This window comes from Ceratotherium simum, chromosome 26 (assembly GCF_057802395.1).
Source record: "Ceratotherium simum simum isolate JZ-2026a chromosome 26, ASM5780239v1, whole genome shotgun sequence".
In the NCBI taxonomy this organism is placed as follows: Eukaryota; Metazoa; Chordata; class Mammalia; order Perissodactyla; family Rhinocerotidae; genus Ceratotherium; species Ceratotherium simum.
In genome coordinates, this window is record NC_141925.1 from 31790057 (window position 1) to 31859691 (window position 69635).

The window sequence follows — 69635 nt, forward strand, 5'->3', positions numbered from 1 at the left end:
TATGGTGGGGAAACTGAGGCCCAGAAAGTGAAAGGGACGTTTCCACAGTCACACAGCCCGCCAGGGGCCCAGGAAGGCCTAGAATGCCCGCCAGCCTCCTTTTCGTCCCTTATCCTCGGCAGTAAAGTGAGATGGGGCCATGTGGCCGTGGGATTTGGTGGGTGGGTTCATCTGCTGGGGCCGTCATAACAAAACACCACAGGCGGGGTGGCTTACACAAGACATTTATTTCTCACGTTTCTGGAGGCTGGAGTCCCAGATCCAGGTGCCGGCAGGCTGGTTTCTGGGGAGGGCTCTCTCTGTCTTGTGGACTCTGCCTTCTGCTCAAAGGACGGCCTTTCCTCTGTGCACGCAGGGAGAGGGAGCTCCGATGTCTCTTCTTCTTCTTACAGGGACACCTATAGTCCTATTGGGTCAGGGCCCACCCAATGACCGCATTTAACCTCAATTACCCCTAAAGGCCCCATCTCCACATACAGTCACGTTGGGGGTTAGGGCTCCAACCTATAAATTGGGGGACACAATTCAGTCCACAGCAGAGAGTCGGATGCTGGGACTGAACTAGTCCATGACAGAGCCCCAGAGCGTCCGGTCGTGGTTCATAACAAAGGCGGGAAAGCAAGAGCAGAAAGCCTGGCTCGCCCTTGGGAGCCACCGGTCTATGCAGACGGTTCATAAACGTGTGGGCGCCCAAGAACCAGGAAGCTGCCTGCATTTGCTGCAGGCCCATCACTAGGAGGCGGCCGGTTATGTCCTCATCCACGAGGACCCCGCACACGTTGCCGCGGGAGGGGGAGGAGGAGGAGGGATGTTCACCCCCTGAGCCCTGTGTGCTTGCTCCACAACCTCACAGCACCCTCACAACGAGCCGCAGTGAGGCCTCATCGGCCGGTTTCTCACGTGGGCACCAGGCAAAGACAAGGCCACTGGTTTGCCCCAAGTTCACTGACTTGCCCGGGGTGGAGGTGTCTGACTTTCTGACTCCAGGTCCAGTGCTCTTTCAACACAGCCTCACCGCCCCACCCCAGCTGCCAGCCCCAAGGGGCAGGGAGGGGCTCCCCGGACCCAGCGCCACGTTGGCTGTTGCTGGGCTGATACATGAGTCCTGGACTCGGCTGTTTTTATGCACTAAGTAATCCTAGCAGAGGCTGGAAAGAAGCCGAGACTCACCTCGGGCCAAGGCCAGGAGTCCGTGAGATAAGAGGTCACTCTAGCGTGGCTGCCCTGCCTCCTGTCATCCCTAGCCAGCTTCTGAATGACATCGGACTTGGAGTGGCCCTCAGGTGTCCCTGCTGGGCCCTCGGCCACCACCTAGCCCTGAGGGAAACACATGCAGGGAGAAAGACCACCTGGGTTCAAACCCACAGCCACACGATTCCCCACCCTCCAGCTTCTGTTCTGTCTACACAGTGGAATCACCCTTTCGCAGCTTAGATGAGGTCATTGCTATCTGAGAAGCACACAGCAGGTGCTCAATAAATGCAGCTCCCAGCCTGGTGCCTGCCTAAGGCTCGCAGGACTCTTGATTAGCTCTGTGGAATACTGCCTGCTGTTCAGGAACTCCTGTCAGTGCCTCTGAGACCCACATGGTGGAGGACCCTCCCCAGCCCCCAGCCCCCAGCCCCCAGCCCCAAGCTGGACAGAACCCCAAAGCTGAGGCATGTGGATGTGGGGGCCCTTTACTTCCCTTGTGCCCCTGAAAACCCTAATGAGCACAACACCAAGAAGGGGAACCAGAGACAGCTGTTGGTCTATCCCCACACTCCCTGGGGGCACCCTCCTGTGGGAATCCCCACAGCCACTCAGCCATGCCCCAGAGGGGACCCCGGGGACAAAAGGCTGCAGAGCTTCTGATGTTTCTGCCCTCTATTCTCCCCATGTTTTAAAGCACTGGAATGTCAGCTCCATGAGGGTAGGGCTGTGTCTTGTGCTTCATACCCTCACCTAGGGCCATGCCTGACACTGAGAAGGTAATGATAGCTATTGGATGCATGGGTGGATAGATGGATGATGGATGGATGAATGGATGGTGGGTGGATGGGTAGATGGATGAATGGAAGGATGGTGGATGGAAGGATGGATGGATGGATGGAGGATAGACGGATGGGTGGATGGATGGATGGTGGGTGGATGAATGGATGGGAAGGTGGATGGATGGATGGTGGCTGGATGGGTAGATGGATGGGTGGAAGGATGGTGGATGGAAGGATGGATGGATGGTGGGTGGGTGAGTAGATGGATGGATGGAAGGATGGATGGATGGAAAGACAAATGGACAGTGAATGGATGGATGGATGGATTGTGGGTAGATGGGTGGATGGATGGGTGGGGGGTGGGTGGAGGGATGGATGGTAGGTGGATGGGGGGATGGGAGGGTGAATGGATAGATGGACGGATGGTGAGTGGATAGATGAACAGGTGGATGGATGGTTGGTGGATGAATGGATGGTGGATGGGAGGGTGGAGAGAAGGATGGTAGGTGGACAGATGGATGGATGGACGGTTGGACGGATGGGAGGGTGGATGGATGGATGGTGGATGGATGGATGGTGAATGGTCAGGAAAGTCAATTCCCCAAGACATTCTCCTTCCAGTATCTAATTTGAGCCAATTCTCTCCTTGAGGGAAAAAGGTCCAGATAGTCTAGACATCTCCCAGCTCCATGCACTCTCTCAATGGCTCTACCCACTCTCTTCTCCCCTCAGGCGCAGAACAGAACTCCATGACCACTCCCTGGGCACCTGCTGGGTGCTGGCTGCACCACAGGTGTCAGTGCTCTGCACCCCTCAGCCGCTCTGCTGGTGAGTATTGTCCCAATTTACGGGCTGGAGGCTGAGGTCCCACATCACCCCCTCAAGGCCTGAACACAGCCAAGCAGGAGCAAGTCCTCCACTGCCCCCAACCGGCAGCCTCCCACCTCCTTGGCCACTAGGTTAGGGGCTGGGGCGACCAAGAGGCAGCCCCTAGACCCCCTCGACTTTGAAACAAAGTCTTTGGTCCCACACATGAGCCCCAAGAGGCACATCTCCCTGCTTCCCTCACCCACCTGTCCCGCCAGGAGGCTGCACCTGCCAGAGCCCTGTGACTATACAGACAGTCAGTGCTTCTTTTCATGAGAGAATGGGAGAGAGAGAGAGAATCCCATGAGGACTGTGCTGTCAGCCAAGGAGCAAGGTCCAGGCTGGAGCGTGAGCCCAGGGTCAGCTCAAAGCTTCCCGTGGAGCCTGGGTCCCAGACCTCCACCAGGTCCCCTGAGTCCCCAGCCCTGTACTCACAGGGCCAAAGCCAGCACCAGGCAGCCCTGTCCCCACGTGCTGACCCAGGAGGGCCCCCACTGGGCTCCATGGCCTCAGCCCCCGTTCTACAGAGCCGCAGTGCAGAGCCACGGTGCAGAGCCTCAGGGCAATGCCATGGTGCAGAGCCACGGTGCAGCCAGTGTGAGCCACAGGCGGGGAGTTGTGTTTTCAGCCTCTCTGCCAACTTTCAAGAAACATGCCTACGGATTAAGAAGACGCTGAGGGCTTTCCAAGTTCCTACGTTTTCTTTTTTCAAAACACAGTCCCCTGGTTTCCACATCAAGCAGCCTTCTCTGAATTACAGGGTCTTTTCCCCCAGCGAGCTCAGACTGTGTGTCTTGGCCCCCAGAAATGGGGCATCTCAGTGCCTCTTCCCGAGGCCCCCCTGGAATCCAAGGGGTGTGGCCCTGGCCAGAGTCCCCAGGGTCCTGGCACCGCTCCACCCGGGGCAGCAGCCACTTGTCCAGGGAGAGCAGAGGAGGGTGGGGTGGCCTCCCCTCTCCAGCTGGCCTGGAATCCCAGGAGCAAGGAAGCTGGAACCAGAGCAGCTTCAAAGGGAAGCAGTGACATTCGCTTTCCGCCCGCCCAACCACATGTGCAGGACAGTGGCAGGGATGAGTGCCTACTGCAGGCACAACTGTGTCATGAGAGAGAGCAAGGCCACCGTGAGCTGGCACCTGGAGTCACCCAGGTCCCCTAACAAATGCCCCTCATGGTCCCCATATGATCATCTCCCCACTCCACACAGGTGAGCTCTCAAATCCACAAATGCCTCCCTTTGTACTTAGAGTAAGACCCACACCCCTCCTGATGTTGGCCTGAAGCTGATCCGGAAGTCACCACCCTCCCCTCTCCTGCTCCCCGCTCTGCTGCATACCCTGCCCTGGCGCCCGATGCTCATCATCCCCAGGTCTCAGCTCAGATGCCCCCCGGGAAGGCCCCCGAACGCCCCTGTCTAGAGATCCCCCAGCCATCACTCTCCAGCCCACCAGCCTGCTCATCTCCTTCCTGACACACCCACTCCATTCACGTGCTTCTTGTTGCATGTCCACCTCAGTCGCAGTCACTGCCGCAGCCCAGTGCCCAACAGGCCAGCCCGGCAGGAGTGCAGCCTGCCTGTGGACGCAGAATCTCCCCTGGCCCGTTTGGCCTGATGGTTTATGAGGTTTTGGGAGAGACCGAGAAACCATCAAACTGGTGCTGTCTGGTTTGGCAGCCACTAGCCACATGCAGCTAATGAGCATGTGAGATGTGGCTAGAGCACATGAGGAACCGAATTTTTAATTTTATTTCATCTTAGTTAATTTTAAATCTAAATATAAAACTTAAGCAGCCACGAACACTCATGAACCAGCCTTGTATGGACATATAAAGACCTGTACACAATGTCCACCAAAGCTTCATCTCTAGGAGCTGGAAGCTGGAACCAACACAAATGCCCATGAGCAAGTGGGCAGATGAACAAGCCATGTACATCCATTCCACAAGTCCACAGAATCCATCCAATCCACGAATCCACAGAATCCATCCATCCCACAAATCCATCCATTCCATGAATCCACAGAATCCATCCTTTCCATGAATCCATCCATTCCACAGAATACTACACAGCAATAAAAAGGGATGACTTGCTGGTGTGCTTAGCTAAAGAAGCCAGACAAAAGCTTACATATTACATGACTTTATTTACACAAAACAATAAGAAATGCCAACTAATCTGAAGTGAAGTGACAGGGAGTGGAGGGGGGTGTTGGCTGTGGCCAGGGGAGGATTCTAAGGGCATGAGAAAACTTTGGGGTGATGGACATGATGATTATCTTGATTCTAGTGATGGTTTCATGGGTGTATACTTGTGTCAGAAGTGATCAAATTGCACACTCTAAATATGTGTAGTTTGTTGAATCTCAACTGTACCTCAATAAAGCTGTTTAAAACAGAAAGAAATGTGGTATTTGGATAATAGGATAGTCATACAGTGAAAGATTACCCTTTACACCAGAAGTAAACCACAAATGGATCCAAGATACAAACATAAAATAAAACAAGATAAAACCATAATGAGGGAGACCTTCATGGTGGTGGCTCAGTTCTGCATCTTGGTGGTTCCACAAAGCTGCACACAAGATAAAATGCATAGAACTACGCACATGCAAAGTTTCCTCGTTCTCACATTGTACTATTATCATACAAAATTCAACCACTGGGGAGTCTGGGTGAAGGGTACATGGGACCCCTCTGTAGCATCTCTGCCACTTCCTATGAGTCCACAATTATTTCAAAATAAAAAGCATTTGAAATAAATAAGTAAACCAACAATCAATCCATAAAGGCCTGGAAGAAAACATGGAGGGGTTTTTCTATCATTTCTACATTAAAAAAAGTTTGCTTTGCAAAAAAAAAAAATAGAAATTAAATACTATAGTAAATGACAAACTGGGAAAACATCTTCAAATTCTCTCATAGGCAAAAGGTGACGAGCCATGATACATAAATAGTTTCTACAAATAAAGAAAAAGGCAAACACTATAGAAAATGGGCTAAAGAAATGGATAGATAACAGAAAAGGAAAAGCCAACGCCCTTTAACCATTTGAAAATAAGCTCAAAAGATGGCGGGTAGAAAAAAATGTAAAACTGTAGCAGTTTTGTGAGTGGAAATGTGAACATTAAAGAAAAATGAATGTTTTGTATATTCAAATCAATTCAAGAACTGTTAAGTGTGGTTCAGGCAACGCAGCTAAGTGAATCTACTTCTCAACTGTAAACTTTATGAAATCTGAATATAGATAAAGTATTTCTGGTGAAAATGCAGTGTATAAATTGAGGTGTCCCATACACGCAAAACAGGCACAGACTTCAAAGACTTTGTGTAAAAAAGAATGGAAATAGCTCGTTAATAAGTTTTTTATTGATTACCTGTTGAAATGATAATATTTTGTTGATCCAGATCCAATCAATTGTCTATTGATCTGATCCAGATCCAATCAGCGTGCTGTTTATCCAGTCCCAATCAATCAGCTATTGATCTAGACCCAATCAGCCTGCTATTGATCCAGGCCCAATCAGCCTGAGGAGAGACTTATCTTCCAAGCCTGGGGAAAGGCCTCCTCTGTCACTCTCTTCTGCTTAATTTACATGTGGTGTCATATCACCGATTGCCGCTGCCACTGTCACGTGACCACATAGGATCAGCCTGAGAACGAGGTCCACCCCCGCTAGGTTGGCTGAGCAGGGGGATGGCCATGGGTCTTGGAAAAGGCATCGAGCTGCTGACCCCCTCGGGCAGCCCCATCTCCGATTCCTCTTCCTTAGTTACAATCTTCCTTATTTTGTGCCAGATGGGTCAAGTTTTGGGACCTGCAGCCAAAGCATCCTCTGACCCCCCCAGCGATGCTCAAACTTAGAGAGGATGCCGACGGGGATCGATGGGTGATTTAGGAGGTGCAGGGACAGGGTGGGAATAAGAAAGTCGTCCCCTTTTTAGTTCTCTCTTCACAGACCTTACTCAAGGAGAAAGCCCCCATTTGGTTTTAATTGGCCTCATAGGACTCGCTCATCTCTGGAGCAGAGTGCGCAGGCTCCGGGCCCAGAGGCCCTGCCCACAAGGGGACTCGCTGGAATTATGCCTCAGTTTAGGCGAGTGGTGCTGATTGTTTAATTGGAGTGATTGTGTTTCTTCTTAACTATTTACCTTTATAAAAAGCGAGTTGGTTTTAAACTCAGAGGGGAAAATGCAACAAAAATTTAGTCTTTAAAAAAAAGTGAGTTGATTTGAGAAGCATTGAGCCATCAGTGGTGTGGTGGTAGATGGACGAAGCAAAACCACGAGGGCGCCGGGCTGCAGTTCAGGACCCTGAGTCGGGCAAATGCCTTCTTGGTGCTACTGGGTAAACTGAGGCCCAGCATGGGGAGGCATCTCTCCCCAGGTGGCCAGCCCAGCGCTGTCTCCATCAAGCTTGCTGCCTTCCAGCCTCTCCCCTCCCTTGGGAACCTGCGGTGGTTCTCCCCAGGGCTATGCCCGTCCCATCAGACACCCGGATTCCCTCGCGTCCCTTTCCCCCAGGGTCCCTGACCCCTCTCTGCTCTCCCACCCCGTGGACACGCCCGTGTTTCTCCCACAGGGCCCACCGCAGGACCTGCAGCCCAGACCACACCAATTCTCGCTAAGTATCAACAGTTGGCTGGTGTCCTGTCCCACCCCCACTCCCAACATGCCGCCCTAATGCTGAGTGCCAGCTGCTGGCCTGGCCCCAGGCCTGCGGGCCAGCTGCATGTCAACAGGAGTTTTCTGCCTCAACCCTGAAGAGATCAAGTGGGAATTTCAAAGCCAATTGAGGAGAGAGGCCTCGTCCAGCGCCCGTCCCAGAGAAGCTGCTCCGCGTGTTTGTTGAATGAATAAAGGAATGAATGAGTGCTCTGGGCCTGGTGGGTCCTGGCTCATGAGGTAAAACCCCTTCTTGCTCGTGATGAGTCTGGGGGCCTCTCGATGCTGGAGGGGCCTGTTCAGGTGGGTCCTGAGGCCACAGGGCCCTCTCTCCAGAGGCTGCGGCCTCGTTTTCCCTGAGAGGGTCTCTGCTGCTTTTCCTCTCTTGTCTGCCTCTGTCTCTCTGTCTCTCTGTCTCTATCTCTCTGTCTCTGTCTCTCTGTGCCTATCTCCGTGTCTATCTATCTCTGTCTCCTGTCTCTCCATCTCTCTGTCTCTATCTCTCTGTCTCTCTGTCTTTCTCTCTCTCTCTCTCTTTGTCTCTGTTCCTCTCTCTCTCTACTCCCCGTCCGCTCACCCCGTCTTGGGAACAAATCTAGGGGACACTCATCTCTTCTCAGTCCCGGTTGGGGCCCCTCAAGCTGGCACTTTGTTCTGCCCTGGGGGGTGGGGAGCAGGGTCTCAGGGGCCAGGAGGCACCTTCACAGCCTCACTCAGCAGGGCCGGGCTCCTCCGAGCTTTGTCCTGGGCTAATTAAGAGCTTAGATTACTCAGGGGATGGGACCAGCTACCCGGAGCCCTCAGCCTCCTCCGTCCACCTTGGGGGGACCCCACAGGACCCCCTCCCTCCTGGGCTGCAGCAGAGGTTGGGCCTCCCTGGAAATGACAAGGGTGATTTAGTCATTTTCCTGGAACGGCACAGCCCGCTGCCCCGTCCTAAATAAATAAACACACGCTCTGCCGCGCGTTCTCGATGATCCCAGACATGAACTGCACCCATGAGGCCGTGTGTTCTCTCAGGAGGGAGCCCTGAGCCAGCCCACAGGTAACAGGCCTGGGCTCACCAGGCAGAGGTGCAGAGCGGGGACCCTGCAGGGCACTCGGGGTCACACCCTCCACCCTCACCCGCCCCCACCCACAGAGCCCTTGTAATTTGGGTGTGACATCACCCCATGTCAGCCGTGTTTGATGAAAATTCCCTGTTCACAGGAGGAGGGTGAAGTTTGTGGTGATCCCAAAATAGCCCCAAAGAGCTGCCCGCCACCCCAGGAATGCCCGGAAACCACACCCAGCCGAGTACAGAGGTCGCCCAGCTCCCAGGCCTTTGATGCTCAAGGGAACTTGAAGAAGCTTCCAGAAGAGCAGCAGGGTCACGGCTCCTCCAGGGCCTGGTCCACCGAGCCACGGGGGAAATGTCCACTCAGGGGATGAATGAATGAATGAATGAATGAAGCTAGAAGTGACAGGGAACAGATCCTCCCCTGGGACCTCTAGAGCAGCTCTGCCGACGCTGAGGTGGGACTCCAGAGTGTGAGAAGGCAGACCCGGCCATTCGTCAGGGCAGCCCCAGGACACTCGCACAGTCGTCATGATGGTGCCACTGGGTGCGTGGTGGGCGTGTGACACCCATCGCTCTGGCCCCTGCACCCCATGAGGGAAGAATGGCCCTCACCCATTTGAGAGACGGAGCCCGAATGAGAGCTCAAGGACGTGCCCAAGGTCACACCGCTGCTCCAGGGGACGGGATGGAGAATGCAAACTCGAGATCCTCGTCTCACTGCCGCCGGAGCCCCTTCAGGAGCCTGCAGGCCTCAGCCTGGCCGCAGGGCGAGAAGATCCAGTTCCATTCCCTCCCTCGTCCTGGCACAAACGTGGACAAACACCTTGCCGCGCCGGCTCTGCCCTGGGCCCGTAGGGAACATACGAAGGCAGTGAAGAGCTGACCTGGTCCCTCTGCCATCCAGGACGGAGGCACAGGCCCTGCCCAGGGTCCCCACGGAATTGGCTGGAGGGAGCAAGGACACAGGGGGGAGACCTCGGGAAATGACTGGGCAGAGGGAGGAGGGCAGGCCAGGCGATGAGGCCCACGCTCCAGCCCTCTCTCTGCTCAGCCTGACCCATGTCACTGTTCTGGAGTAAGAGGATGCTTGTCTTGCATCTCCGGCCCCAGAACTCTTGTGGGAAGGAGGCGAGGAGTGGGAGGAGGACAGCCTGCCCAGCCTTGGAGCCATCCACCTTCGGGACATTCTGGCTGCTCCCTCTGAGCCCCGTGGTAGATCTTGGGATCCATGGGCCCTTCCACGGCCTGGGGACGTGTGTGTTTCCCCAGAGCTCAGGAAGGTGAGGCAGGTGGAGGAGCCTGGCTCTGACTATCCTGCAGAACCCCGGGGCTGAATTCCTGACCACTGGACCACACGACCCCGCAATGATGCGGGAGGTATTCCAGACCCTGGCAGTCGGGCAGGGGCCCCCGCAGCTTCCTGGCACCTGAAACCACGGCCTGCCTCTCCCCACAGCTCGCAGGCGCATGGGGCCTCACGCGGGCAGAAGCTGTGCCCTGGCCTCACCCTGGAGCCGTGTTGAGGGGAACCCTGCGGCCTCGGGGTGCCCGTCAGCAGTGCCAGCCGGGGCAGCAGGGAGGAGGAGATGGGGGTCCCCTCCACCCGGGTCGCCCAGCCAGAGGGTCCATGTGTCGCAGGGAAATGAAAACTTGTAGAGATTCGGCTTTGGGTCCTCAGGGCACTAAAGTGGGAACCCAGAAATGTGGCTCCCAGAGCCACGCCCTGGCAGGCCACACGGTGTGGACGGCCCTGCCTCCAGCTCCAGGACTCGCCTCTTCCCGCCCAGAGAGAGGCCTGATCCCAATGGACGGCCGCCTGCAATCAAACCTCTCGGGTGTCAGTTTCCTACCAATAACGCAGGGTGATGTTCGTGTCAGCTCAGGGCTGCTGGCAGAAGTGCTTTCTACACGGGGAGCCCTCAGCCAACCTTCCTCACAGGAGAGCGGTGGCCCTGGGATGTGGGGACAGAGGTGACACCAGCCCCCTCTCGGAGCCGGTTTCCCATCTCTAAGTGGGGTTCACATTAGAGATGCCAAGACTCCTGGCCTTTCTGGCCCAGCCTCTCGCCCCTGGCCAGCCCGGTGGACAGATGGACAGACAGACAGGACCGGCTTCCTGGTGCAGGGGGTGCTGGAGTAGAACAGTCGACCTTCCTCGTGGCTCCCAGGAAGGGGCCCGATCTTTGGGCTTCCCGCCCCAACCCGGGGCAGCTGGCGGGACTCTGCCTGGCCGCCCGCCAGCTCCCCGGCATGCCTGTGGGTGACTCCTGGAGCCTGGCCAGATGCTGTCACACGTCCCAGGGGCCCCTTGGCATTCTTGGCTTTTGTTCCCAATGACGCGGGGTCCACTGGGAAGGGGAGCGTCATCGCGGGGAGGGGGACTCGGAGTCACTCAGAATCCTGCAGCCGGACAGCAGCCTCCCTCCCAGCTCACAGCCCAAGTTGGGGAGAGCTGACCATGGGGAGAGGAGACCGTGGTGATGCTCCACTTCCAGGACGGGGAGGCACCGGAGGTCATGTGGTTCCCCCTGAGATGCACAAGGAAGCAGGGGTGTCCGTGACACACTCAGGCTCTCGTGTGGAGCACAGACTGGGCCCAAGGACCAAAATGCAGGGAGAACAGGATGGCACCTGCCCTCGGGGACATGTAGGGGCTGGGGTATCGGGGCCGGGAGCAGTGTCCATGGGCCTGGGCCTGCTGGAGGGGCCGCAGGAAGTGCCCTCCTGCCTGAGACATGAAGGTGGGAGAGGGTGGCTGACGGACCGTGGATAGGGGTCCATCCCCACTGTAGGGTCCCCCCCGGGGCCTCCCCTGGCCACGGCCATCAGCGGGGCCCCTCGGGTTAAGGGCAGTGACAGCTGTGCCCTATTTATATCACGGGCTTCACCATCCATGGGCTGCGGCCAGAGAGCCTGTCCAGGAATTCCACCGTGATCGGTTTACATCTAAAATAAATGTTTCCTTAACTAGAATCTGATCCCCGGCTGTGAGTCTTAGGAAGCAGAGAGCACAGACTTCAAGATGGCCCCACTGCTGGGCACTCAGGGGCCGTGGCCTGGCCTGAACTGTCCCTGGGAGGCAGCGACAGGACAAACGGGAGTGGCTGCTGACCCTGCTGTGACGCTGCGGCTTCCTGTGTGTTTGCATGCCTCGGTTTCCCCACCTAGCCATGACTCCGAGGTGGTCCTGCCCTGCACGGCCCCCACACTGGCCTTGCCCCCGCTGGAGTTTGGCCTCCTCGTCCTTCAGTTGGGGTCCTCATCCACTCTGCCCACCATGCAGATTGCTCTGGAGACCCCTCAAGACAGCTACAGGGGACACGCTGGACACACCGGGCCTTGTTTCCAGGGGCACCTGGTGTAGGCCGATGGGATTAAATCTGACCTCACGAGTGGCTGCTCTTCCCAAGGACACCCTGACCACCCAGCTCTGGGGCAGGGGCTCTGAAGGGAAGGGATTCTCGGAGTTTGTTTGGGACACTGAATGCGGACCCTCATCTGTGATAGCCACGGTGGCATGCGGCTGTCCCCCTGGGACTCAGGCCTCTCCTTCCAGGGCCCAAATGTCCCCCTGGAAGGTGGATGAGCGAGAAGGGATGGGGTAGAGGCCAGGGGTAGCTGAGGTCTGCTCACAGCTGTAAGTGGCTCAGAAAAGCCACCAGAAGCCCCCACCCCCAGACCTGATTAATAAAAGCCTTCAGAGGCTCATCTGCTGCCTCTCTTGGTCAACCCCCAACACTCTTGGTGGGAAACTCTTCTTTTAAGCCAGTTGAGAGCCCCGGGCCTGAGGTCGGAGGAAGGGGTAGGGGTCCACAGCCCCTGCCTAGGGAGCCTCCAGTGCAAGGCCAGAGCAGGGGTCAAAGTGAAGAGCCAGAGCTTTGTCAGATGAGGGAGATTGTCCAGGGGTGCGGAGCACCCAAGCCTGATGACCCCAGAGGGGAGAGTCCAGCTCCAGCGTGGGAGTCAAGCCCAGGAGATGTCAGGGATGCTGGGGTCAGGTGAGGGAGATGGGGACCCCACCTGCACCCCACCCCCGGCTTCCCTCACCCCTGCCCCAGGTGACTCCACTTGCTTCCAGGGCTAAATTATATCCGACGGGCCACACCAGGCTGTGAGGATAAACCCAACTCCCCCGACCACCCGAGGGCAGCCCCCCGGCTCCCGTGGTGCCCTGAGGAGCAGCACAGCCCCTCCAGGATGGGGCTGTCCCTGCCTGGGAGATGGGGGCAAGGCCATGGGTAGGGCTGGTGGGAGGAAATGCTGGGCTGAGCATCTCTTCCTCTGCGGGGTGACTGCAGCTCTGCAGGCTGGAACGTTAATTACCTCCCCCGCCGGGCAGAGGAATCCGGGAGGGCGGGAAGGGTGGGGGGGCCACCCAGGCCTAGAATTCCACAGTCATGGGGCCTTCTCAGGGCCTCGTCTTCTTCTCTCCCAGCCCACAGCGCCTGCGAGGGGTGGGCGGTGACAGCTGGTGTTACTGACTGGCTAGGGGGTGCCAGGCTCTGTGCCAAGAGCTACTGGTCACTAGGTCCTCCCATCGCTCCAAGGGGGGTGTGCCATCACCCCCATTTGGCAGAGGAGAAAACTGAGGTTCAGGGAGCTGAAATACAGAGAGGGGAGCTTCAAACACAGGCCTGACGACTTCCTTGGGCTGATTGTTGGGTCACAGGTGCCACAAAGAGGAGGGGACATCAAAAACAGCGGCAACATCAGGTGAACACTGAGTCCACGCAGATCCCCGTGTCCCGAGAAAGGGGAACACGTGCTATGATCCCAAGGCCATCTCTCGGGCAGCTGAAGGGAAGTTTGCTGAAACCACCAGTGCTGCATTTCCAAGCCCAGCAAACACTGGGTGCCAAGCGTGTGTTCCACCGAGTGCTGCAGTGCACTGGAGCTCACAGTCTAGTGGGGGAGATAGAGGAGTGGGTGGGCAGCCCCCAGTGCAGGGCATCTGGGCTGTAAAACTTCAGGAGAGCAGGGGAGGGGTACAGCATCTGTGGGGGTGGGGGGCTTCAGGGACAGCTTGATCTAGGAGCTGCTGTCAAAACTGGGTTTTGAAGGCTGAACAGGAGTTTTCCATTGTGAGAAGCATTCCAAGTGGAAAAGATAGTGTGTGCAAAAGTGTGACATCTGCCAGAGTGTGCTGAACGCCAAGGCTGTCAAGGGCTGGAGAAGTTGGCAGTGCCAATTCTCAAGGCCCTTGTGCACCAGGAGGGGAAGCTGAGAGGGAGCCCCATGCATGTGGCAGCAGGGACAGGACCCCACTGTCCTGGTTCCAGTTCCCAGTTCCTCCACATCCTGAGGCCCCCTCCATCTATTTCCAGACTTCCCCCTGGAAACCCTCTAGCTGGGAACCGGAGGTGGCACGGGGCAGCTGGGGCAGCACTCCTCCGGCCAAGACCCTGGGCACTTCCTGACTCTGGGCCCAGATCTCCGGGGGGGCGGCACCGAGGGGGCGGCATTCCAGCTGGCATTCCAACTCCTCCTCGACAATTTGTCCATTTCCTGCCCTGGCTGCAAATTTCAACCATTTCCTTCACGGGCCACCTCCGGCCTCTGCCCGCTGCCTGGCCCTGCACTGACCCCGGCAGGGGACAGGACAGTCCTTGTCCTGCCAGCTCGAAGTTTGGAACCAGCCACACCCTCAATCAAGCATCCTGCCGAGAGGGCCCTGGATGCCAGGAGGGGCGCCGAGCCGGAGTGGTGGGGACACTGGGGTCCAACCCCCACTCTGCGTCCCCCGGCTATGTGCCTGGCCTAGGTGGCACACACCTGGGACCTACTATGTGCCAGAATAGGGCTGGAGCGGAAGACCCTCTAAGGCAGGAGGCACCAGCTGATGGTAGGACCACTAGGTGCTGAGGGTGGGCTTCTACCTGTTAACCTTGAAAGCACAGATAGTGTCTCCACTCAGGGAGGGTGGGCTTGAGGGAGAGGGTCCCAGGACATAGATGAGGAAGAAATCCCAGGACTGAGCCCAGGGTCCAGTGCTCAGATGCCCAGCCCCCCAGCAGACCAGCCTGAGCAGATCCCGGGAGAAGCTGGCAGGGGTCCTTCCAGAAACTCTCAGAATGGACAGTTGTCTCTTTGTGGGGCACCCTATGAAGTTCAGAGAATGTCCCACCTACGAGAGCAGGGTCCTCAGACGAAGCAAGGGCCTCCCAGCTTCCCTTGCAGCCACGGTGCAGCCCTGCGACCTGGCTCTGCCCACCAGGGGCCTTGTGCCAGGCTCCCCCGGGAATGCAGGTGCAGGGAGGCTGGTGGTGGCCCCGGCGTCCCCCTCCCGAGGTCTCTGGCTATGCAAGCAGCAGACTGCCGCACCAGAGGGTACTTAGTGTCTGGTCAAGCTTCATCCATAGGGTCTGGGGGCTGCCCCTCATAAGGGATCCCTAACAGACGTCTTTTTGGCATAAACTGGCTGGAGTGGAGTCGGCTGCTTATAGCTAAGAATCCAGGCTGACCTGGGAAGGAAGCTGGGCCCCTGCAGCAGAGACCCCACGGCCTGGGGCCACTGCCACTCAGTGGGTGGTGGCAGCTTCGTGTAGTGCCCACTCAGCTCGGAGACCCCTCCTGCTCAGCTCCCAGCCCCCAGCCTGGGCCTGAGCCAGGGCCTGCAGGGAAGGACCCGTCCCTGATGACCACATGCGTTGATCTCTCTTTGTCTCCAGAGGCAGGCTCCCGGCTGAGCCCTTCGGGCTTGGGGGTGGCCGACCTCTGCCTCCTATAGTCTCAGAGAGCACGACAGGCCAGGGAGCCTCCCGGGAGGCTGGGGAGGGCGGTGCCCACGGGAAACCCTGGTGGGGGCTTCTTCCCCGATGCAGACCCCAGACCTGGGCCCAAACTCCACTCTCAGTTGCAGATTCCAAAGTGAGCTCCCCCAGAAACCTGAGCTGTCAGCAAATGTCCCCCGTCCGGGGACACCACCGGTCTGGGCCGGGGTATCAGGGCCCCCAGCGTGTCCTGGGGTCAGCCTCACACTGGAGTTCGTGTGACGAGCCCAGAAGAGGCACAGCCACGTCTCTAAAAGGGGGATGCCATGGCCCTTCACGGGCGTCTGTGAGATCTGAACTCACATAGTACCAACCAGTGACCTGGTCCAGCAGTCTGACCTCGCCCCAACGGAGCGTCATCCCAACAGCGTGAGGGAGATTCGCTGGGACAACGCCCAGAGAGGGCAGGGAGGGCCCACGACCGCCCAGCGCACTGCTTTTCCAGCCACACCAGCGACCTGTGATCTGTGCAGCATGGCGGCCTCAGGAAGGGCAGAGCCCTGATGACCCGGCCCGGGCCGGCCCTGCTGCGGGGAGCCGGGAGAACAGGGTACAATGTGGGGTTGAGCCCACACGAAGGACGTATCCGTTGGGCCGCGGGGCTGGGCGCCCTCCAGCACCAGCTGTGAGCCCAGACAAGCAGATTTTCCACACTAGGGCCCCGGGTCCCAGCCAGCCTGCCATTCATAAACCCCATGAGGCCCAGCCAGGGCCTATCGGGGGCCCGGACAGCCCTCCACTGCATTCTAGCTCAGGGATTTGACAGCGGGGCCTTCATGCGATATTTATGCAATAAATCTGTCCATTTGGGGGTTTTCATATGTCGTCGGAGGCTCCTCCCCACGCCCACCCCACCCCCCAAAACAGAATCCTGAGAAAATCTGCTTTCACAGTTTCCCATCGAGCCAGGTGCAGAGCAGCCAGGGCAGCGAGCAGAGAGCCATTCCCGGGGAGCGTGTGCCGGCCGCAGCCAAGAGGGAGCGTAGAGGGGGCTCTCAGAGGCGCGGCGCCGTCAGACAGGCAGGTGGCTCTCGAGCCAGCTCCGTGGCCTCCCCGAGGCCTGGACCCCAGCTCTGGAGGAGGACATCGGCCTCCCAGGGCAGAGGCCACACCCGAACCAGAGAACGTCAGAGTCCTGCTTGCTGAGCAGTGACCACACAGGCAGAGAGATGTGGACTTCAGGGCAGATGCCTCAAGCAGACTCGAAAACCCCACTGCTGAGCTAAACATTCTAATGAGGTTCTCAGACCGAATGTCGACCCCAACGTCAGAGCAAACCACGCTAATGAGATGGACCCCCTCTGGGCCCAAACAGCCCACCATCACCCCCACCTGCCCTGGGAAATGAACCAGGGGCCTCACAGTACTTGGGCTGGGGGTGGGGGTGTGAGGAAGCATCCTCTTCCGAAACAAGCAGGAAGACTCGAGCCAAAACAAAACTCTAGCCCCACGGCGGAGCCGAGCACTGGGACCAGGGCTGCCAGCCTGTTCCCAGGTGCGGGGCCTCCGGGAGGGGTCTTGTCCCCAGCGACTGCCCAGACCCTAGCAGGTGGGGACAGGCCTGCTCCCCTCCACTTTCTGTGACCTGCAGTTGGTCTAACTCGAGGTAGGAAAGGACACAGACGCGTGTGGAATTCATACAAGGTGGCGGGTGGTCACACACGCTCCTCCAGCCCTCACACCCCACAAGAGCAGGAGGGACTATGCCCTATGACAGAGGAAGGCACGGGAGCCCGGGGCAGTCAAGGGATTTGCCAAGGCCCCCCAGCCAGGAAGGCTCAGAACCAAGCCACCCATAGCCCACACTCCCCCAGGGACCCCCTGGGCCCTGCCTGCTCTGCGTGGCTCCTGCAGAGCTGGTGCAGGTCATTGGCCCCGGGCCAGGGAGCGGGGAGGTGTTGGCAAATCCATCCTATGGCCCAGCCACACAGAGGGGACAGGCTGACATGGGCTCTGCCAGTGACCAACCAGGGCACTGCCCGCACGCGTGCATCCAGGAGGCAAGGCCCCAAGAGCCAGCTCTATCTGGAGCCCTGAGCCCACTTACCAGCCACGTCATCCCACGGACACAGTGTCCCCAGCATCACAGGCACAGTAGGATAAGCAGGCCGAGGCCGCAGACGGTCTTCGGGCGTCTGCCTCCCCAGGGCAGCCAGGGCTGTTGGTCAGTAGCAAACACACTCGCCTCTAGTTAGACAAGTCATCCGAGGCCGGGAAGCCACAGAGGAAACAGCTGTGCGCTGCTGGCTGCAAACATGTGTTTCTACGCCCGTCTCTCAGCTCGTCTGCTCCGCTCCTGCAGAATTCTGGATTATGGGCCATTTTGTGACAGCGGAATGCTCTGGGCTATCAAGAGGAGAGTCATGGAGGCCTTGGGACTACACATGCACGTGGTCACCCACACACAAAGTCAGATCGGCAGACCCCTGCTGAGTGCCTACTGTGCGCCGGAGACGTGACGGGTGCACAAAAACAAGTCACAGATCCTTGCACAGTTGTAACCCCACAAAGGCCCTCACACCCAAAGGCAACAGGCACATGCCCACAAAGACGTGTCCAAGGATACTCGTATTGGCTCTGTTTGTAATGGTCCAAAACTGGGAGAAACCCAACTGTCCATCAAGAGGGGAACAGATGAACAAGCTGGGCCACGCAACAGAGCTCCAACGACAGGGAAAAGACTGAGCTGTTGAAAGTGCAGCAACAGGGGGGCATCTCAGAAGCATCGTGGTGAGTGAAGACGTCGACCCCAAGGAGGAGACATCCAGATTTCTGAGTTTCCACAACAGGTAATGCTGATCTGTGTGATAGAGCCAGAATCGTGGTTCCTCGGGCTGGGGGTTGGCTACGGGGGGAAGGGGAAACCTCCTGGGTATTCTGAACTTTGATCTGGGAGGTGGTTACGCAGGTGGCCATGTGTGTAAGAAGTCATGGAGCTACACACATAGAGTTATGGATCTCACCATGTGTGAACTGAACCTCAGTAAAGCACTGTGAAAAGACAGGCAAATGCCTGAGGAACGTCAGCATCCTCCCACCCCCGACCCCTCCTGCAGGTGAGCTTTAAGTCTCAAAGTAGGAGGCAGAGGAAGGTCTTGGAGAGAATGAATTGTCTCTCCTGCTTATGGCAGCAGAGATAGCAGCTGTCTTTCCGGGACAAGGGAAAACGGGTGCCCACTGTGGGCCCCGGCATTAGTGTGCTGTGGTGGGTCTTAAAGATGGAGACACACCAAGCTCTGACCCCAGATCTTTCCAGCCTTGTGATCTTAGAGAAAAAACATATTAGGTCCACCAGCTAGGCAGGTTCCCCCAGGATCTCGCTGACACTGAAAAAAAAGAAAAAGAAAGTCTGGAGCATCACCGGGGACCTTATCTTATCTCCCCATGACCAGTACCTCCTCATTACCATCACCACTGCACTTCTGCTAGTACCACAGCCACTGCTGCCAACAAAATCTCCACCACCTCCTCCAACATCACCTCCATCACCACCTCTACCGCCACTCTCACCACCTCCACCACCATCACTTCCATCACCATCTCCATCACCACCTCCATTATCATCACTACCATCACCTCCCTCATCACCTCCACCATCGCCAGCACCACAATCATCACCGCCATTATCTCTGTCATCCTTGTAACTGTCATACCACCACTGCCACACCATCATCACCATTATCACTCCCTCTGAGCCTATTTCCCTTATTACTAAGATGTGGGTGAGTGTTCTAGTATCTGTGGTCCCCAGGCAAGTGGCAGACCACAACTCCAGCATGGGTCTTCAGACTCTGACTGTGGAGCCCTTGCCCTTCTGCTATCGGCCCCACAGCCCCGCCAGGCCCCAGCCAAGACCCCATCCCCAGATGCTGAGATGTGCCCACTGAAGGCCCAGCTAAAAATCCTTCTGAGACCCTGTTTTCAAAGCTCTGTGTAATCCACATGCATCTGGATGCTCCTCACTTTCCCTAATGAACCCACAGGTGTTAACTTTACGGTAATTACGTGACTCGTGCAAAGCGCCGTGGCTCCCCTCAGAGCCAGCACGCGGCATCCCCACTCCCAGAACCCCGAACTCACACTTACGTAACCCTCACTGTAAGTCTAACACGATGACTGCCCTGCCGAAGAATGACTACCACCAATAAAACTTTTATTGCCCCATCAGTCGTGTTGTAGAGTCTATATTTAAAACAATTCTGTTAATCCCTGGGAAGTGAAGGCTCAGTCGGATCTGGGGCAGCTCGCAAAGTAAAGACAGAGGTTTCAGCAGGGCCCTGGGGGGTTGTAAACTGAAGAAAGAAAAACTGGATGTCAAGAATGCCAAAGCACTTCAGCAAAGCCCCCCGAGGACTTCCTCCATTCTAGACGCCGCCTGACCCAAAAGACAGACGTGGTCAGAAGGGCTGGCTGGCGGGGAGCTCCCGTCTGGGGGAGAGGAGATGGGAGAATAGTCCCCATACCAGGTACAAGTACCACAGAACACGGGCCGACCCCACACCTGCACCCCGTGCTCCACAAGCGGACTCTGCGCACAGGCGTGCGTGCCCTCACAGGCGGGTCCCACAGAGCTGGACTCCCCTGGGCCTCGGCCGCCACGCAAAGCTGCTGTCCAGTATGGGAACACTGGTCACATGTGGCCACTTCCACTTCAGCAAATTAAAAGTAAGTGAAATTTTAGACATTCAGTCCCTCAGTCGCACAGGCCACATTTCAAGTGCCCAAGTAGACACACGTGGCCAGTGGCTGCCATATTGGAAGCAGCTCTGTCCACGTGATTGAACACATCCATCATCGGAGAAAGTTCTACTGGACAGTGCTGGTCTAGAGGTGAGAAGCTCCATCGGGGCTGCAGTAGGGTCTAGAGCTGAGGGTCCGGAAGCCGCATCGGTTTCCTGTGGCTGCCAGAGTAACGTCCCACCAGCCAGGCAGCTTACAACAGCACATATCTGCTCTCCCAGCTCTGAGGCCGGAAGTCCGGGGTCGGGTGTGGGCAGGATGGTCCCCTCTGGGTGCTCCAGGGCAGAGTCTCTTCCAGGCTTCTCCTCAGCTCCTGGTGGCTGTGGCTTTCCTTGGCTTGTAGACACACAGCCGGATCTCCACCTCTGTCTCCACATGGCTCTCCCTACATGTCTGTCCACAGTCCCTTCTTAGAAGGACACCAGCCATTGGCTTCAGGCCCACTCTCATCCAGTGTGACCTCACCTTAACTAATTACATCTGCAAAGTCCCTATTTCCAAATAAGGCCACATTCACAGGTCCTGGGTGGGGAATTTTGGGGGGACACTACTCAATCCAGCATGCCCCCCACCCCTGCCCTGCAGCTCCCTCACGCCCTTTATCACCATCTGTGCTGCTCTGTGGAGCGGTCAGTGTTGACTGTCTGTCTCCACCTCCAGATCATAACCCCTGGGTGGACTCCTGGCCTTGTCCCCACTGCCCGGCCTGAGCCTGGCCCATAATCGTGCTCAACACACGCTTGCTGAATGAATGAATGAATGAATGAATGAGTAACACAGGGACCACAGTGGGTCCGATTCCAGATCTCTAGAGGGCCCAGGTCCTGTTGTCCACCCCAGGCAGGAAAGTTCCAGATCCAGGGAGATGATGTGGGAGAGGATCAACCTGGGTCCATGGTCTGGCTCTGCTGGGTGCCTTGGCCATCTCCAACCTGAGCCCTGTCTTCTCACCTGTACCGGGCGACAGGGGGCTCACTTCTGCAGGGTGACCTGGGGGGCCAGGTAAGTTGATGGCCAGGGCCTAATGGGGGAGCCCTCAGGCTCCAAGATGTCATGGACAGGATGGGTCTCAAAGAAGAGGGGCAGAGTCTCTGGGCCCTGTCTCCACCCAGCATCCTGTGGGGCCACCATGTCGAAAGTCCTGGGGAGCCCGTTCCATGGAGCCATTTGTCTGATACGCCCAGTGCAGTGCTTAAGTCTGGGGACCTCGTGGCTCCTGCTGGCCCGCTGGAGTCAGTGGGGGCTGGGATGGGAGGGGGCAATGGAGGAGGCAGCTGGCTGCTCAAGAAGCTTCCGGAAGGTGCCACACTGGAGTGGGTGCTGGGCTTCCTCACATGGCTGGCCCAGGCCAAGGCTGTGTTCCTCTCTAGAGAAGAAGGGCCAGAGGGCCAGAGGACCAGTGCCAAGCCCCGTCCTGGCAGCTCCCCAGGAGCTCCCAGGCTCGGGTTTCTGAGGAGCGTAAAAGATGTCTTACAAATTAAGATAGCAACTCCGATGACTGAAAACATTAAAAATAGCTCTGCTTACTCAGTCCCTCCTCAGAGTTCTGTGGGAAAGAGGCCATCGACCAGAGGGCTGACCCCACGGGCCTCACGCTAACTCGGGGCTCGCACAGCTCATGGAGGAAGCGTGAGAGGAATTCCAGGCAGTGGGCATCCTACAGCTAGTGAGTGGCCACCAAGCCACCCTGCACCATCCCTCAGTGACAAGGAGGGGACTACTCAAAGGGCACCCTGCCGTGGCTTCTGCCCCATGGAGCCAGGCAGGCCTGGGGGTTGGGAACCGGTCACAGCTTCTCTGGCCCCTCATTCTGTCACCTCCTCTCCTGAAACTGCCTTTTCCCAGCCTCATCTCTGCACAAGAGGCAATTCTCTGGCCCTATTTTAATGTTAAAAAGGGAAATTTTAATACACGGGTACATGCATTCACATACACAAAGATATAAACCAGGCAGGATGCTTTTGGCTGCAAGTATGGAAAAACCAACTTGAAATGGCTTTAAAATGTATTATGTTATGTGACAGGACACTCAGTGATTATGTGACATCACAGGACTTGAAATCTCTCCTCCTCTCTGCCCTACCATCCACACTTGGCCTCAGTCCTCAGAATTGGCCCTTGTGGTTGCAAGATAACTGCCACAGCTCCAGACATCACATCCTTATCTGCCAACTTCTAAAGGCACCTTTGCCTTGTGCTTCTCTCTAAGAGCCAGGAAGATGTTGCCAAGAACCCTCAGCTGTCTACTCTAAAGACCCATTGCCAGAAGTTTGTCTATTCATCTTTATGCTAAAGTGAACATGTAGTCCTTTTAAAAGAAAAAAATTTAATTAGTTTTTCTAAAGAAACCCTCTTGTCCATAGAGCACAGGGTCTAGACTCCAAAACCATGGGCTTTGTCCTTCCAGGGCAATCCCAGGGTTTGCTGGGAAAACCTAGGACAAGGTGGGTTCTGGGGACCCAGGGCTGTGCTCACACGATGGCAGCGTTAGGGTCCTCCATGTGTCCCCCACGGCCGGCACGCCAGCACCTGAGGGTTGGGGTCAGGTAAGGTCTTTTCCACTAATTAGCTGTGTGATCTTTTTAAAAAACAAGACTCACCTGGTCAGACTTTCCCTTGGTGACGCGTCCTGCCCTCGGCCAGCTCATGGTTTCCTCTGTTAGGGTGACTGTTACGGGGTCAGCTGCTCTGACAGACCCCAAATCCTCAGCAGCTTGACATAGAAGAGTTGACTTCTGGCTCACATGAAGCCCGACGGGACGTTCCGGAGGGTGAGAGCAGCCACGTGGTCATTCAGGGACCCGGCTCTGAGTGACCACGGCTCTGCCCTCCTCGGATCCCTCAGAACTCTCCATTCAGCTGGCAGATGGGGAAGGGAGATGGAGGATCAGGATGGTGGGTGACAGCTTCAGGGACCACATCCATCTCCCTTCCCCGCTGCCTGGTGCAGAGGCCCGGCGTCCACTCTCAGGAGCTCGGGTCCTCGTGACACCCCCGTGACTCCCCTCCACCCCGTGACAAACCACCGCACAGAGGGGTTCTGTGTCCCAACAGACCCTGATGACAGGAAGCGAGAGTTTTCAGAGCTTGGGTCCCGAGGCCTCGGAAGGCAGGAGAAGCATCCGTGGTCCTCTTAGGAGAGCAGCACCAACACCGCTGTGGGTTTGCAAGAAGGAGGTTGCAGAGGTGTGTCCGTGGAACCTGCTGCTTCCTCTCCAGGAGCCAGTCTCCGTGAGGGCGTGACCCTCCCCTGCGGCCTGAGCGCTGACCCTCTGCGGATGCAGAACAAACCCTCCTCTATGGTCGAGTGCTTTGCAGGATTAGGGGGAAGTCTAAGGCATCGTTGTGATTGTTTTTATCACATTAAATCGCAAAATTAATTCAGCCGTTTCTCCCGACCTCGAAGCAAAGCAAGTGCAGAGATGAATTATTCATATCTTTGGAATCTGTTCTCCCAAATATGTGCAAAAATAAATTGGGTTTTCCTCCTAAAATGGGGCTGTTCCACCTGAGCAACTGTGAATTTGAGAAATGAGATGTTACCAGCAGATTCCACAGATTCCCCCGCAGGCTATGTGGACAGCTTGTTGTTGGTGCAGAAGACCACAGGAAATTATGCCCCTGGGTGTCTACCTGGGCAGAGAGGCGGGGCCTTGGACACAGTCCGGGAGGAGGACTGGGGACCAGGACCCCGCTGTCCACCTGCTCCGTGGCCTCATCACCCCCCACGCCCCACTTTCTCGGCTGTAAAATGAGTGTGCTGAGCCAGACGACAGGCTCCCAGGGGCTCAACAACATTCTGTGACTCTAAACCAGAACGTTCTGGTGGTTTTCCTTAAATTCATCTGGGATCAAGGTCTGGATCTCTCTCCTAAGGCCGGGCTGCGGAGTCACATGGGCCATCCCAGCCGGACATCACCAGAACCAGGGTCATCCAAGAGCTTCTATGGATGGAGGTAGGGAATTTGGTCCTGAAGCTGCGAGGGCCTCTCGTTGTGATTTTAGTTTGCGTTTCCCTGTGGCTAATGGTGTGAACATCTTTGTGCTTATTTGCACCCATCTATCTTCTCTGTGAGGCGTGAAATGGTGTGCAGACAGCTCCATGTGTCCGCACCGGCTCCGAAAACCTACCACACAGACGGGTGAGACGCCCGCCTCTCCTGAAGGAGTTACTGTTTGGCGGGCGAGGCCCACGCATGCGAGTGTGATGCTCTCTGGTAGACTGAGCAACAGCTTTGGACAAGGGCTGGGTGGATGGCCTCTTTCTTATCCACGATCGGTTCTGTCCTGGGCTTCCGCCCCGCTGCCAAGACGGTGTGAAGGTCCAGGGGTTCTCCATGCCCTGAATCCTCGTTTGTTACTGGGGATAATAGTGGCATCGCTTAGGTCACAGTACCGGGGACGTGGCCAGAGCTGGAGGATGATGAGTGGACAGTACAGCCGCGGGGCTGGGGCCCAGACAGGATGCCCAGCCTGAGCAGCCGGCACAGCGAGTCAACACCAGGCACCATTTCCAAGGCTGTCAAGTCAGCTTCGCCTTCCAGGAAGCCAGCTCAGGGGCCAGTCAGCCTCCAGCAGGAAGGGCAGGTTGTTTGGGGCCAAGACGAGTGCTGGGGTGTGTGACATGGCGGGCCTCTCACTGCCCTCCCCCTGCCTCGGCCGTCTCAGCGTGGCCTTGACATGGGTGAGCTGAGAGCTGAGTCTGGGGCCCAGCCCAGGGATGCAGTATCAGCCTCACTGGGGAGAGTCCCCTGGCCTCTGCCGCCTCTCTCCTGGGGCCTTGAACTGTGGCTCTAAGAGGAGCACTTTCAGATGCTCGGGTGACAGGGCTGCCGAGGGTCAGGGGACAGTGGGGAGGCCTGCTCACAGCTCCTGGTCAGGTGCACAGTGGGGCTGGGGTCCCAGACCCCAAGGAGCAAGCAGGGAGACCGCAGGGATGTGGGTCTCTGTGCGTCCAACACACCCCAGTCCTGGACGTGGGTGGGCGAGCTGGGCAGATAAGGCAGTCAGGGTGCCAGACGGGGAGAAAGAAACCCCCTCTCTCTAGACCTAGCACTGTCGACCAGATGATCAGAAAGAAGAGCCCGGGGGAGGCACCAGGCTGCTCGGAGGGCTGACTGAGGAGCTTTTCCAAAAGGAAGGCTTCCAGGGCAGTGTCAGGACAGGCCTGGAATGCTGGGAGCTGGGACCACCAGGAACGCAGGCCCCAGGAGTGGGGTGGGCAGCAGTGGGGCACGGGGGAGGCCAAGGGCCGGCCTTGCGGCCCTGGTGAGAGCTGACCTCAGAATTGGGGCCTGCAGGGCTCCTGACCCCCCAGGCTGTCCCTTCCTCATGCATCTGTCCATGGTGACACAGCTCCTGAGCCTCCCAGAGAAGCCCCAGACTATGAGTGGCCTGGCCCATGTGGTCCCCCCAAAGCTCTGGGCCGTCTCTCCTCGCCCAGACCAAGCCACCATCTGCCCAGACCCCCGGGCAATCCCAGCCATGCTGAGCAAGGGCTGGAGGACAGAGGACATGCTGGGCGCCAGTCCCCACCCCAGGGTCACTGTCTTCAGTTGGAAAGAGGCTGAGCAGGCCCAGCTGAAGACAAGGAGCGAGCCCAGGACGGGACCATGGGAGGGGAGGGGCAAGCTAGCTGAGGTTCTGAGGATCCTGAGAAGAAAACAGCCCCTCTCCGCAGCCCCTCTTCCTTCTGTCCTCAGGCCATGGGAGACAGCCGTGGCTTCCCACAGAAATCAACCCCAGGCCACAGTTTCCCATGAAGCCTGGTGGAATGGGCCAGGCCACCAAAGCCAGCTGGTGGCAGGTCCCTGTGAGCTGCAGAGGCTGGGCTGTGTCCCAGCCATGCCTCACACCCTGGACCAGGAGGCAGCACATGACGGAGGCCCAGCCTCCAGTGGAAGCAGGAAGGCCGAGGCGGGGCTGGCAGCACAGGCAGGAAGCCAGCACCTGATCCCACTAATTAATTGCTTGAAACGGCTTCGAGGAGCAGCCTAGGCCTGGGAGCGTCTGGCCTCCAGACAGTGGCGTCTCCTCTGAAGAACGGCTTTGTCTAAGTTTTTTTCAATGTTTGGAAACCGAAGGCTAACCTTGCCTAATCTCTCGATCTCCCCTCCTCACAGGCAGCTCATTAGCAGAGCTTGATAACAGGTGGTCTAGGGTTGGGGGTGGGGGGCAGAGGGAGGTGGGCAGCCCTCCCCTCTCCCCACCTCCCACTGCGGGTCAGTCCTGCTTCTGTTAGCGGCAGAGGCTTCCCTCAGCTGAAAGAGCGCCACCCACAGCTCATCCTTCTGCCCAGATATCCTTCCCCCTGCTTCTCCCACAGCTCCCTGCTTGTCCTGGGATCTCCGTTCACATTGGGGGTCTTCCCTGATCCCACCAGACCAGGTCAGGTACACTCAGAAGGCCCTCCCAAGCCTCAGAGAGGCAGAAGACCCCAGCAGTTAAAACCCAGTCTGGCCCAAGTTCGAATTCTGACTCCTCCACTTACAAGATCTGGGGTAAGTTCCTCACTGAACCCGCACCTCACTTTCCCCTCCTGTAAAACAGGTTGTTCGTCCCACGGGGTGGTCGTGAGAATTAAAACATAAGGCATCTAACAGAGTCAGGATCCAAGCTGCATAGTCATTGCTGCCATTTTCCTTCAAGCCTCACTTCAGTCTACAATTATGCTTCATGTACGTGGTTAATGCCTGACTTTTCCCCTTAATGGTTCACTCCGTGAAGGTAAAGATTCAGTGGTACCTAGCACAGTGACAGGGTCCTGCTAGGTGCTCAAAAATGTTTGTTGAATGGATGGATGGGTCGATGGATGGATGGGTGGATGGATGAATGAATGGGTGGATAGGTGGATGGATGGGTGGATGGTGGATGGTGGATGGATGGATGGGTGGATGCATGGGTGGATGGATGAATCAATGGAAGAGAGACTCACGGGACTCGAGGGGCAGCCCCACGCTGATGTCCAACTGAGGTTCCTGCAAGGGGCACCCAGCCCCTGCCTGATGAGAGGAACTCTCTCCCCACTGGAACTGACCATAGTTGCCCCTCACTGTGGAATTCGGGCTAGCCTGGGAGCATAGCTATGGAGCAGGGTTTCCAGCCTTGGATTCCTGAGGGCCAGAGAGCGTCCTGTGTCCCTGGGACCACCAGAGGAGCTCTTCCACTGCCCATGCCCATTTCTCAGGCGAGGAAGATGAGGCACAGACGTTACTTCGGCAGGCAGCTGGGAGAGGCAGATGCCCAGGGTGGGGAGAGGCCCTGCTGAGCCTGATAACGGATGGACAGATACAGATGGACTGCTACGGATGGACCACTGCTCAGGGCTGCTGGTGCCGCCTTGGGTCATGTTTGCCTAGGATGGAGGGGCAGGTGCTGGCTGCTCTTTAAAAGCCAGCACAGAGATCAAGGCAAGGCATCCTCCCTCACCCCCAGACTTGGGGGTCCGCCTCCTCTCCCCTCCACCTCACCCCTCCCAAGACTGCCCACAGCCCCTTCACGCTGGAGTCGCTCTTCGCTGTTTTGTGAAAAATCCATTTATTGTCTTCACTGCTTGGGAAGTTATCATCTTGAAGCTGCAGCTTCCTAAGGCGTTGCCATGGAGATGATTTTTCTGTCATAAATAAAAGTATTCTGGGGTCAGGAGATCTCAAGCATAACTAGGACAGATTTTGAGGGGAAAATGCCAGAATTTTTGAAACACGCGAGATGATGATTTGGGCTGCTTTTTTCCGGAGGGTGTTTTTCAGGCTGTTAGGAATTTGGCACAGAAGCCCAGCCCGCCTCTGAAAGTGGGTCTGTCCCTCCACTGTCCCCCCGTCAGGCTCCCTCTCCTCCCCCTGCTCAGACTGGAATCCTGGGCGACCTGGTATTGAAATCCAGGTTATGATGTCGGGTGAGTCAGGGGGACCCCAAAAGTGGGTTGGTTCCCAGGGGTCCCCAGGCCACAGAAGAGCCTATCGTAGTGCTGTGTGTCCACAGACACGTGGCTCTCCCTCTCTGGCCCTAAATTCCAGCCGGCTCACCCTAGGATGCTTGGCACATTCCTCACACCTCCCCCAAGGGGCCCAGAGTTGGCTCAGGTGTTTCCTGCCGAACTTGGAGCCGGGAAAGGGTGACTTCCGAGGTGCCCCGACCAGGTCCACCCCCCCCCCCCCCACACACACACACGCTCACTTCCCACTAGCCCCATGGAAGTTAGCTTTAGGGATTTCCTGTGTTCAGGGTCACTGCAGGTCAGCGGTTAAGGGGGTGGGGGAGGCGGGAGCTGAGCCGGGGAGGAAGGTATGCAGGGCTGAGGGGCCTCTGGACGCCACCCAGGCCGCCAGCGCCGGCCCGCAGCCAAAGGCTGTTTGCCAATCCCCCCCACAACACACACACACACCGGCGTTAGGTAAACAGTCCTCTGCTGGTGCAGGCCCCAGCGCCATCCTTTGCACAGAGGCCTGAGCAGCTCCAGGGCCCCCGCGATCCCCGAGCTGCCCCAGAGGCTCTGTCTGAGAGGGAGCAGCTCTGGGTCCCTGGGGTCTTCCCAACGTAGCTCCAATCCCAAGGAAAGGGGCTCCAGCCCCAGGTACTGACAGGCTCCAAAAAATGAAGAGGGAGGGAGGGAAAGGGAAGGGCAGTGAGAAGGAGAGGGGGAAGGAGGAAGCAGGGAGGGGGACCTGCTCTAGCAGGTGATGCCTCAGGAGTGTGGACCCTCAGCTGTGGTCCCTGTCCCCACTTCCCCATCTGGGAGGGTCCTGCTAAGGAGGCCCTTAAGATGTCCAGTGGGAGGTCCTGAAGAAAGCCCTCCTTAACCTGCAAATATTCTGCAAAACACAGCCCCTGATAATAGCCAGGACAGTCCCCTCAGGACCCGGGGCCTGAGGCCCAGAGAGGCGAGGCCTGTGCCCAGCTCCCATCCAGCCTCCCCAGACCTGCTTTCACTGGGGCTCTTTGTCTCCTGATGAATTGTGATACTTTATGTATCCAGACCCCTTGATGAGGACAAAACCAACACAGAAGGCGGACTGTGACTCACAAGGCCGCATGCAGAGCTGCTGGGACTCACACCACCACCATCGAGGTCAGCCTGGGCTGCTCCTCAGCCCCCGATGCCAAGCAGGGGCTATCCAGGTGGCAATGACTCCTCAGTGCCATGCTCACATGGCACCTCTCTTCCTTCTTCTGCAGGAGGGTCTGTCTCCAGGCACCTGTGCAGCCCACATGGCCACTTCAAGAACTGCCAGGACAGGGCAGCACTGCGGGGGGGGGGGCGCACAATGTGACAAGGGACTTTAAATGTGTGCTTCCACTTCTAGAAAGACTGTGTGCCCAGGAACTTGGCCAGACCCTGCAGGGAGCAGGGGACGACATGGTCATCAATGCTGAGTACTCAGCCATCAGATAGTCAGCCACGTGGACTCCTGGAAGCCAGCAGAAATCATGGATTTGAAGAATATTTAATAACTTGGGAAGGTGCTCTTCTCATGAGTGAGAAAAAAACATAGCTAGAAGTACAAACAATGAGAAACTAGAAAACACATTGAGGTGAATGAAAATGAAAACACACCCAAACTAATGGGGTGCAGCCAAAGCAGTCCTCAGAGGGAAACTCATAGCTGCAAATTCCTATATCATAAAAAAGGAAAGATCTCAAATCAATAACTTGAACTTGCATCTTAAGAAACTAGAACAAGAAGAGCAAACTCAACCCAAAATAAGCAGAGCAAAGAAATAATAAAGATTAGAGGGGAATAAATGAAACAGTGACTAGAAAATGATAGAAAGTATTAACAAAGCCAAAAGTTGCTTCTTTGAAAAGATCAACAAAATTGATGAACCTTTAGCTACACTGACTGAGATAAAAGAGAAAAGATTCAATCTTTAATTGCTAAGACTTTTCTAAGGTAATTACTAAGGTTACTATTAATCTTACAGAAATAAAAAGGATTATAAGGAATTACTCTCAACAACTATATGCCAAGAAATTAGATAACCTCGATGAAATGGAAAAATGCCTAGAAATGCACCAACTGCTGAAACTGACTCAAAAAAGAAATAATTCCAAGAAAAATGAAGATCTATAACAAGGGAAAAGATTGAATTCATAATCAAAAAACTTCCTACAAAGAAGAGGCCAGGACCAGATGGCTTCACTGGTGAATTCTACCAAACATTTAAAAAAAGGCTTAACACCGATGCTTCACAAACTCTTCCAAAAAATAGAAGAGGAAGGAACTCATTCTCATAGAACTGTTATTTTTATGTGTTGATACCAAAATCAAAGACATCACAAGAAAAGAAAACCACAGACCACTATCCTTCATGTACAGATGTAAAAATCTTCAACAAAATATTAGCAAACCAAATCCAGAAACACATAAAAATAATGATTATACCCCATGACCAGGTGGAATTTATCCCCGGAATGCAAGGTTGGCTCAACATACAAAAATCAATCAACATTTAATAGAATAAAGAAAAACCCATATGATCATCTCAATCACAGAAAAGGGATGTGGCAAAAATCCAACATTTTTTTTACCATTTCATGATAAAAAAAAAAAAAAACACTCAACAAACTAGAGACAGACAGACTTTGGCACCCTGATTAAGGGCATCAACTTATAACTGACAGCCAGCACCGTATTTAATGGTGAGAGATGTAAAACTCTCCCCCACAGGATCAGGAGCAAAACAACAATGTGTGCTCTCCCCACTTGTACTCAGCATTGAGCTGGAGGTTCTAGCCAGGGCGATTTAACAAGAAACAGAAATAAAACTCCTCCAGATTGAGTAGGAAAAAGTAAACACCTCCTATTTGAAGATGACGTGACCTTGTATGTAGAAAATCCTAAGGTATCCAAATGCACAAACATCCGAGCTAATAAATATGCCAACAAGGATGTGGGATACAAGATCAATGCATAAAACCAATTGTTTATTGATCAATATGCACTAGAAATGAACAATCCAAAAGTTAAATTAAGAAAACAATTCCTTTTACAATAGCGTCAAAAACAGCAAACTACTTAGGACTAAATTTAACAAAAGCATTGTAAGCCTCGTACGTTAAAAATTACAAAAAATCATTGAAAGAAACCAAAGACCTTAAATACACGGAAAGATATCCTGTGTTCACTAATTGGAAGTCACAGTATTAAGGTGGCAACCCCCCCACACTGATCTACAGATTCAACACAATTCCCATCAAAATCCCCGCTGCCTTTTCTGCAGAAAATGACAAATGGATCCTAAAATTCAAATGGAGAGACCACAGACCCAAAATAGCCAAAACCATGTTGACAAAGAAGAACAGAGTTAGAAGACTCACAGCTCCTGATTTCAAACTCACTGCAAACTACAGTGATGAAGACATGAGGTGCCCACACAGGACAGACAGATCAATGGAATGGAATTGAGGGTTCAGAAATAAACCCTCACGTCTACGGTCAACTCATTTCAACAAGGGTGTCAAGACCATTCAATAGGAGAAACATAGTCTTTCAACAAAGGGACAACTGGACATCCACATGGAAAAGAATGACAGTCGACCCCTACCTCACTCCATATACAAAAATAAAATCAAAATGGATGAAAGACCTAACTATGAGCTAAGACTATAAAACTCTTAGAAGAAAACATATCCTAAATCTTCATCTCTGCACCACCTAAAATCATCGTGTGCACAAAACCTGGGGCAACCTTGGTCTACTGTGGTCTAAGCCAGCAGCTCAGTTACCTCGTGATGAGGAAACCGAGGCCCAGAGAGGGAGAGGCCCTCCCGCTCTGATACCAGCTGCCTCAGGAGCCACCTTGCTGTGCTGTCTCAGAGACAAGAATGAATGAATGAATGAATGAATGAATGAACTTCTAGAGACCCAGCAGGCACAGCCACAGCCCCGCAGCCCTCCTGCTGTCTGGAATGTGGGGTTTGGGTCTTCCGTCTGCGGGCTCTGGAGGAAGTCTGGGTGGATGACCCGGATCCCGGTTCCAGGGAGGGGACAGTGGTGCTGGCACGGCCAGGCTGTGCGGGGGGACAGGGCTGGGGGCTCTGGGCCGGCAAAGGACAGAACATGGCCCTGGTGTCAGGCTGAGTTCGTGGGTGCCTGCAGTATTCTGCTCTGTGACTCTGTCTGACAAAGTGCAGAACCTCCCGTTCCAGGTGGCAGCCACCTCTCGGGAGCACAGGTCCTGGCAAGTCTCAGTGGCCTCTTTCTCTCCAGAAGCGCAGCTGTGGGGAAGGGCCTGGATCCTCTCCCTGGGGATGAGGAGACCTCGGGACACTGCAGGCAGGCAGGTGGCGCCGCGGCTGTGGCAGGGATGCTACCCATCTCCCCGGGGGCCTGCGGGGCTAAGCAGGGACTGGGAAGGACCTGGAATCAGCTAGAAAGGCCAGGGTCCCCAGCGCCTGCCCCAGCCAGCCCACACCCCACGGTACCCAGAGAAGGTGCCCCTTGTCCCACGGCACACACACCCCTGAGCTGCCACAGGGTGTTGCCCACTGGGCCCACACGCAGCCCAAGGGATCAGCAATGCATCTCAGGGGTGCAGCAGAAAGAGCCAGAATGAGGGACAGAGTGCGGCCTCCCTGCCAGGCCCTCGCACGGGCCCAACACTCTGCCAAGGGCACGGCCAGCCCAGAGCCTAGAAGTGGTGACGAGGGCAAGGCTGACCCGCCAGGCAAGGGCTTGGGGTCCTGCCCAAGGCCAGCCCAGCCCGGGTGTGTGTGCTCTGCTTCCTTGTCTCCCAAGGGTCAGGATGACAGGAGGGCCCAGAGTCCCCCAGGAAGCAGGGACAGGGCCTCAGGGACTGTGCTCCGTGGCCGAGGGCTGGGGCCGAGCCCCCTTGGGGAGGGCTGTAGCCCTCACTGTTCTTTCTGGCGGCAGCTTCCCCACCCAAGCCCAGAGCCTACAATGGGTCCCCCGAGGGGAGAGAAGTGTTTCTGTCTGTCTGTCCTGCACACCAGAAACACGAAGGGCCTTCTGGGCAGTGCAACGCCTGGTGGGGCCCCAACGTGGATGGGGGTGCAGAACCAGGTGCCAGCAGGGGCCACAGGGCCGCCGGATCCAGCCCAGGAGCCAGAAGGGGTTAGGGGTGCTTCACCCCCCACCCCCGTGCACCAGGCAGGGGCCTCGAGCCACGGGCACTGCAGGGACGGGTGTCTGGTGCGTGGAACGCTGCCCACGGATGGGCAGGCTGGGGCCAGACAGTGAATGTTCCACATTTTTTGGCAGCTCGAGGGCCTGGCTGGAAACAGTCTCCGTTGTATTCTGCAGAAACCCCATGCTTTGTGTCCCAGGGCCTGCAGGGCGTGGGGTGGATTCCAGCATGGGGGTGACAAGCCAGCTCCTGCACACGGCCACCACCTCAGGGGCCAGGCCAGGTCCTCGCCTCTACCCCAGGGGTGAATCCGGGGGCTTCTCCCTTGGCGCAGCCACAATGACCTGAGATTGAGGACCCCAGGGGGCCCAGGGGCTCAAGAACCCAGAAAAGACTCAGACCCCAGCCCTGCCCCCAAGTGTCCCTGGATTGTGAGGAGACAGACAGGGACCTGGGAGATACTCTTAGCTAAAGGAGGCGAGAACAGGGCAAGGTGAGCCCAGACATCCCGAGGGGAGCTCAGCCCTGCGGGGAGGGTCCGGGAGAGAAGCGTCCAGGCCCTCACTCTGGAGGCCACCAGGCCCACCCCTTCATCTGCGTCTGCACGGCTCTACTCCACGGTGAAGGCTACGCGGCACGGGGATGAAGACGGATGAGAGCAAGACAGCACACTCCGCCCTCCCGGTCAGGGAAGCCGCTCGCGTGGGCAGACAGTGGGTTTTAGTCAGACAGTCCCAGGGTCCAGCTTCAGCCCACAGCTCACGCCCCCCCTTGTCTGAGCAGCAGCTCCTCCCTGCTCCTCCTAACTGCGTTCAGCAGGCAGACCCCACAATCCTTCCGAGGGTCTGCTCTGGGCCAAGACCCTTACGTACCACAGAGAGCAGCAGTGCTGTCCAGCAAAGGGTTCTGCCAGCAGGAAGTGACCCCAGGTCACATGGCAAGGTCACCCAAGGTCATATGATGAAACACCCAAGGTCACACGGTAAGGTCGCCCAAGGTTACATGGTGAAATACCCAAGGTCATCCAAGGTCATATGGTGAGATACCCAAGGTCACACTGCCGGTGGTGCAGGGCAGGGAAGAGCCCAGTGGAGCCACATTCTCACACCCCACCCTCGGCTGCCCCCAGCCAGTGGCCTCGAAGGGTCCATAGACAGACATCTTTATAAATGGCCTTCCCCAGCCCGGGTGGGCCTGGACACTCACTGTGCTTTCCAGGCCATGGGCCCCATGGGACATGCCTGCTCATTGAGCCCCAGGCCCAGAAACGCTGGCTCCTTCACCTGGGCTGCCCCACCTGTCTGGGCCCTGAGAGTCAGCTACGACTTGCACCCCACAGAACGGACAGAGTTGGCGACGCTGGGGGTCGTGAGGCTGGCGGAAGATGCAAGAGGAGAGGCTGGGGGCGGGGGGGTGTTCCCGCCAAGCAGGGCCCAAGGCCCGTCCCAGGTTTCCAACTTCATTCTCCCAGCCAGCGAGTTACAGCGGTGCACAAGGTGGGCAGCAGGGAAGGACAGGATGACACTGTGTTTATGGCAAAGGCAGGGGCTGGAGTGGCACAGAGGTGGGTGCACAGATGACCATGGCGACAGCAGTGATGCGGAGACGGGACACATCCCAGAGCTGCGGAGGCATGGCCCTGCACCCATAGTTCCTCTGGCCACCGTCTCGGCAGCTCTCCGCCCACTGTGTCTTCCCAGCCCACCTACAGTTCCCAGGCAGGCATCCCCCGAGGGCCACCAGACAGCTTCCCGATGCCTCAGGAGGGACCTGCAGGACCTTCGTGTATTCACACCCGCACAACCAGGGCGGACACGAGACCCCTTCCGCCTGGGGACAGTTCTGAGAGAGATTTCCAAGGCCTCTCGGGGGTCCCACAGATGGAGTGGGGCATGGGGTCTCCCCATTTCACCACCTCATCCTGGGTTCCCCTTTGCCTGCCAGCCTTTCTCATGCTCCGCATTGGGGAGCCCAGGCCAAGGCACCCCCAGCACCCCACTCCATACCCTGTCTTCGAATGGTGCCCTGATTTCCCAGGGGGAACCTGTTCTACCCCATTTTCCTTCTAGGGCTGCCAGTAGAAGTCCATCCTACAACAGAAACAGGGCGAGGGACCCGAGCCCACGGACGAAGACACCTGAACCCCTCAGTGGTCGGCTGGGGCGGGTGGGCTCTCCTGGCCAACCAGAGGGAGTCCGAGCTGCCTCGTCTGGGAACGGGACCACCCTGAGCTGAGGCCAAGGGTCCCGTCAGGCTGCCGCTCACTCACCACGCAGCCATATCACAGGAAAGCCACGTGGGCCAGAGCTCGGCCACCAGGCATGGTCTGACCCCTGTTCCATCCAACTTGTTAATTTAAATAAACATTCTTCTAAAAACTTAAACTTTATATTGCTGCCAAAAATGGACTTTCGCAGCTTGGGGGCTGGCTGAATTTTTAGTACATCGCTCAGTCGACACAGACCCATCCCAGCTGCGCGGTTTGTGCCTCCGTGATGTGGGCCGCAGCCACAGGCAGGAGGGACTGGACGACGGTGACCGTGAGCTGCTCCGTGTTTTCATCACCTGTCGCCTCCCTCCCTGGAGGGCTCCGCAGGCAGCACTGAGGCTATACCGCTACCTCGCCCAGTCCTGGTGCCCAGAGTCCCGGGGGCACAGGCCTGTTTCAGAACCACCTGGTGTGCAGCTGGGGGCGGGATGGGGGTGACAGCGGCAGCCTTTCCAGGGGAGCTGCTGCCGGAGCCCCAAGTTCTCGGGAAGTGAGCACCTGAGGGGCTGTGGCCATGGACGTGGCTTGAGGGAAGAGGACACAAGGGGAGGGGTCGGGCTCAAATCCCACCTCCAGCATGAGCTGCTGCCTTGGAGGCCATGGACCACAGGAGCCTCGGTCCCCACCTGTACAGTCCCCACCTGTATGAGAGACGTGAAGAACACCCTGGCGTAACCACGGCAACAACTCCAACACCCACACAGGTCAAGCCGCGGACCCAGCCACAGAGGCTGCATGTGGCCTCCACATTGTCACCAGGACCAGGCGTCTCTGCCGCGTCCAGTGGGGAGCAACAGAGACAAGAGGAGAGCTCAGGCATCGGTCAGATGGCCTGGGAAGACCAGCCCCTCCCCGTTGGGACAGATCCCTCAGTTCTGTGACGTGGTGATGCCAACGGTGTTCTCAGGACAGGGAGTGAATGAATTAAAACTCGGCACTGAGTGCAGCCTGGCTCAAACTAAGTGTCTAGTGGACATTGGCCGTGGTGACAGGTCAGAGGTCATGACCCGGGGGCCCCTCCAAGGGACGGGGTGGGCAGGAGAGCACGTGAGGCTCCTTCCTCCTGTGACCTGGAGCAACTCGCTCTCAATTGGGGTCCGTGCGGTGGCCATTTCTGACCCCGCTCTACAGCAGGTGTTGTGGACCCAGATCCCTTGCTTATACAGGCTACAAGAGACCCCCTCCCAGCTCAGCCCCCCCACATACAAGCAGGGCAGCCCAGCTGGCTGGCCACGGCCCCAGCACTGCGGGCATCTCCCACCTGGCTCACACCTCTGCCCAGAGAGACAGGACCCCAGACACACCTGGTCGGCCCCTTCCCGGAGAACTGGGTCCCCTCGTCCTCCGCTCAGGGTCCCTCCAAGAGGGTCAAGGGCATGCCAAGGACACAGCTCCCTGCCTTTAGAATGGGAGCGACGCCCTCAGTCCCCACCCTGGAAGCATCTGAGGGACCGAGGCTGAGTATGGGAGTCAGACCTGTGACGTGCCCTTTGCGTCCATGTGGGGCTTCTCATGCCCGACCGGAAAGCAGAGCCCAGAGACGCCTCTCAGAGCTGGTCTGAGCCTGGCCCAGGCGAAAGGACAAAACCACACAGACCCCGGCCGGCCACACCAGGGACAGCCACTCTCCCAGCTAGAACCACTCACTTGACGACAGGGACACCAAGGTCTGGATATAGAACCCAGACCTCACGACTCCTGGCGGGACCACCCGGCATGAGGCACGGACAGGTGTGACCAGGTGACCGCAGGTTTCCAGCACGTGCCCAGTGGAGGGGCCGCCGCCCAGGGCCTTGCTCCTCTGCAACGTTGGGCCCAGAAACACAAAAGACGCGCTGGGGGCCACAGGGACGTGCTTCTGCACAGGAGGCAGGAGACCCCAAGATCTGAGCCGAGGTCCCAGGTCTGGCACCTCCTCTGCACCAGTCATTCCGTGATCTTCACTCCATCCTGAGCTCTGCTCCCACTTCCCATTTTGCAGATGCTACCCTGAGGCCCAGATGAGGCCCCCGCACAGTCCACAGGGCCCGCGTGAGATGTGAAGAAGGGCCAGCCCTGAGCAGACGCCAACTTCTGGGCACACTTGGGTGCAGCCCAGGGTTCCGGGGTGGGAAGGGCCCCAGGCAGAGCAGAAATGCTGGGAACACAGGGCCAACCCACAACGAAGCCCGCAGGCGCATGGGCTCAGAAAGAATCCCGAGACAGACCACAGCCTCCACTGGGCTACAGCCCCTTGTCAGTTGGGTGTGGACGCCATTCTGGGGCAGGGTGGGTGATGCTGGGTACCACTGTAGCCCTGGCTCTCACCTGGGCACCTGTGAGCACAGGCCCTCACCTGGGCAACAAGTGAACAGGCAAATGAGGAGAACGGAGGCCCAAGTTCCCACCGCCACCAACCGCCTCTAGCAAGACCACCGGGCTCCAGGACCTGCTCTCCTCGTGGCATTCTCTCCTCCCCCAGAGCACACGAGGCTTTTCTGCTCCATCGCTTTAATGGGTAGATCATTCATCAGACTGCTTCCCGCAAGGAAAGAACACCTGAGCAGTATGCTCAGCATCTTGCAGAAACATAAATACATAAATTACAGGTTTATTCATCCGATATCAGACATGTTCACGGGCACAGCACAGCATCATAGACGGGGCAGCCCCAAGACACCCAGCATAGGACCTGGGGCAGGACCTTGGTGGGCACCTTGCACGGCGCCATTGTCCATCTGCCCAGCCGGGGGGCTCCACCCTGGGGGTCAGGCAAGAACTGGGGGATGCGGACGCCCGCATTTGCCCACACGACCTTCCCACTGACCCCAGCCTCCCTTCCTCGCGCTGAAAGGTGTCAAGCTGTGGGCCGGAAACTGCGCTGTGAAGATGGGCTGCAGAAGAAATTCCTTCAAAGGTGTCGAACTGCGGGCCAGAAACTGCACTGTGAAGATGGGCTGCAGAAGAAATTCCTTCATAAAAATCTTCCATGAACACACGAACACCCAGGATGCTCGCCGTCACTTCGGAGACACCCCGCAGGCAACAAGGGGTCTTGACGGTCACTCGAGCCTCTGGCTTTGAGGATGGGGACGGCAGGCCATGGGCAACACAGGGCCACCCATGCTACTATAAATCAACTCACTTTTAAATTAAATTCGTCCTCGTCCGCTCAGCTCCGACGGGCAGGTGGCCTCCATCTCCACAAGGCCATGCACACGAATGGCTTCTTCGGCCCATTCCTGGTAGGTTCTGGAATCCCAAGGGCAGGCCGCTTCCTGCAAGTCCTCGCCGTGGGGCTGGCCCAGAAAGCCACGCTCTCCCACATATCCCCCAGGAGAGACGGGGTCTAGACTCGGTCACACAACTAGAAAAATGTGACCACAAAAACGCTTTTCATGAGTATGGGTTTTTTTTTTTCCTTTTGGTTCAAAAAAAAACATCGCAGTCTCTCCGGTATATAAAACTGGTGATATTCGATAAAAATACAAACTTCACCTTCACAAAACAACACAACACACACGCACACACGTTTCTGTGGCACACACATGAAGCGTAACACCTTACCAAAAATAAAGAATTTAGGTTCCGTTGGAGCACCGGGGGCCTCAGGGAGCAACCTCACCGGCCGCGCGGGAAAACTCCCTCCCACAGCGAGGGCCACGGGCTCCGGGGAGGCGACTCGGGGGCGGTGTTCGATGGGCTCACGCAGTTCTCTCAAACTGGCTTAAATCAAAAAGGAAAACGAAACAGGGCGAGGGAGGAACACGAGAAGCCAGAAACATGTAGGAAAGGATGCAGAGGCGGGTATATACCATGTTTATTTTAATACAGCTCATTCGTTCGCATCTCGCTCAGGAGAGACCGTCCCACTGTCCTGACCATCACAGCAGCCTGGTGTTACCGGCGTAAATGCCATCCAAGAAAGGATTAAAAAAAAAAAAAAAAAAAAAGCTAGGCAAAGAGTAAAAAGGAAAGCTTAATAATCACTTTATGGTGTAAAAAAAAAAATCCACTTAAGGCTCTCAGGAAGGTTTCTGTATAGACTTAACACTACAGCAAGGAGATGCGGTTTCTGAGACACTCCTGGCTCCTGCGTGCCGTCGGCATCCATCCGGAGTCGTCCTGAAAGTGGGCTCCGTGTCCTCGGCAAAAGCACCTGTGACCACCCTGGACCAGACAGACGTCCAGTCCGCCGAGACGCCGGCGGCTTCCATCCCGCGGGGCGCCCTCCGCTCCGGCAACCGTTGAGATATTTTGTGAGTCAGTTTGTGTGCGCGCTCTCTCTCTCTCTCTCTCTCTTTTTTTTTGGACAAGGAAGCTTCTCATTGTTCCGCAGAGTGCTACAATACTCGCTTTGATGTCACATTAAACAAACGTATACTGTCTCTTTGTTCTCCAGGGTGCGCACGGAGACAGTTTTCACGGAGGAGAACAAAGACCGCACGCTGGCAATGAGCACCGTACATAGTAGTTCAGGAATGTAACACGCCATGTACATCCGTGTCCCGGGGAAGGGCTGCTGGCTCATCCTCACCTCACATCTGCAGGGAGAGGGGAGAGGCAGAAATGAGAGGCGGGGCCTCGAGCACGCGCACCGCACGCACCACCGTGTGGACAGCAAGCGGAGCAAAACGTTTAACCCATCCAACATGCGTGCATGTACACGCCCACACACACACATAAAGTGAGACAGATCTTAGGATTTGAGGTCTTCGTGAATTTTCTCAAATCAAATACACCTCATTACCCTTTCTGTAACATCCTGCCCAGAATTAGAACCAGGCTCTTGGGATCTCAGAGCAAGCCCCATTCTCCCATTGTACAGATGGGGGAAACTGAGGCCCAGAAACATTCTTTTGCCTTTTTCCTCACCTTCCTCTTTCTTCCAGCCTAGAGCTTGATATGATTTCTGGCGCTCTGGCAGCTACCTTGGGCCATGAGGCAAATCTGAGGATGGATGCTGCCAGGCCCTCTGACCAGGCAGATCTCCACTGAGCTCTGAGCTAAGAGCAGCTCTTCCCCATCCTACGTCACCTGTCCACTGGTCATTCCAACATTCACACCCCCACACGCCAGAGCCTGAGTCCTAGCAAGGCCTGGGGGAACAGGGATGCCTGCCTCTCACTTTGGCCCACGGGTGCCAGAGCCCAGTGGTCTGTAGACTGGATGCACAGGCAGGCACAAAACTGCCCCCTGCACCACACCCCTGGGTGTGGGATAGCAAAAGCCAAGGCTGAGCCATTGTTTTGGGGCTGCTCCAGGGACCCATCCGCATGGACCTTTCCTCCCCAGAGGATACTCTTGAGTGGACCTGACCCACGGGCCTCAAAAGCTCCTGACATGGCAGCTCTCTGCACTCACATGCTGCCCAACCAGAGCTGGGCTCTCTGAATTGTGTCTCTGAGAATTCTGCTCCCAACCATTTGTTTTGGAGGCCATGGGCTCCCACAGGCCCAGAGGCCAGGACCAGGCTGTCCAGAGCCAGAGAGGCCAACACCGAGGACCGGGACGGCTTGAAACTGCCTCCTCTGTGATGACTGTGGTTGCCCAAATCCCATTCTCTTCTAGGAAGTAGTGTGTCTCTCTAAGTCTATGCTTCCTGGGCCCCCTGGGGCTGAAGGGCAGGAGTGAGCTCAAAGCAAAAGTCACTGAGTGGGGAGGCCAGCCCGGTGGCGCAAGCAGTTAAGTGTACGCACTCCGCTGCGGCAGCCTGGTGTTCGCCAGTTCAGATCCCGGGCTCGCACCGACTCACCGCTTGGCAAGCCACACTGTGGTGGCGTCCCATATAAAGTAGAGGAAGATGGGCACAGATGTTAGCCCAGGGCCAGTCTTCCTCAGCAAAAAGAGGATTGGCAGATGTTAGTTCAGGGCCGATCTTCCTCACAAAAAAAAAAAAAACTTCACTGAGTGGGATTTCTCTACAAGGGTTCTTTCGCCCTTCTCTCCACCTGACTCCTTTTCCCAGCCTGGAGTGTAGATGTGATTTCTGGAGCTTTAGCAGCCATCTCGGGACATGTGGCAACTCTGAGGATGGACACCACCAGCCCTGGATGGAAGAGGGTCCCTGATGATACCTTGAGACTGCCACACCTGCTCTGGTCTGTGGCTTTACTTAAGTCATGAATGTCTACCTCAGTTCAACCCTTGTTTCTGAGGTGTTCCTAGCAGCCCAACACAATTTCCAAACAGCAGCCAACAGCCCTTACATTTAGAAAGCATTTTCAGATGGGATCTACTCAGCCTCCAGCAACCCTGAACTGTAATCCCTGCCAGCCTCAGTTTCTTCATCTGTCCAATGGGTGGGTAACCCGCCCGAGGTGACCCCAGCTGGAAAACGGCAGAGCCACCCCTGCTGCTCAGAAAACCCAAATCACTCCGTTCCCGTGGCCTCCACCTCCCCAGTCAGCGACAGAGACCGAAGCCAGAGCAGGCGCTCCGGGGCAGACGCGAGCCGTGGGTCAGGCTTCCCGTGGGCGGGAGGGAACGGAGCAAGGAGACCACAGCCCAGCCCAACACCGAAGCCCGCAGCGCGATCAAGGCCAATCAGGGCCGCCTCTGGCCGTGGGGGTGATTCTCTGCGTGATCGGTCATCGCGCCTCCCGCCCGCGGGGCTGCAGCCCACCGCGGGCAGCGCCTACCTGGTCAGCCGCCTTAGGTGGGTTTTAACCTCTTTCTTTTCCGTTTTTTACCTGACTCCCTGCGCCTTCCTGTTAACAGAAGGGCGGGAGCGTGAACAGCCCGAGGGAGGGCCGTCGGGTGAAACCGGGCAATAAATACCTGAGCTGTTTGTCTTTCTGAAGAAACCTCGATTAGCTGGCACAGACACACTTCCTGGTCCCCTCGCGCTGGCCCGAGGCAGCGGGTCACAACGCAGCGCTGCTCGCGGGCAAAGTCTGCCCGGCGCGGGGAGGCCAAGACCCCGACCGGCAGCGTTGCACCCCACACCCACCTGCCCAGCGGGGTGGGCCGTCCTGGGCCACTTCTCACCTCCCTACCCAAGCGCCTGCCCGCTGCGGCTTGAACCTCTCTCCCACCAGACCGTGGGCGGCAGCATCCGCCCCAGCAGGTCCCCGGGCCTAGCCAGCAGGCCGCCCACCGACCTCGCCGCAGCCCCAGACCCCACTGCCCCAGAGACCCCTCCCGGCCCCGAGCCCCGCTCACCTGTCTCCTCCTCCCGGTGGCCAGGGGTCGGGCCGGCGGCAGTGCACGTGCACTCCAGGTGCTCCTCCAGCCTCACCTGCACCTCCTTTAACTTTGGCTTCTTCCTCACGTACTCCACCTTGGCCACCTGCCCGAGAAAACAGGCCCGCGTGAACCCCGCGGCCACGCCCCGCACGGTCATGGGGCCCCACCCAGGCCGCGAGCAAGGCCCGGGCAGCCTGACCTCTGACCTCTTCCCGGTGGGAAAGGCAGCGCTTGTGTCTGGTCCCATTTTAACTTATAATGAACCCAAAAGGCTCCCCGCTGCGGAAGGAGGTCTGAGGGCCGTGCCTCCAGGCGGGAGCTCCGAGGATGGGGCGGCGAGGGGAGGCATCTGCTTCCACGTTTGGGGGTCATCGGGGCGATGGGAAGTTTTCCAAAGTGAACTGATGGTTAGAGAAGAGAGAAAGCCATGGCTGAGGAACCGGGCTGCTGCAGCTGTGCGCGGCTCGTGGCATGTGACCCTGGCATCACCCTCCCTCCTGCCTGTCCTACTCAAGGCCCAAGGAGGAACACACGTGGCCCCGAGGGCCCACAGGGAGGCTGTTGGGGTCAGAACGTGGACTCCGGTCTGTTATGGACTCCAGATGAGGCCACGCTGGCCACACAAGGAATCTCTTCCCCAAAGTGGCCAGGCCAGGCCCACAGCCACCCCATAGCCTTGGTCCCAGGTGCAAGGCCTTCTTATGGCCTCCAGGCCACAGCTCTCCTTGGACCAGAGGAAGCTGGCCTTCTCAGACACGTGGGCATGGACCCCAGACCATCCCAGAAGGAGGAGCTTGGGGGACCCAGAGCTGAGCAGTGGCTCCTCTTCAGTCACGTGAAGCCACCACTGCCGGTCCACGGGCCTCACCAGCCCGAAATCTCTGGGCACAAAACCACAGTACAGTGAACCCACCCCCACACGCACTTCCCAGGGAGGAAATGGCCGGGTCCACCCCCAAAGAGGCCCAACACTGTCCAGGGAGCAGAGAAATCAAATCCCCACGGACCTCAGGTCAGGTTCCCGGGGAGCCGGCTTATTCTGTCCCAGGGACACAGCTCCACCCTCCACACACCCACATGCAAACACACACCCTATCCTGGGAACTAACTCCACACACACACACGCACATGCCTGGCATCCGTGGACACTTAACACACGACCACAGGGAGCACTGTCAGTGGCCGTATGCTGAGCTGCAGACCCACGTGCCCTCCTGCACTTCATCCGTTAATGGACGACACACTTCTCCGGTGGCCCCAATGGGCCCCTCTCCCCACACACCCGCAGCCTGTGCTGTGGTCCCTGTCGGGGAACTCGTCCCAGGCCCCATGGAGCTGGGCGCACGGCAGATGCTCCATCTGTGCCAACACTCAGGCCCGGCCCAGCCCTGTAGCCTCACCCGGGTCCTAGGTCCCGGGGACAGCCCCCAGGGATACCCACTTCACCCCCCCCGGGGGAAACTGAGGCAGAAGGGGGACAGAGCCCACCCAGGTTACACTCCGAGCACATGGAGGTGCTGGGGAAGCCTGGCTCATGGTCCAGAGCTGGGAGGGGGTGAACAAGACCCCAGGCCAAGAGCCCGAGGACAGTCGGAGGGGGAGGAAGGAGGGAGGACTGTTCTCTAAGCTCCTTTGCGGAGCAGGGGCCTGGAGTCCAGAAGCCAGAGGAACCCCAGGAAACGGGGTCAGCCCTGCACCCTGGCGTTGGGCTGCCCACCCCACGGAGCAGCCAGTCCTGAGGCTCGCCCACTCCCAGCGGTGGCTGCTCGTCCAGTCCCAGCCATGGTTGCTCGGCCACATTAATGGTTAACCCACGGTGCAAAGGGTGCCGGGCGCCCGGCGGCTGTGTGAAGAGGTACGCGGCCTGGGGTGTGAACGCAGACAGCCAGGTATGAGCTCAGAGGGGAGGGCAGAGCTGGGCCAGGTGTGGGGCCGGGCCTGGGAGGTTTCCTGGTCAAGACTCGGGAAAGAGAGGCCTCGGGCAGGAGCAGCCGCAGGAAGGGGTCTGTTCCCCAGGGCACCTGCCACTGGAGGAGACCTGAGACACGGCCACCACTCCACCTGCCGGGGGACCACGAGCCTGAGAGAGGGGCGTCCGCAGGCTGTGCAGGCAGAAAGCCTCCCCCTTCCCATCTGCAAAATGGGAACCTGGTCATACCCACCCAGTAACGGGGGCCCGGGCTCCCTCCTGCCTCTGCAGAGGCCGGCTGCCTCGTCCCCTCCCCTCCCCTGGGGCCCAAGCAGGTGGGACAGGGGCCAGCCCCACACTGGCCACAGCTCCTGGCTCTGAGCGCCCTCCACACGCCACTTCCTACCTCCCTCAGGCTCTGTTGGGGGCTGGGGCACTGGGGCACGTGGGGGTCTGCGGGGTGCAGGCCAGGCAGTTGTCCTGCTCGCGGCCCTGGCCCTCTGGACGGCACAGCCTCTTTGGTCAACAAGCCTCACCTAGTTTCCTGTGAGGACAGATACGAGGACCCGGGCTCAGGCGAGACAGCCGGACTCCTGGGCAGAGAGGGGGACTTATTGTCCACCCAGACAGCCAGCCAGCGGGGAGGTGGATGCGGCAGACACCCCGCCCCTCGTCCACGGTCCCCACGGCGCAGCGCACGCCACACTGGCCACTCCAGTCTGGAACCCACTTTCTCTTCAGACGGGCCCATTTTTATCAAAGAAAAACAAACAGCAGTCTACAATTGCACCTGCTCCTGGGTATGCGAGGATTCCGGGCTGTTCCGCCACCTCTGTCTGGCAGGAAAGTGCTGCATTTTTCCCCCCCGAAACGTGCCATGAATGTTAAATTCTCAGAAGCGTCCTCCATGCCAGCCAAGTCCACAGGACGAGACGCTCCCTCCTCAGGACCCTGTTCCCGGCGCCTCAGCCCCCAGACCCCCCTGGACACGTCCCTCCCCTCCTGCCCCGTTTGCCTCTCGGGGTGTCTGGGCTGCACCTTACGAACCAGACATTCCCACCACAGAGTCTGCCCACACCAGGAAAACCCACCCGAGATATGACCCAGTGAGGCCGTCACCCCCTCTAGACAAGAGACACCGAGCACAGGAGATAAGTGAGTCCCTGCTGCCCCCCAGTCCCCAGCTGGGCAGAGGCGTGTCTGCACGGTCCCCCCAGGTTACGGCCAACCATTCCGGAGTCCAGGCAGGGGTCACCCGCGATAAACACCAGCATTTCCTGGACCCCATGTTCCAGCCACTGACGCCACAGCCACCCTGTGAGGGCACAGTGGTGGCCCGTTTACAGATGGGGAAACTGAGGCAGCATGGACAAGCCTGCTTCTTTGCTGGAAGGAGGCCTGGACTTGGAGACAGCAGAAGCCCTGAGCTCGTCCCTCAACCAGGGTACTTCCCGAGTCAAGGAAATCCGTCCTGTGGGGCGTGGCAGCTCCAGAGCCCATATCCCGACATGTGTCCCCTCCCCAGCCCCCCACACCCATGTAGAACCGAAGCTAACGCCCGGTCATGGAGACAGACCTCAGGCCTCCTCCTCCTGCCCAGCTAGAGGCCAATGGCATGGAGAAGAGTGACCCCAGGCTCCGGGGCATGCAGCCGCATGGGCAGTGCCCCGGGGGCCGGGTCCAGCTTCCCAGACCCAAGGCGGTGGCTTCTCTGACCTGCTGGGGCTTCCCCACGCAGACAAAGGGCAGCCCTGCCCCCTGGGAGAGATTCACAGACCCCTGACACCAGACCCACACCACCAGAGCCACTGCTCTCCCCCAGGGCCCCTGAACTGGACCCCCGATGGCTGATGGGGCCCCGTTGGGACCTCCCACCCAAGGCGCCTCCTCTCAACTCAATCATAGGGCGCAGAGCCCAGCCTGGGTCCCCCAAGTGGACACACCCACATCCACCTTCCCGAAGCCTGCTCGGTGTAGCAAAGCAAAGCCGAGCCAACCCCTGGACACGGCCGCAGAGCTGGGTCCTGACCTCTGGGGACCTGGGGGGCTGACCAAGTCAGTTTACTGACCAACGCCCAAGGGTGCCCTGAAACAGAACAGGGGCCCCAAACTTCCAACGCCCACAGCTTCTCTGCAGGGAGAGGCTGCAGGGTTATGGGCAGCGAGATGGCTGTGCAGAGCCGCTCCCTCACCCTGACCCAGTGCAGGGCCAGGCAGGCGTGTGGACACCAGCAGAGTCACGGCCCCACCGTCTACACCCAATCCCACCCCTCTTCCAACCCCGACGCTTAGGTCTGGGGGCGGGTGACAGCCCGTACTGGGGGCAGAGGAAGGTCATGCTTGGCCCCCTGGAGCAGATGCCACGCTGACCACAGTGAGCCGAGCGTAGGATGTTGGCCATCAGGGCCTGTGGGGGTGCCAGGCCCCCAGCAGATACTCCCCATCCAGCTACGCCCGAGGGTGGGTCCCAGAGGACAGAGGAGAGCCCCGCCCCAGGCCACCATCAAGGGAGGTGCCGTCCAGGCCAGGACAGGCTGGGGAGCCACACACCCCCACTGCCCAGCTACTAGGGTCCCCGACTCCCAGCACCCATCACACAGGCGCAGGGTCTGAGATTCCTCAGGGCCCGTCTCCCTGCTCTGCCTCAGCCCCAAAGGGAGTGGGAACGGCTTCCCGGCCAGGCATGGGGGGCCAGGCTGGCCTCCACAATGGGCCTCCTGTTCCCACGGACCTTTTGTCCCCTCTCTGCCAGAACCCCAGGGTCTGGGGCCGGATGTTTTCCTGCCAACCCTCTGCTGGGTGGACAGCGACAGAGAGCTGCCCTCCCCAAGGAGGAGGAGGCAAGCCCGGGTCTGAGGAGGGCGGACGCCAGACGTGGAACCAGCCGCCTGGGCTCCAGCTGCAGGACCAGGCCCCTCTGTCCCCCGGGCTGACCTCAACCCCATCCGGGCAGATGAAGGCCCCAGGGCCTGTGCCCAAGGCAGAGATGGGCCACTGCTCCCAGGAGGGGCCGTCCCACCCTCCCTCCCACGGGCCTGGCTGGAGCCTCCGGACCCCGCCCACCTGTGCAGGGTGGACCGGGGGAGAGGGTGGGGTCACTGTCCATCCCAGGACCAGATGTTCCCTGGTCCTCACACCAGGGGAAGCAGGAGTGGGAACAGCGGGGGTTCCCCAGAGACTCCATTCCAGCACCCTGTACCTCTGAGAGCCCCCAACTGGGACACTCAAGGACAGCCCTGAGTGCCCAGCGCCCATCTGTGGACCATCTCGCTTCCCCCCAACCCCCAGAGAGAAAGACCTCAGGCTCCCGGATTCCTGGGGCACATAACACCCCCCACACACCACAAGTGGGGATATCAGACCCAGAGGAGGCAGAGGCTGCGGAGACCTTGTGGGCAGGCAGGGCAGTCTCGGTGCGAATGCACGGGGCTCGTCCCCTCGGGCCTCAGTTTCCTCCTCTGACAAAGTGGCAGGGTGGTAGGGGTGGGGGAAGTGGGGGTGCAGAGCTGGGTGCCGCACCCGGGCTGGGGGCCTGACCACGCAGAGTCTGGAGGCCCAAGTCTGGCCCCTGAGGCCCAAGCAGCCTCACACAGGAGCCAGCGCCCCAGCAGGCAGCCCGGGGAGCCGGTTCAGGGGAGTGTCCGCCCTGGAGAGACGGCGCAGTAAGCCGTGGAATTTGCTTACTCAATACGCAGAGCCGAGAGCCGAGGGCCAAGGACCAAGTCCCCGAGGTCGAGTCCAGTCCCAGCTACAGGTCTAAAGTGCTTTTCGTGTGAGCAGTGGCCCGGCCAGCCCCACGGTCCTGCAGTGAGAGTTTCCTCCCCTGCTCCCTGCTCAGGGGCCAACATGGAGTGGCCAGGAGCCACGGTGGGGCGCAGGGGATGTGGGATAATTTCTAGTCAAGAGATGACCTCGAATGCGCCCCCAGAACTGAAACTCTCATTCCAGGAGAAATGGACCTGCCTGTGATAGGAGGCCTGGTTGAGATGGGGACAGGCCCGCTCCACGTGACAGGCGTGCTGTGGACCGAGTCCACACCCCCCAGGGTCAGGTGGGACCACCCAGAGCCAGTTTCTAAGAAGGGTAGGCCTTCCCCCAAGTCAGGGAGCCCCCAGAACTCTCCAGCCTCAGCCATGTGTCGGAGAAGCCAGGAGGCACCTGGAGACCTGTCCTCCCACCACGTCTTCTGAAAACAGAAGACAGGCACCCAGACAGGGGCTGAGCCCTCAGAGGCAGGAAAATACCCCCAAGGAGGACGGCCAGCTGCCCCGCCCCAGACACGGAGTCACTGTCTTCAGACCCATGTGACAGCTGAGGTCAGAGGGGAGCAGACCCAGGCCCTGAGAGAAGCTTCCAGATCCCACTGTGTCCACCCAGAGTGACCTGAAGAAGGAGAATCTTCCCTAGGGACCGAGGCGAGAGAACAGGAGCCCCACACATATAATGTGAGCATGACCTCCTGCACCCCCAGTGCAGTCCATGGGGCTCACCCGCAGCCCCTGCCTGGGAGACGGCTCTGTGGCCAGTGACCAGCTATGTGCTCGCCCCTGGGTGACCACAGGCGGGCGGCGGTGATGGCCAACCCAAGCCATCCGTCTCGAGGGTCTCCGGGCAAAGCACACCTTCCCAAAACGAGGGGAGGGCGCCTGGCCTCACAGCCCAGCCCCAGGACCTCAGCACCCACAGAAGCTTCTGGAGAACCACTCCACCAACACACACATCCCAGTGGAAGGGACGTGCCCTCCCCGATTTATTGACACGGGACAGTGGTCCACCCAGCACCCCCTTGTCTCCCACTCCAAGGGGACCCCACGCTCTGGCCATGACCACAGCCTCCACGAAAGCGCCTGCGAGAACCCACCAGGGCTGGGACAAGGGGACGCCAGGCAGCTCCCAACTGAGAGGTGGACACCATGCGAGATCCGTCGGCTAGAGAACAGCCTGTGTCAGAAGATGGCTTCCTTCGCGGCCCCTTGAAACCGCCATTTCACGCAAGAGGCGGCGTGTGGTCGTCCCCCCAAATAGCAGACGAAGACCCACATCTCGGCTCCAGCGCTGCCCACCCTGCACCCCGGGCCCCCTCCCCCTCCTGCTCCTCCCCCCCACACCCCCAGACCTCACGTCCCCATCGGGGAAAGGGGAGCCCCAGTGCTCGGCCATCACATCAGCCGTGCGGGGGCCAGGACTCACCTTGACGCTGCGGTGGTGGACACGGGAGGGCTGGCACTTGACGCTGCTGGTGTTGCAGCAGCCGGTGCAGCGCTTCACCTCCACACACGGCGGCCAGATCAGGAAGTTGGCAGACGTGGGGTCCACCTGGCTCCGAGGTATCTCGTAAATGACCGTCCTCGTCTTGCAGACCGCGGGGATGGCCTCCTCTGCAGGACAAGAGCTGCGGTGAACGCGGAGGCCACTCTCCGTCTCCCGTCAGTACCCGTGCCTCCTCTGCGACCCCCCAGGGCTGCAGCAGCTCCAAGGGGCGGGCCTGGGGAACACTGGGAGCCCAGCCCGGACGGCGGCGTCCCTACGCGGCTGCTGCTTCCTCCAATGTGACATGTGTCACAAGACCTGGGCCCAGCAAAGGCAGGAAGATACCCCTGACCCCACAGGGTGCAGCTAGCATGAGCCCCAGGGCCAGGGGAGGGCATTGCTGCCAAGACTCAAGTGGGGGAGCCCGAGTCTCCTCCATCAAGGCCTAGGGAGCTGCTGGGGCTAGTGGACGATGGGGAGAAGCAGGGAAACTGAGGCCAGAAGCCCTGAGAGTAAGATGCCAGCCCCATAGCTGGGTGGACACACCAGGACACAACCCCGCCTACCGCTGCGTCCCCAGGGCCAGGCCCTGCTCTAGGCAGGGGTGAAACCCACACGAGAGCCGGTCACTACCTCCAGGGCTCAGAACCCCCGACCCCCAGGCACAGCTGTTCAGGGTCCCTACTGTCAGGGCTGGCGTGCGGTGGCTCCTGTGAAGCGAGGCAGCCACAGGAAGGCCTGCACAGTAGACACAGGACACAGGACGTGGACACAGACATGGGACAGACACAAGACACAGACAAGGACACGTACATAAGACACAGAGGTCACAGACAGGGACACAGACACAGACAAGGACATGGACACAGCCCCAACTCCCCAGCCCTGCAGGCCGGAGACCTGCACAGCGAAGGTCACCTAGAGGCCGCCCCGCCAGCCGGGAGGGCCGCCTCCAAAGAGGAACTACCTTTGTCTTCTGCTCTGCTCTCCTCAGCACAGGCCGGTCCACCCAGCCCGAAGCCCTGAACTCCACGTGGACGCCAGGGTGTGACTGACGGACGAGAAACCCACCCTGGGACGCGGGCGCATGAACTTGCTCCCCACACGCTGCCTTCCTAGGCCACGCCAGCCTCCAGGACCTGCTGGGCATTGTGCAATGGCCACCTGGCAACATCCAGCCATGGACACTGTCCAACGAGAGGCCCTGCTGCCCAGACACGCACCCAGGAAGCCCAGCCAGCAGGCTAAGGGGCCACCCACTGGGGCTGCTGCCCCAGCAACACCACGGGGCCTGCACCCCAGAGCACGGAGCTGGGGGAGCCTCCACTGGGAACAGAGGGCCCGGCACTGCCCCAACACACACGCCCGACAGCCTCTGACACACACCAAGGCTCACACAGGGCGGGGCCTTCCCTCTGCAGACGAGAGCAAGAGCCTGAAAAGAAATCTAAGGACCAGACAGTCCAGGCTTCGCCCCAAGGCCAGGGAATGGTGTCAGCCTCTCTGTCCCCTCCTGCACGTGCATGAGATGACCTCCCGAGGACCCTGAGAGACAGGCGAGCATGCGCATCCTCGGGGGCCTGGGAACACCTGGAGAAGGGGACACACTGGTCGCCCAAGAACATCTCACCAAACAACACCGGCTGGGTGCTGGACGTCTGGCCGCCCCGCGGAGGAGGGGGCTCCACTCACAGCGCCCAGCCCAGTACTGCCAGGTGGGAGGGGACTGGGGAACCTGGCCAGCGGGAGCCAGAAGGCAGAGCCAGGGAGACAAGCCCTCAGAGAAGCAGGCCAGGCCCCATAGAGGATTCTGCAGCCCTGGCCAGGGTGCTCAGCCTCTGAGATTAGTCTGAAGGACGTGAAATGTATGGCCCTGACAGCAAACCGCAACTGGGGAGGGCCCGCTCGCCCTATCTGGGAATTGTGTGCCCACATACCATGCCCAAAGGGAGCAGCTATAAAATCCATCTTCTTGGAGAAACTGAAGCTCAGACGGGGTAGTCACTCACCCCAGGTCACACAGAGAGACCCAGGCAGCTTCAAGACACAGGCGGGACCCCAGATGGCATGGGACTGGGTGGGCCACACCCCCCAGCTGCACCCCAGGGCAAGAAACCACAGGCCAGGACCTCCTCAGAGCCGAGCCTGAGGCCCGGAGACCCCACTAGCTCGTCCTTCCTCCCGGGGGTCAGACAGACATGGGGATACTCTCAAGAGGGAACAAGAATCATAACTCCCCCAACCCCGGGGCCCAGGTGGAGCCAAGGAGCTGAGTATGAGCAGCTGCGGGCAGGGGCGGGGCGTCTGCCGGCAGTCCACCAGGCGCAGCTAGTAGCCGGGAGCCCTCAGAGCTCCGCGTTATGAACTAGAAATTAAACACGACCACGCTTTCCAGCGAGGCCTCCTCGAGAGCAGGCCCCAACAAGACCGGGCACTTAAGGAATTTATGATGGCTCTCCTCTCCTGGAAACTCTTGGCCCCGGCCAGGCCTGCAGCGAGAAGCAGGCGGGCTGGGGCAGAGGAGGGGGAGGGGGGAGGCCTCCGGAGACGGCAGGCGGCCAGAGCTGAAGGCGCTGGGGCCCCTGAGCAGGCCGGCCGTGCCTTTGTTTGACGGGGGAAGGGACGGCTCCCCTGAGGCCACAGTGGGGGAGCAGCCAGCTCCCCCAGAGCCCCGCCCATGCCCCAGAACTCACCGATGCTCCTTTTCCTCCGAATGGGCACAGGCCGCTTCTCGGGTGCATGCTTGGTGGCGTGGCCCCCGTGGGCTCTCAGGCTGGTTTCCAAAGCATCCTCAGCCCCTACGGGGAGGAAGAGGAAATGGGCACCAGCCGGCCCACGCCTGCGTGGCACCCTTGGGGCCTGTCCACAGCACTGCCTACAGGTCAGCCCCACCTCCCTCCCTAACACAATAGGGTCCCCTGGGAGACCCTCCACTCCCACACGGGAGTTTCCAGCCGTGCAGAGGATGAAAGACGTTCCAAAATATCCCACCAACCCCTGTAGAGCCCAAACGGAGGTCTCTAGAACGTGGCGCCCTCGCTGCACCTCATAGCAAAGCTGCAGACCTGAAGCGAGGGGGCTGCAGGCAGGGGTCTCCCCTACGGCACCTCCTCTAAGGAAGCCAGAATGAGGAGGCCCCTGAGGCAGGCGGCGCTCTCTGTCTGTAAGACCCAGGACCAACAGGCCTGCTGCTCCCAGCCAGGCCCACCTCCCAGACAGGGCACCTCGGACAGCGGGCTGGACAGCGAGCAGACTGAAGGATGAGCAGAGGCTGTGGCTGCAGCTTTTCCGGGGCACATGCGTCCGTCTCCCTCTCTCCCTCCCGCTAAACCCACCTTTGATGGAGCAGCCTAACCTTTGAGGGGCATCAGGAGCAAGGCCAGACTGGCCGACAGCCAGAACCCACTCGTTCCTGAAGTTAGTCCACTCCGAGGGTGAGAGGCCCCGGGAAACGCAAGAGGGAAGCGTCACCTCCCATCCAGCGTACAGCGAGGGGGGAGCCACAGGACCGAGACCAGGTCCTGAGCCTGGCAAAGACAGAGACAGCTGGCAGAAAGCAGAGTGCAGCCGCTCAGGGATCTGAGAGCCGTGAGCCTGGAGGGAGGGGAGGCTTCTTGGTCACAGAGCAGCAGCCCTGAAGCTGAGATCAGAACTGGACCCTAGGCCCCCAGGCCAGCTACAGCCCCCCAGAGCACACACGTCCATCCTCTCCTTCCCCGTGCCCCAGACAGGCTAGGGAGTCCCGGCTCTCTTGGACTCCTAGAAGGAAAAGTGGCTGCCATCTGGCCCGATCAGCCCAATGGATGAAATGGGTCCCACCTGGCCTCCCCACCGTGGCCTCCAGACCAGTGGGCGGGTCTCTTCCCACTTCTCCCTTCCATCCCTGCCTCCCAGCAGATAACCAGGGCCAACAGGTCCAGAGAAGGCGCGCCCCACAGCCAGGAGCTCAGCAGCCACGCCAAGGTCCCATCTTGCCATTTGTTCTTCCTCAAGAAGCTCGAGTGGTGTCCTGGCCACCAGCCCAGCCCAGAGGCCCCTCCTCGGTGCCCGGCCCACCTAGGCCTCACCGACTGTCCACACCAACAAGTCTGAAAGCTGCACGTTGGAAACGGAAAACCACACATAAGGCGCGAACGGCGAAAGATGCGCTCCCAGAATCCCGAAGTCTGAGCAGAACCCAACTTTTCACTTAAAATGACTCAATGTTCCACTGCTACTAAGTTTTTTTTTTTGAGACCCAAAATAAGATCAGAACAGAGCTACTCATGCCATAAGAATTTCCCATCAACCAACTGTTACAAGAAGCATTTTTTCACGAAAAAGTGACATTCATGAGTCATGTCCTGGTGGTGGCCATGTTGCCATCGCCAAACCCAAGAGCAGCTGGTCCATTCTCTGCTCCTAAGAGGAAACTGAACAACCACCACACCGGCTACCATTTTCCGACGCCTTACTATAGCCAGGCATTAACCGCTCCACTCGTGGCTTAATCGTATCATGTGTGCAGGAGGTGCTGAGGACACTGGGCCCAAGACATGGGTAGGCAACAAGGACAGACGGAACCCGGGAGCCCAGGCTGCCTGTCTTCCCGCCCCAGCCCCTTGCCTGGCCTAGTAAATAGAAACAACAGCCCTCCCAATTTATCAACCAAGCTGAAATCTGAAACAGCAACTTGCTTTTGAGACAAGAGATGGAGAAGAAACAGCTCCTAGACAAACAAGCCCAGCCCTTGCCCCCCGATCAAGATGGGTGGTCAGTGAACCAGGCGCGACGACGCTGATGGGGGACACGGCCACGTGATTGATGCCGGTTGAGGAGTAACCCCGTGGTGACTTACAGAGGGCGCCCTGCAGGAATCAGGCCCTAAAACTGCTCTCGGGACAGTCAGTCAAGTGGTTTCTCCTGTGTCTTTCATGCACAGATGTCCGAACACAACTCAGGATGTGAGGAGCCCTACAGCCTCAGTGCTGGTGCTGCGTTAACCCAAGGGGATATTGACATATCTGTTACTCAATGACCACAGGCGGCCCGCCAGCCTGCCAGAGAACAAAGCTCCCAGTGAATGGTTTGTTCCCATCACACCTGACAAATAGGCCCCCAACTCCATAGCGACTGATCATTAAAAGACCACATGCTGACCTCTTGACCCCAATGTCACACGTGAAAAATCAACTACCCTTTACTCTGTACACGCTCTGGGAACTGGCCGAGCTCAGAGAGGTTTCCGGTGCTGGTCTAGGAACCCTCTGCCTCTGCCTCCAGCCACACAGCCTTGGAGCTGTGAGCTTGGTTTCCTCATCTATACAACGGGGGATGCAGCCCACCCATGGGTAGGATTCAGGTTCATACACTTCAACCACAAAGCTCCACCCACTCGAGGGAGGAGCTAGTCTGTTAAAAAGTCTCCTTTTGGCTTCCTGGGGCATTAACCTGACACCCTGGAAGGGCCCACCCTGGAGTTACAAAGAGGGATGAAGGAGGGAGGAGTCAGTCACACTGGGTTCCCGGCTCTAGCCCCCTCCACACGGATTCCAGATGGGCTTCTGGCTGGACCCAGTGTGGAGTCCAGGGCCTGGAGGGCCGAGAACTGCCCCCCAGCTGTTTATAGCCTCCCCCAGCATCAACTTTTCACTTCAGGAACGACAGGAGTCGAGACAAGGCCCCTATTACAAGCCATAGAAGCAACTGGGGCGGCTCCGCTGCTCAGGTGAGAGACCGCGGGCTCCTGGTTCTCAGCCTCCATGTCTGTGAAAGGGGGCTGGATCAGGAGCAAGGAGACCCACCTTGGGGTCTGTGTCACAAAGGGTCGCCCTAGGGGCAGGGCTAGTGAGCAAGGAAGATTCCTGAGGCCCCTCCTCTGTTCTCACCCCAAAGTTTCCCAGGCAGTGGGAGTCTCGCCCCGAGAATCATATTCAGTCTCTAAAACGTCTGACAGGTGGACAGGGGGCAGGTGACCCACTCTGTACTCTCTGGGACAGGAGAGAGACGAGCCCCCCTGGTCTTTTGTAAGGGAGAATCTGAAGCTATCCCGCGAACTGGCTGGGGCATCCTTGCTCCTGTTTGGACCCTCCCAAAGAGGCTCGGGGCCCAGCAGCCCCCAGGTCAGGAATGCAGTCCACACAACCCCACAGCTGCCAGGCTGAAAGCATTAATGGGTGGGGGCTGGGGGAGGCGGGGCGGCAGAGACCAGAATAAGAATGGGACCGGCAGAAGGTGAATGGCCCATTTCCCGGTGGCATCCCAAAGCCATCCCGCAAGGAGGCCGGGCCCTTCACAGGGCTCGCTTGGGCAAACCAAAAAAAAAACCCTGGAACCTTCTGGGGGAGACAGTCTCCCCACTTTTCCAAATCCATCAGGGACCAGCACAATGCAGGCGAGTATTTGCCTCAGCAAACCCAAGTTAAAACCTTCTCCCCAGGGCTACACAGCAAGAAGCCAGATCAGAATCCCCCCCTGGCCCAACTCTGATCTCCAAGTGAAATTCTACCCCCTTCCTGATAAGGATCAGCCCAAGGATTTCCTGGGTCAAGAAACTACAGAAACCGGCGGCCTTGCTAGAAAATGGTTTTGGCATGAAATGAAAATAGTCAGACCTCTCTCTCCACCACCATAATTAGGTACAAATTTCCAAATGACTAGACCATGTGATTTTACTGAATTCCCCCTCTGCCCCCCTACTTCGCAGTAGTTTGCAGTGAGAGAAAAATCTTCATTTCACTTAAAATTCTTCCAACCAACCCCAGCCGCCTCTACTTGCTGGGTTTGACAAGTTCATCTGGGGCCTCTTTCACCATCAACAGTAAGTTTTCCATGTGAGTATTTTCCTAGTTAAATCTCACACCCGAGTTCCCACCCACCAAGATGCGGGCCAGAATCCCTCTCTTCTGAAGGGGCTCCCTCTGGCCCAACCCCCAGCGCAGCCAACCTGGGTCCCAATCACTTCTGCCCACCCCGGGGCCAGTCCAACTCCGCAACGACGCTCAAGAGCTTCCAAACTCCGATTTACAAATAAACCGTTTTCTAAAGCGGCTCGGCTCCAGGGCCCGAGGGCGAGCCCCAAAATAGTCCCCAAACAGCAGATGTGTCCAAGGCGCGCCTTTTTATTGGCTCGTGAAAAGGGAAAGGCACGGGCCTCCTGCAACCACAAAGGCCCAGCCCCGCGGCAGGAGCCGGACGAGTCCGCAGCGACGACAGAGGGGCCCGACCCGGGGGCACTGGCTCCCCCCGCGCGCCCGCCCGCCGCGCGCCCGGGCCAGGGCTCTGCGCCCGGGGCCTGGGCTGGTCCCGCGCTCCTCCGGCCGAGGGCAGGCGCGGGCCGCACACCTGGCCGGGACGCCGGCGCCCTCTGCGGCTGAACTTTCTGTGACACACGAGGCATTTTCCTTAAATGCAAAAACAATCTCTGGGCGAGCGAGCAGCCCTCGGCCGCCGCCGGAGGAGAAAGCGGTGATTGGAAGAGAAACGCCTGACTCATCCGCCTGGGCTTTTATGGCCCGGGATTGGATTCTGACCTTTCGGTGCGCTTCTGCGCGGCGCCCGGCCCGGCCCGAATGCGGGAGGCGGCCGGGGCGCACTCACCGCCCGCCCGAGCCCTCCCCGCGCGCCAAGGGAAGGGGCGCGATTTACCTACGGAGTCTATCTCCAGGAGTCGCTGGAGGTCCCGGATGCTGTGGATCTGACTGCGCGCCAACCTCTCAATCACCTCGCGGGGGATCTCGGCTTCCTGCAAGCAGAGCCACACGGTCAGCGCCCCCAGAGCGCGCCTGGCCCCTGGGCCTAGGTGGCCCTCGACCCCGCCCCGGCCCGACCCACGCGGGCCCCTAGCGCGCAGACCGCCCGCCCCCCGCCAGGGCCCTGGAGGTGGAGGCTGGGGGTGGGGCTGGGTGAGACCCCAAATCCCCAGTCCCCATCCCTGTCTGCCCTTCGCAAAACGAAAGTCCTCCCCACTCCTATATTTCCAAGCCTGAGCCCCGCGCCCCCTGGGGTGTCGATTACGGGAGGTCTGGGGGCGGCGAGGGGCCCGGAGTTTCCGATTTAATAGTGAAATCGACATCGAGAAAGATCAAGTTGAAATGCGTCACGGATCGGCGACCAAAGTCACAGCGGCCCCAACACTTTAATCCAGCCAGGGGCTTAAATTTCACACCCCGGAATCCCGGGCCGAGCCTGCAGGGGAGAGGGTCTCTCCGGCTCACGCGCGCGCGCACACACTCACACCCACACTCACACACTCGCCCCACCCCGGGCTCCGGCCCAGCCGCGGCCCTAGCGCCGACCAAGACGCCCCAAATGCAGCCGGCGCTGGAGAGGCTGCTGGGGACGCGAGAGTTAAACATCCACCTCCCGCCGCTCCCCCGCCGTGCCCAGACCACCCCCACCGCCGGGCTCCCCCCGCTTCTTTCTGGTTTTTAAAGGGAGTCGGGGGTCGCCGGGGGGTCTCGGGCACCAAGTTCCCAGGACGGAAGCTGCAGAAAGTCATTCATCACCGCGGGGCTCCCGGGGATTCGGGATTTGTGATTGGGGGGTGGGGACGCCGGCGGTGGGAGGGCGCGGGCGCCTGGCCCGGCCCCGGCTCGCCTCACGCAGCCACCTGTAAGCAGGCCCGGAGCGGGCGGGACTGCGCGGGCCTGGGCGCCCCGCCGGGCCTGGGGACCGGGAACCGGGGGCTGTGGCCCCGCACTGCTCACCTCGCCTACGGGGGCTCCCGTCGCAGCTACCCTTACCTGCCTCTCGGCCGCTCTCCTCCCCTCCCCGGGCTCTGCCGGCTCTCACACACCCCCTTCCGCGCTCCCCGCACCCCGATACTGCATTGCACGCCGCGCCCCGGGTTCCCTCCCCAGAGAGGAGCCCGCGCCCCCCGAAGTTTCTCCCCACTCGTCCACCCCGCCGCTACTCCGTCCCTTCACGGCAAAGCGACGCAACACGCTGGAAACTCACCAGACACACTTAGGCATGGCAGAAAATAGAACCCAGTTGGGAAAATTTAAAAAACGACCACCCTGGCAGAAATCAAAACGCACTCTGCAGAGCCCGGGGCGCCCCGGCCAGTGGGCGGCCGCAGGGGGCGTGCGCCGGGGGAGTCGGAGAGGGGACGGGGCGCGGGGGTGGCACCCACCTCGGCCAGGGCATGGGCGAGGTATCCGCAGCCGAGAAGCAGCAGGCAAGCCCAGGTCCTCATCGCGTCCCGAGGCGCTGGCGGCTCGGCGGGGAGGCGAGGCCGCGGGGCGGGCGCTCCAGCCGGGCTCCTGTGGCGGCGAAATTCAGTACCATCCCTCAGGGAGCGCGGCCCGGAGGAGGGTGGCGCGGCGAGCAGGGAGCCGGAGGAGCGCGCCCGGCGCGAGCAGCGAGTGCGGAGAGGCAGGCAGCGCCAGCGAGAAGGAGGAGCAGGGAGTGCGCGCTCGCCGCGCCCGCCGCGCCGGGAGCCTCCTGGGCCGCCGGGTAGGGGGTGGGGACGGAAGGGGCGGAGGGCGGGGGCTGGGCCTCTTCCTTGGTGCGTTCCCGGTGCTGGCCGCCGCCGCGCTCGCTCCCCGGCGCTGTCTTTAGGAGCGACCCGGCCGGTAATTCTGCATATTTGCGGCCATCAGCCCCGAGAGGGACCCCGGAGCGAGGCTGGAGCCGCCGCCGCCGCACCACCCATCACCTGTCTGGACGCCCGGCCGGGCCCCGGCCGCGGGCTCGCGCTCTCCCCGCGGGCTGCGGGCTGCGGACGGTCCCCGGGCCCACCGCCGGCCCCGCGCTCGCCTCCGGCCTCCTCTCGCCGCCGCGCCCGGCCGAGCACGGCGCGGCCCAGCACGGCGCGGCCCGGCGGCCTGCGTGCGCCCCTCCGCGGCGCGCCCTCGGCTCCGGCGCCGCGCTCCGCCCTCCGCCGGCCCGAGCCGGGCAGCGCCCGCGGCCGCACGGGGCCTGGCCGCGCGGGCCTGAGGGCAGGCGCAGGGCCGCGCCGGAGCCGCTGCCACCGCCGGGAGACGAGGAGGAGAAGGAGGCGCGGGCAGGCCCGGCTCGCCGGAGTTGTGCGGGCTCCGCAGGGCGCGCGTGTGGAGCCGGCCGGCGGCGGGGAGGGGGTTATAGCGCCGCCGCCACCGCGCCCCTCCCCCGCCCCCTCCCCCTCGCCTCCCCCGGATTCCGGGCCCCGGACCCGCACCTCGGAAGCGCGCGGGGGCCGCAGGGGCCGGGCAGGGCCCGGCCGCCTCCGCCGCCGCCGCCGCAGTGAGCACACACACGCGCTCACGCGGGCAGTGAAATCCATGAAAGCGGCACCCGGCTCCGAGCACGGTCGCCGGGGCTCCGCGCGCCCCTCCCTCGAGCTTGCCCACCCCCCGTGCCAGCTGCAGTCCTGCGGCACCGGACGGGGAGGGGAGGAGGCCGCCGCAGAAGCTCCACCGTTGCCGGCTCGCCTCTCTCGGGCCTCAGCGGCGGCAGAGGGCAGCGCCCAGAGCTGCTACGCCAAAAAGGGCAAAAGCGGGCCGGCCCCCGCCCCCCGCCCCGGCTCTCAGGCCTCTTTCCACGATTCGCATTCAGGGCCCCTGCCTCCCCTTCTCCGTAAAAGGAGGGGAGTGAGTCTCCGGTGGGAGGTGGGGCGGGTCTAGGGGCGCGTCTGGGGCACTCACCTGGCGGCCGCCACGCGCCCCCGCCCAGAATCCGGTGCCCGGGGCGTCTGGATGAGGCCTCCACCCACATTCCGAGAGAGGAGAGCGCCCAGGTCGGAGGAGGGGGCTGCAGCGTGCCTCGTCCCCACCCTAGGGCCCCGAGTCCCCAAGTCCCCAGTCCCTCGTGGAAGACCGGGCCGCGGCCTAAGCCGGGAGAACTCGCGAGGGTGGAAGGGAAGGAACAGAAAGGAGCCGCTCGTGAGGAACCCCGAGTCTGAGCCTCCCTCTCCGGGATCCGCTGGGCGCACAGAGCGCCACCTCCGGCCGAGGCGCGGCACAGAGGCGGTGCGGGGGAGCGACGCTCGGGAGGCCGAGGCCTGAGCCGGGCCGGACCTCTCCGCCGCCACGCAAGGGCAGGTGCACCTGGGCTGGACAGATCTTGCCTGCCTGGACCAGGTGGGATCGGACCCCGGCGGCGGGTCCCTCGAGTACCAGGCCTAGACTGGCCATGCGACCCCAAAGCTAGACGGCCGAGGTCCCTGGAGGCCAAGAGACGCCCGGGTGGGTGGGTGGGTGGGTGCCGAGAATTCCGCCCGGCCGGGCCCTCCGCCCCCAGCGGCCCCATCCTGTAGATTAGACTCACGCCTCCGCCGGCTGGCCTCCCACCACACACAGGCAGTAAAGGAGCAGCCCGCGGGCGGTCTTTCATCCCGGGCCCGGCCGGCTCTGGCATTTCAAGGGCGCTTCGGGGGTGCTCACCTTCCCGCAAATACCTGGGGAGGGCGGGACGGGGCCTCTCCTGCAGTTCCTAGAGCGCCCGGGTCTACAGCGCCCTTCCACGTGCCTCACACACCTGCAGCCCCCACGGCCCTGCCTCCCCCAGGCCGCAGCCCCACCATGCGACCTCCGCTGTCAGCGCGCTCCCCCGGCGGTCAGAATGAACGACCGAAGCATAACCAGGGAAAACTTGGAAACGTCTAGAAGCACGTGAGAGCCAGTCTTGTCTGTCCAGGTGGAACCTCCTATTGCTCCGGAGAGGGAGACCGCTGGAAGGAGGCCAAACGCGCACCGCCGGGACCCGGGCTGGACACGGGTCCGAGCCACCCCTAGTCATCCGGAGAGCTGACTGCCGTCACAGCCCGTTGAGCCTCGGATTCCTCGGGGGCAGAGGAGATCCGAGGACACTTCTTTAGGGTTAAAAGACTCGGTTTGATAGTGGGTATGGGAATGAAGGAGGACAAGTCGGTTGTGTTTAGGAACAGCGCACACAGCCCTCCCACTTCCAACCTCTGCACAGAGGGTCTCCGGTTCCTGGGGGTCTGAAACACCTCTGAGCAGGCCTGGGTGGGTGCTTCCCTCTGCGCCCCTGCCAGCCTGGCATTTCAGAAGCGCCCAGTTCGAGCTTGGGGCCAGGAAGGGAGATGTGCGGACGCGGAAGGGGGGCGTCCTCGAAGGGAGTCTGAGGCCAGAGCGAGGGCGGGGAGCAGGGCGAGGCCTGGAGAGCTGCGGGAGGCGGCGCGGGCCTCCTAATCGCCGGCCGCTATTAAAAATAAAACCGCGGCACGTCGTCATAGCGACCACGACAACAGCGGCCGCGCGAGGGTGGCAGGAACCTCTGCAGCCGCGCGACAGCCGCCTTTGGGGGAGACTCAGGGCACGACGCGCGTGCGAGCACCGAGGCCCGCCCTGGGTGCGACAGGGACGTCCCTGACCCCACACGCCCCACCTTCCCCTGGATCCTCGGAAGAAACTGGTCCCTAGGAACTCTGTTTCCAGGACCTGGAAATGGAGACTGGCGGACCGACTTGACCAAGAGGTCACCAATTTGGGTAAGAACCCACGCCCCGTGGCCTCCCTCCTGGCTGGGCTCCTCTCCTCCACACCCCGCCCATTCACACTCCAGCCTCCCTCCTTTCGGCCCCTGGAGGTGGGTTTCGGATGCTCGGTGCCTAGAGGGGACAGTAGGTCCGGAGGCCGGGCGCGTGGGGGCGACTGCACCTGCCAGCCCCCTGTCGTGATCCCTGCTGACCAGTCGTGATCACGTGCTTCCTTCTGCCTGGGAATCGAGTTTCACTTCCAGCCGCTATTAGGCGGTTCACACGGTTCGCTGCAAACATTGATAATGAGGCTAAATATACCCTGGAGTCGGGAGGCGCGGGCGGCACCCGAGCGCGTGGGCGCGGCGTCCCAGGCTCTGCGGGGCATCCACGCCCAGGCCGGGAGACCGAGGCGCGGGCCCCCCCACCGACACCCCGCTTTGTGCGGGAGGGAGAGACGGGCCCCCCGACCCCTCTGGCCCCAGGCTACGGGGGCGCGCGTCCCCGGGAGGCTGCGGGCGTCGCGAGACCAGCCCGAGGGCGCCACGGAAAAAGGGGGCGCTGCGGGGATCTCCAGGTGGGGAGGCGCTGGTGGGGGCGAAGGTGCACCTGGCGGCCCGCGATGTCCGGTCGCCCCCGGAGCTGGGGCTTCCGGGCTATCTCCGGAGTCGCGGGCGCGCCCCGACGTGCCTGCAGGCCCGTAATTAAGGTGAGTCAGGTGTTCCAAACAGGCGGAGAGGGGGCCGCCGCGCAGCTAGTTCCCTTCAGCACTGCCCGTGACCCCGCAATGGGCGGAGCTGGGAGGGCCGTGGCCATTCCTCAGAGCGGGGTGAGGGGCTGGAGAGCACCACCCGCCTTTATGAAGGATCTGTCGCTGAGCCTGGCACGTTGTGTGGTGAGCAGGCAGCATGTCACCCTAAAACTCACCTCACCCATTCCTGCTCTGCGGTGTCTGCCCGTGCCTGCCTGCAGCCTGGCACCAGTCGGTGCTCCATTACTGCTGTCCTTATCGCTGTTTCCCGGTGGGAGTGGTGACTGACATCCACTGAGCCCCCAGGGCCCTGACTGATTTCATTTCACCCAGTGGACCCCCAGGTGTGGAGACCTGTCCCAGCTCACGTTCCACGGAGGGAGCTTTTGGCAGCATTTGGATGCCAGGACATCAGGCCATTGGCCCCAGTCCCAGAGCTGCTGAGTGGCACAGTCCCCAGAGCAGGAGGTCGGCTCCCCCCCAGCGTGGGCCCCTCTGTGCCAGCCCTATTAATACACCAAGGGAGTTACTCATGACACATTTGTCCCACAGTTCACAGAAGGATGTGTGGCCCACCGGCAATAAAGGCACCAGACTGGAGTTCACGCCCACCTGATCCCCAGTCCCAAGCTGCAGGGGGATGGGAGGGGCGCACCCAAGTTCTGGCTGCCCTCTGCCCCTTGACATTGGCCTTATTGGTGTGGTGCATTCCTAATCTGCCCTGGAGAATGGGGTCCGATAACCCCCATGCAAGGCTGTCTCTCCCGTCGGTGGGCCTCCCTCTGCCAGGAAAAGCAGGAGCAGTGCGCACGTGCATGCACACACAGACACACACACGTGTGTACATACACAGACACACACCCCTGCAGGGCCGAGGTGCCCCAGGCCAAGGGCTCAGCTGCCCAGCTGCCTGCTCCTGGGTGGTGCAGGTGGAGGCCAGCTGGGCATCCACACCCAGCCCTCTGGTAGGTGCCAGAGCAGATTTCAGAGCAATTTGTAGTGACGAAACACCACCTTCCCCTTTATCTCTAGGCAAGGCTTTCTCAGTTCAGGGCAGTTAATCCTGGAGTAGCCTCAACCGAGTGGGCACCGCTCCTTCAAGATCAAAAGTGCCTGTGCAGGTGTTAATTAAGTCATCATCTCAGGCCGCCCCGGGCCCCGTGCGAGGGATCAGGCCTTTCCAGTTCAGGCTCCCCAGAAGGGGAGATAAGGCCGCCAGCAGGCCGGGAAGGCGTTCTTAGTGTTCTCTTTACTTCCCTATTAAATATTTGTATTCTCTTCTTTAAATACACCAGCAGAAATGGAGTTTAAAAAAGCTTTGAGCTCACAATCGTTTGTGACTGTTTTGTGGGTGAAGATCTATGTTCAGGGACGCTTGGTGGCTTCAGGAAATGAAGGCTAGGGCTACGCTGTCCAGTGCAGGAGCCACTAGCCCCATGTGGCCACTGGGCATTCGAAATGTGGCAGGTCCGAATCGTGATGTGCTGTGCGTGCAAAACACACACCGCCCTTAAGGACCCCGTGTGAAAGTGAAGAGGGTAAAATTTCTCATTGGTAATTTTTATATTAATTACATGTTGAAAGGATAACATTTTTGATAATTGAGTTAAATAAACTGTGATTACAATTCATCTCACTTGTTTGTTTTTCCTTTGTTTAATGCGCTACTAGAAAATTTAAAATGCCATATGTGGCTCAAATGATGTCTCTACTGGACAACGCTAGTCAAGACACCCGGAGTTCATGTCTATACCATAGAGCCAGCAGGTTGGAGGGCTGCCTCCTGCCCGGAAGACAGCAGAGCCCTGGAAACCTCAGAGACTCTGGAGACCAGCAGAGCTGGGGTCAGTTCCCCCCCAACCCCCACCCGGCTCACCAGCTGTGTGACCTTGAGCAGACTTGGGCATTGTGGAGCTTCAGCTCCCTCCTCTGGGAAACAGCCAGCTCAGGGGCTGCTGTAAGAAATATTCACTTGACAAGTATTTGTGTGCCAGGCACTGTGCGAAGCACTGGGGATACAGCCCTCCTGAGCTCATGGTCTCTCAGGGGAATGGATAAACAAGTGACAAATACACTATTTCAGCAAGGTATTTCGGAGATAGTCAGGAAGGCCTATTTGAGGAGCCAGTCGTGAGGAGGTCCAGATCAAGCATTCTAGGCAGAGACAACAACAGCAGGTGCAAAGGCCCTGCGGCAGGAACCAGCTTGGCTTGTTCAAGGAGGAGGAGATGGGCTGGGAGAGGTAGGCAGCGGGGGCAGATCACGAAGGCCTTGAGACAGAAGTAAGGGATTTGGATTTTATTCTTGGGGGATGGAACCATTGAAGGGCTTTGGGGGAACACAACATGTACACAGCATAAACAGGCAGTTTGACAACCACCCCCAGCCTGTCAGCCTCCCAGGCCAAGCAGCAAGTCCCCCTTCCTCTTCTGGCTTCCCAGGGTCTTCAGGACTCATGGCCAAGTTCCTGCGTCCTGGATGTGATTCCAAGAATGGGGCAGGCACCAGCCTGAGGCGTCTCTTGGAACCCGAGCCAATCCCACACCTCTTTTCCAGGGTGCTGCCCGCAGGCCCTGTCCCTCTCGGGTCCGTTACTGTGGATGGGGTGGCAGGGGCTACAGTCCCCCTTAGCCATGAGGTTTTGACAGGGCTAACCCCCCAGGCAGAGGTCAGAGTGTGGGGCTGGCTGGGGACACGCCGGCTGGCCTCCCATGCCTCCCGGAGGGAAGATGGTGAGATCCCATCCTCCAGAAGCATAGGCCAGCCCAATGGACAAGGCTTCCTCATCGGGGAGGCAGCACCTCCTTGGATGGGAGGTGTTCGAGGAGAGCACAGAAACTTCTAGAATGAAGAAGAGCCAGGGGGGTGTGAGTCTGAGGAGGAAGATAAAACATATTACAGAGCCACAATGATCAGCACAGTGTGGCCTCATGTGACTAACGGATCGGAACTCAGAGCCCAGAAAAGGCTGTTATAGAGGAAGACACTTGTTTATGAAATGCCACTGAAATGGTTTAGAAAAACAACCTGATGAAATCCTGACATTTTACCCCGACACTAAACACATTTCAGATGGATTAAGAAATTAAGTCATTAAAAACTGTTTAGGAGCAAACTCGCGCCGTGTGCGTCTTGGCGTGATGCGAGGAGATGCACCCTCACCTGCAGCGCTCTTGCCAAAAGTGGTTAGTCTTGAGCTGATCTTGAGGAGGCAAGGGACACACCTGGGTTGAGACAGTCCGCACAACTCCAATCCTGACCCATCAGGACTGTCACTGTCACTGTCGTGAAGGAAACGTCAGAGGGAGGGTGTTCTAGACTAAAGGAGATGAGCAAGACGGCACAGCTCCATGCACTGCCTGATGCCTGACTGGCTCCTACGTCCGGACCAGCTAACAGCTCAAAGGACGTAACGAGGGCCACAGGAGAAATGTTACTGTATTGCTGTTAACTCCTCTGGGTGTGGTGATGGTGTGACGGTGATGCAGAGGGACTTCCTTGTTCTTGGGAGATGCTATGGTCCTGGGGTGAAGTGTCATTACGTCTGCAGCTTATTTTCAAATCGTTGGGGGTGGTGGGGGGATGTATAAATGATAGATACATACGTACATACATACATACATACATACATACGTACGTACATACATAGGTGGAAGATAGAGGATGACGAGAGAGAGAGAGAGAGATGATAGATAGATGATAGATGATGGGTGGACGGATGGATGATGGATGGATGGATGGATGATGGATGGAGGGATGGATAGATAGTTGATAGATGGAAGATAGAGCACAGATGGAGAAAGTGGGTGACAGGTGAATCGAGGTGAACGGTAGACAGCTGTTCATTGTACTATTCTTATGATTTTTCTGTAAGATTGAAATTTTTCCAAATAAAAAGTTATGAAAAAATGCTAGTTCCTATTTTAGTTTTCCCATAGTTTACCAAACTTCTAGAAGGCAGAGAACAAATCACAAATAAAAAACTAGGAGGAGTGTTATATCTCACATTTTTAAGTTAAAAAAAGACCATCGGATTTGACAGTGGGGAAATTTAAAACATACAGTAAAATTTAAAAGCCTGACAAATGGAATCTTTCAGTTATGTGTTGTCATTGTGTTCCCCGTGCACTTTTTATCTGCACAGAATAAGTATATTCACCAAATTTTAACAACACATTTGTCTACCAGGGTCTTGTTCACGTTCTCTCATCAGAAAACCAGGGACAACACACAAGAGAAGAGTCCCAGCCAGGGACCAGCGATGGAGGACACTTCACTTCACTGCCAGTCAACAACACAACTCAAATCGAGGTCTGTGTCTGGGGGACACACTGCTGACCCAGGGCTGCCATGGGCACAGGCAGAGCTGGGGCCCCTTGGCATCAAGAGCAGTAGAAGTGGCCATGGCCCCTGAGCCTGCAGTCCCAGGTCTGGGCGCTCAGCCTAAGAAATGACCCAAACACAGGATGGCCACGTCCTCACAGCGTTCACAGCAGCAGGATTTGAAGTTGCAGAAATTGGAAATAACCTAAAATCCCAGGTGTGTGTAGAAATGTTTCCATAGCCCTTCTCCTACTGCTGGACACTGTCTACTCGCCGGATGGCTAGGAGGGCCGTTTCCAATCCTGTGGGAATGCTGGGGATGCGTCCTGACATTTGCTTGCTGTTCCCATGCCGCGTTCTGGGCTCCCAGGTGGTCTGAGCATGAGCAGAGACGTGACACGGTCCATGGTGGGGCCAGAGCCCGGGGCTGCTCGGAGGGCTTCTTTTCATTCCACATCCAGGTGGTCTGTGGTGGGTTAACATTACTTGTCTAAGAAACTGTCATTTCTATTTCAAAAGAGACGTTCAGGCATCAGAAGCCATGGCCTGGGCTGGGGGTGGGCAGGTCCCCTCCCTGTGTGGGCCTTAACTTCCCTCTGAGTGAACGATATTGCCCAGGTGAGGCCTCGGCGTAGGTGAGGCCTGGGTGGAGGTGAGGCCTGGCGGGACATGAGGCCTGGGAGGAGGTGAGGCCTGGAGGGAGGTGAGGCCTGGCAGGACATGAGGCCTGGATGGAGGTGAGGCCTGAGGCGAGGTGAAGCCTGGGCGGAGGAGGGGAGGCCTGGATGGAAGTGAGGCCTGGATGGAAGTGAGGGCTGGGAGGAGGTGAGGCCTGAGGGGAGGTGAGGCCTGGGCAGAGGGGAGGCCTGGATGGAGGTGAGGCCTGGGAGGAGGTGAGGCCTGGGGGGAGGTGAGGCCTGGCGGGACATGAGGCATGGATGGAGGTGAGGCCTCGGGGGAGGTGAGGCCTGGTGGGACATGAGGCCTGGGTGGAGGTGAGGCCTGAGGCGAGGTGAAGCCTGGGCGGAGGAGGGGAGGCCTGGATGGAAGTGAGGGCTGGGAGGAGGTGAGGCCTGAGGGGAGGTGAGGCCTGGGCAGAGGGGAGGCCTGGATGGAGGTGAGGCCTGGGAGGAGGTGAGGCCTGGGGGGAGGTGAGGCCTGGCGGGACATGAGGCCTGGATGGAGGTGAGGCCTGGGCGGAGGTGAGGTCTGGATGGAGGTGAGGCCTGGGCGGAGGTGAGGCCGATGGTGCCGCTCCCTCATCCACACTGGCCAGCTCCCAGACAGCCATCCCAGGGCCACCTGAGCCTGGTTTCAGACTTGGCCTCTTGCTGACTCTGTGACCTTGGACAACTCACATTGTGGCTCCAAGCCTCAGTTTCCCCATCTGGGAGAACAAGGACAATGATCCTTCTATTCCAGGGTTGTGGTGGGAAGAAAAGGCAGAAGTGATGTAAAAAGTGCCGAGCGCGTGGGGGCCCCTCAGCTGTTGCGTCTGCCCCCACCCCCACCCCCAGCAGCCTTGCCATCCGCCTGGCCCCATTCCCGCCCGCCCTGGGAGCCTGGAGGGTGCAGGCACCAATGCCCAGGTGGCAGAGGGAAGGCAGGGCCACGGCCTGGAGGGCTGGCGTCTGGGGCAGAGACCAGGCTGGTCTGGGCTGGGGGGTGTGACTTGGGGTCTCTTCCTGGGGGTGGGGGTCCTCCCAGCTAAGGACGGACTGGACCTCCCCACCTCTGCCTTCCAGGGCCAAGTGAGGTCTGGGGCAAATGACTTTCTTCTGGGAGAGACTCCCACATGCAGGCGGGCCAGCCCCGGCGGGGAAGCACCAGCTTCCGGGGACGGAGTGCAGCTTCTCTAAGACCAGCAGGCCTGGGGAGGGAGAGGGGAGGCAGCAACCGTCTTTCCAGTTTCCATCAAGGCCCAGAAATGGGGAGAGGGAAAGGAGGGCGGGCGGAGGGAATGAACGAGAGGGGAAGGCACCTGGACCCCAGTGCGCACAGATGTTTTAAGCCAGGCAGGACTTCCCAGCCTCCCCTGCGCGTGTAGGACTGTCCCTGACCTCAGACAAGACCCGGAAATGCCCACGTCCACGGCAGCCCTGGCCTGGGAGCTCAGAGGGAGGGGGGTCAGGCGGGGAGACACCTGTGTCCTGTCAGGGAAGTCCTGGGTCAGGAGCCCCACAGGAGGAGCCCCCACTCCCTGTCATTTCTCCATCTGTGACAGTTTCCAGGCAGGAAGAGAAGTCACAGCCCACCCCCACCTTCCAATTCTGTAGACATCGGGACTCTCGGTTGTTGTGACAAGAGCCCAACTCAAAGTGGCCCAAGGAAACAGGAGAAGGTGTTGGTCCATGTAACTGCCCAGCTTAGGAGTGATCAGCTTCAGGTGTGGCTGGATCAAGACGCTC

At 59.0% G+C, this 69635-nt stretch overlaps 1 protein-coding gene and 1 long non-coding RNA gene across 10 annotated transcripts in view; both read right to left on the reverse strand.

Annotated features, from left to right (window-relative positions):
- Positions 1-39376: 39376 nt before the first annotated feature.
- PDGFA (platelet derived growth factor subunit A) lies at positions 39377-60133 on the reverse strand. Of its 8 annotated transcripts, none has more exons than XM_087417425.1 (8): positions 59892-60133; positions 58866-58995; positions 57377-57473; positions 52444-52548; positions 49691-49878; positions 42568-42694; positions 42045-42113; positions 39377-39947 (listed from the first exon to the last, which is right to left on the reverse strand). In XM_087417425.1, the coding sequence occupies exons 2-7, from the start codon at positions 58926-58928 to the stop codon at positions 42058-42060; spliced, it is 636 nt and encodes a 211-aa protein (XP_087273551.1). In that variant the 5' UTR covers positions 58929-58995; positions 59892-60133; the 3' UTR covers positions 39377-39947; positions 42045-42057. The 8 variants fall into 8 exon arrangements, 6 of the variants coding, with proteins under 6 accessions (XP_087273551.1, XP_004440963.1, XP_087273548.1 ...); XM_004440906.3 differs by lacking the exon at positions 59892-60133 and adding an exon at positions 59391-59736; XM_087417422.1 differs by lacking the exons at positions 58866-58995; positions 59892-60133 and adding an exon at positions 57978-58251.
- An 8656-nt stretch (positions 60134-68789) lies between these two features.
- Positions 68790-69635, reverse strand: part of LOC147913649 (uncharacterized) — a 6924-nt gene continuing 6078 nt past the window's right edge. For both annotated transcript variants that reach the window (XR_015548596.1, XR_015548597.1), the window contains exon 3: positions 68790-69635. This exon is cut by the window's right edge and continues 1869 nt beyond it. This is a non-coding gene — a long non-coding RNA (uncharacterized LOC147913649).

Coding starts and splice junctions, on each gene's coding strand:
- PDGFA (XM_087417422.1), bottom strand. CDS start 58,229: ATGACTTTCTGCAGCTTCCGTCCTGGGAACTTGGTGCCCGAGACCCCC. Junction 42,695..49,690: donor TCCACCACCGCAGCGTCAAG/GTGAGTCCTGGC, acceptor TTTCTCGGGCAG/GTGGCCAAGGTGGAGTACGT. Junction 42,114..42,567: donor CCACCGGGAGGAGGAGACAG/GTGAGCGGGGCT, acceptor TTCTGTTAACAG/GAAGGCGCAGGGAGTCAGGT.